At 57.9% G+C, this 69283-nt stretch overlaps 1 protein-coding gene across 7 annotated transcripts; it reads right to left on the minus strand.

Moving 5' to 3' along the window:
• Positions 1 to 1500: 1500 nt before the first annotated feature.
• Positions 1501 to 58400, minus strand: FOXP4 (forkhead box P4). 7 transcript variants are annotated; one of them, XM_075555132.1, is made up of 17 exons: positions 57917 to 58400; positions 38598 to 38838; positions 23103 to 23198; positions 16282 to 16407; positions 15721 to 15807; positions 14049 to 14196; positions 13695 to 13914; positions 13364 to 13468; positions 12487 to 12574; positions 11029 to 11112; positions 10735 to 10909; positions 10560 to 10636; positions 9638 to 9739; positions 6048 to 6169; positions 4449 to 4512; positions 3782 to 3951; positions 1501 to 3289 (listed from the first exon to the last, which is right to left on the minus strand). In XM_075555132.1, the coding sequence occupies exons 2-17, from the start codon at positions 38820 to 38822 to the stop codon at positions 3142 to 3144; spliced, it is 2037 nt and encodes a 678-aa protein (XP_075411247.1). In that variant the 5' UTR covers positions 38823 to 38838; positions 57917 to 58400; the 3' UTR covers positions 1501 to 3141. The 7 variants fall into 7 exon arrangements, with proteins under 7 accessions (XP_075411247.1, XP_075411249.1, XP_075411245.1 ...); XM_075555134.1 differs by having other exon boundaries at positions 4449 to 4515; positions 15721 to 15801; positions 16282 to 16404; positions 57917 to 58399; XM_075555130.1 differs by having other exon boundaries at positions 4449 to 4515; positions 16282 to 16404; positions 57917 to 58399.
• Positions 58401 to 69283: the final 10883 nt, after the last annotated feature.

The raw sequence follows: 69283 nt of genomic DNA on the forward strand, positions 1-69283 counted from the left end.
GATCTGTCAGATGGATGGGTTTACTAGTGGTCCACAGTGGCCCCGTTCCGTAAGCTGCCAGAATCTCTCCTCTGCCAATGCCCAAGGCAGATTCCCCACCTCCAAACAGACTGACCGGAGTTAAGTGTAGTTGAAGCAGGAGAAATGGAAGTTAGACTGCTCTGGAAGGTGGGGCTGGGCACGGTCTGGTCCTTTCAGTCTCTGGTGTAGGCACGATGCCCCTGGGCCCAGCCTGTAGGGAGAATGCTCTTCTTCCAGAGGTCAAAAAGGGCTTGGAGGACTCACTCTTCTGGATTGTGTGTGTGTGTGTGGGGGGTGGTTCTTGGGGACTGGTGGGTCCAGAGGGAAAGAAGGGGGAGGGGAGGTGGACACAGAATCGTGGTCACTATCTTATTGCACAGAGCGCGCTGTGGTGCCCAGGCTGCATGCAGCTCCGCCAAGGGCTGGGCCACGAGACCGCTCACTGCTGTCTCACAGTGCCCTGGTGGATGCAGCAGGCCTCTGGCTTGAGAATCCTCCTTGACCGGACTCCGCCCCGGGTGCCCTAAGTAGGGAGGGGGAGCGCATGCCAGCACCCCCTCCCTAGTGCGCCGAGGGCTAGGGCAGTGTGGACTGTGGCCAGAGAGAAGCAAGGTGACAGGCCTGGGAGCAGGTGCAGAGACTGAGCCAGAGATCTCATCCCCTTCTCCTGCCCCACCTTGCCCGGACATTGGCTTCTGGTGACTGAATCCCTTCTCACCACCCCCGCCCCTATCTGGGTCAGCCTGAGAACAGAGGCCTGGGAGTGTCCGCCTCAAGTGGGGTGCTGAAAGGTGCCTGGGTACTGGCAGAAAAGGCTGGGGTCAGTAGAGCCACTGGGAACGGGGTCCCCTGCTGTATGGAGCATGCTAGGGAGTCAGGACGAGACAGACATGAGAGGCTGGTGTGGTGGGGCGGAGGGGGCTCAAGCAGAGCCCTTGGCTCTCAGCTTGGGTGGTGGTCCTCTCTGCATGGGCTTCAATAAGCCTCTTCCCATGAGGAGCCCCCAGTCCTAGTTACTGCACACACAACCCATACACATGCACTGTTTCCCAATGTCGTGTGTGTGTGTGTGTGTGCATGCATGCGCGCACAGGCTCGAGGGAGAGTGCTGTCCCGGCAGCCCCAGGAAGTCATGGGTGACTGGCCCAGGCATTGTCCTTGACAGGCACCTCCAAAGGTCAGGTGGCAGGCGTCGCACTCCCATACTGAAGATGCCCCAAGGCCCCAGAAAACTGAGGAGGCGTGGTGCTTGGGAGAAAATACCAAAGAATGCAAGGTGAGGTGTGGGGCAGGGCTGGGGGAGCAGGAGGTGGGAGAAAGGGGAGCCACATGCCCCTATTCTGTCCACCCAGTATTCCCTGCGCCCTGCAGGTGCCCGCAGTCCAGCTGGTGCAGCCCAGGCTCCCGTCCCAAGCAGAGACCTTTTCCAACCACAATGCCCCAGCCCTTGCTCCACCCGGTGACACACGCAGGGCCCGGTGACTAGAGGACGTTTAATATTTCTGTGCTGGTCAAACGGAACACAGGTGGGGTTACACGGGATGGGGGTGCCACTCAGGAGGGGTGGCTTTAGTGAAGGGCTGTAGGGGGGGGTGTCTTGGGAGATATCCAAGGAGTCTTCTTGGCAGAGGGTCCTGGCCTGGGGTGCTGGGGACTTGAGCACACCCAGTCCCAGTCCTTGCCCTTAAGTTGGGGTCCCCCATAGGGGGTCTGTGGAGGGTCTCTGCTTCCAGCTCCGTTGCTGGAATCCACACTTCCAGCGTGATGGGGGACTTGGTCCTAGAGAGGGGTCTGGAAGGCACCCTAGGAGCAGCCTAGGGTAGGGACTAGGGTGCAGGTGCCCACTGCCCAAGGGGATGTGCATCCTGCGGGGACAGGGGAGCATGAGGGGGCTGCCCACAGCCTCCCCACTGGGCTGGGCAATAGCAGAGGGGAGGGGAGCAGGGCCCCCAGCTCTTGCTGAGTCCCAGAGTCCTCAAGGTGAAGGGAGGAGGCGATCAGGAGGGACGGAGGAGAGGGTCTTGGCCACCAACAGACACTGTAAACTTTGGTTTAAAACAATAACTTAAGTGGAGGGAGGACATCCAGCCTGGGGCCGGGGTGGGGGTGGGGGGTCGAGGGGAGCGGGGTGTACGGGAGGCGACAAAGGAAAAAGCCAACAAAAAGTTTTGGTTTTTGCTTCCGGCTTAAGAAAGGTCTTTGGTCATCCATTTAACGGGGTGAACGGGGCTGGGCAAGGGGGAGAGAGGGCTGCAGTGGGGGGACTGGAGGGCCCAGTGGGGCACAGCAGCCAGTCTTTGCCTCCCCTGCCCCTCCAGCCCGTCAGCACTGCGTCCCTTGTGCTGTGGGCTCTTGCCTGCCGTAGCCCTGCCACCATGGCGGGGCCTCCTGCCTGCTGCGGCCTCTGTGCCTCCAGCGGGCACAGACCTGCAGGGGGGTGGGCATTGGGCCTCTCCAAGCTCCCTGGTGTGGGGTGCGCAGCCAGAGCACCCAGAAAACAGGGATACAGGCTTGGTTCAGCCTGGTCACCCCCGTCAGGCCAGGTGGCCAACAGGGCTTTTGGGTGGGCACAGCCAGCGGGGGCTCAGGGTTGGGCCGGGGCTTCAGTTCCCTCACCCAGACTGGGGCAGGGGCAGGAAGGAAGGGAGAGCTATTACTTCACAGTACGGAAAAGGTGGGAGGGGGGCACAGATGGGGGTGGTGGTGCTGGGGGACCTCTGGTCAGAGCCAGGTGCAGGGTAGGGGCCCTGGGTCTGGGAGGGTGACTTAGCCCCGCCTGCGGGTCTCCATGGCGCTGAGGAGCCGTGTAGAGGGGAGCTGGTGTGGGAAGGAGGGTCCTGCTGCTGCTGGTGGTGGTTGGGGGCGGGGGAGGGGGTTATCAGATATGGGGGAGGGTCTGAGGAGGGGTCTGGGCCCTCCGTGTCCGCCACCGGTCCCAGACCAGGGGTCCTGTGTCTCCCTGCCCGGGAGCATCTGTTAGGCAGTTGGGAGCTGCTGGCCCACCCCTGCGGAGTCCTGGAAGTGCCTAGAGGTTGGGAGGGGCTGTGGAGTGGGGGTAAGTGGGGCCTGGGTGCAGGGGCAGGAGGCTCTCACCCTTGCCCTGCCCGCCCCAGGAGGTCCTTAGGCCAGTTCCTCTCCTGGCAGCTCCTCCTCCAGCTCCCTGTCTTCCGGAGGCCCCGTGAGGCTGGGGTTTGGGGGGCCCAAAGGGGGTCCGGGCCGTCCATCCTCCTCGGCCTCAGCTGGCTCCTCTTTCACCTGCACCTGGTGACTGTGGCAGAGAGGTAGGGTGGGGCCCAGGGTGCCTTCCTCTGCACCCTGCCCTCCCCAACCCTAGTTGGAAGACTGGCAAGCAGGGGCCCAGCGGGGTGTCACAGCCTCCCAGGAGCCCGCCCTCCAGACCTGGGCCTGATGGTTTAGATCTGATCTCCATGGGGAGGAGAGAGTGGTCTTCACTGGGGAGGAGGGAATGAAGAAGGCAGGGTGCAGGGGAAGCTGGGGGACAGAAGGAGGGAGAAGAGGTGTGAAGGAAGCAGGGGAGGGGTTGGGGAAAGAAAAGAATGGGAGAGGAGAATCAGCAAGCAGGGGGAGATCTGGTAGAAAGTGAGAGGAGAAAGGGCCCTGGGAGGAAGTGGAGGGGAAGGTGGAGACAGAGAAAGGAGAGGGGGCTCTCTGGCCCGGGCAGGGGAGACAAAATGAGGCCTACACCTGAGCCAGGAGAAGAGCTGCCTTCCTGTTGTCTGGGCCCGGGGAACCTGCTCACCTGTACTGTGGTGGGGAGAGGCGAGGGGGGCTGCTGCTGCCGTTACTGGGCAGCAGCTCCACCGGGGCGCCCACGTCCTCATGGCTGAGGGGCAGGAGGCTGCTGGTGGAGCCGGGATTCAGCATGCCAGGGCTGTTAAGGAGGGGGAAGCTGCTCTCGGCCAGGGCAGCCTGGAGGGGCATAAGGTTGGCCCAGTCAGCAGGTGCCAAGACGAGGGACACACCTGTCTAGTCCATATCCCCTCCCCACCCCCCTTGGGAACCTGTGTGTCTGTCTGCTAGTGTCACTGGCAGACCTATCTTGGAACCAACCCCTCCCTCACCCCCACTTCAGTTTCTCAAGCCTCAGTCTTTGAAACATAGCACAGAGCACAAATCCCACCCCACATAGCACCCCCAAGTCCACTAGTCTGACCCTGGCTTGCTGCCTCCCAGTGCCTGGGGCACCAGGGGCTTGCTTACCCCCTCTCCCAGGGGATGGAGGAGCCCCCAAATAAAAAGCATGGTAGCTTAAGCCAGGTTCCCTGCTCCCTGCCTCACCCAGACAGGGTGTGGGGCCTGGAGAGCTTGTGGGGGGGGGGGGGTGACAGGTGGTGGACATAGGGAGTCAGGGGCCTTGGGGCAGTGTGGAGGCAGGAGGCAGAGTGGTGGCGGGCACCGATTGTCACCTGGTAGCTGGCATTAAGTGCTCCGTAACTGAGTCCCGAGATCATGTTCTTCACCAGGGTGGGGCTGCTGGAGGAGAGAGGACAGGTGCTGGCTCCTGAGGCTTGTTGCCCCAAGAGCCCTCCCCAGGGGCTCTTGCTCAGCAGTGTCCTCATGTCTCCCTGGGGATCCCTGAGGTCCGAGGAGGCCCGGCCCCATCAGCAGGGTCCTGAGAGGCTGCAGCCATGCGTGCTTGTTCACCCAGGAGGCGTGCACAGATACAGCCTGTCCCCCCCCCTCAACCCCAGATGCGGAGGCTCCTGGAGGTCCCCAGCTAGAGTGGGCGCACAAGACCCCTCCCCAGGGCTGTCTTCCCATTGCATGGCCCTTGCCCGTGCTCTCTGTCCAGCAAGGCCCGGCTCCTCTCAGCTCAGGAGGCCCCTGACTTGTCACCCCTGGCTCTCTCCGGTTACCCCTGTGCACAGCCTGGGTGGGCTCTGCACACCGAGGGCTTGAGGAGGTGAGTCAGGAGAAGCACTGGTCCCAGGCATTTCCCCTTCCCCCACCCCCACCCCCGACAGAATCTGGGAGACTCCAGCAGTACAGTAGTTTAACTGTTGAGCTGCTGGCTGAGAGACTGGTGGTTCGAACCCACCAGCCGCTCCAAGGGAGCAAGAGGAGGCTGTCTACTTCACAGGCTCAGAAACCCCGAGGAGCAGTAGGGGGTTGGGGTTCAGGAGAGGCTGGGGACCTGGGTTGAGGTCACACGGCGGCTGAGAAGAAGAAGGTGCAACGCTGTTCTGATCCCAGGGAGGCAGTCCCTCCCTCGGTGATGCAAACTGTCAACGGACCCAGCTGCTAACCGAGGGGCTGGAGGCCTGAGTCTACTCAGAGGTGCCTCAGAAGAAAGACCTGGCAGTCTGCTTCTGAACAAGCAGCCCCTGAGAGCTGCAGGTCACACCGGTCTACTATGATACATCACCCGCGGGGTCTCTGTGCCTCAGCGATGAGGAGATGAAGTTAGGTGTGGTGAGCATGCCCGGGGCACTCGGTAGGCCTGGCTCTGCTCCCCTCCCCATTCCAGCTGCACCTGGCCCCAGCACCCACTAGACCAAGAGGACACACCTCCACCTCACAGGCTCCAGCCCTGTCCCCTCCCCGCTCCCCACCCAGAGCACAGGCAGGAGTGTGGCGGGGAGAGGGGAGGTCTGCAGGTTTGGACCCGGCTCTGTTGAAAACACCATGAAGTCGGCCAAAAAGCACAGGACTAGGAGGCCAGGGCCCAGAACTTGGGCCCAGTGCGGCTACCAGCCTGCTGTGTGGCCTCGCACCAGCCCTTGCCCTCTCTGGGCCTCCTTCCTGTCTGAGCTGAGGGCATGTGGGTTCTGGTGACGGCAGCATCCCCACCAGTGGCTGCACTGGCCACTCACCCACGCTCCAGCTCTGGCATGGCTCCTCTGTGCCCCTCCCCCTCTGGTTCCCAGACCCCTTGGCCTCCTCCCTCAGTCAGGAGTGAGGAGCAGGCAAAAAGACCATCACCCCCCCACCCCTTCTCCCAGCACCCCGCCTTCCCAAGCTGAAAAGATGCTGAACCCGAGAGACCTGGTGGGCAGCCCCCGTACCCAGTCATCTTTGGCGGTCTCCGCTTCTGGTACTCTCGCTCGTCCACGGTCCACACGGCACCCTTGACGTTCTCCACGCGGACGAAGCACTTGTGCAGGCTGAGGTTGTGACGCACAGCATTCTTGGATTCAAGGGTAGGGGAGCAAACAGGGAGACAGATGCTCAGATGGGGGCTTCTCTGCCCTAGTGGATATAATATGCAGGGAGCTGCGGGCTGAGCCCAGGCCAGAGCAGGTCGTGGAGGGGCCGGGCTGAAGGGAAGCCAGCCAGGGTGCAGGCTCCCAGCCCACGGTCAGCCCGCTGGTCTCCTTGCCACAGGGTGGAAAACCGTCTCCCTACCGTGACCTAGCTAGCTGGCAGTGATTTGTGTCCCAGTCCTGATGAATCCGCGTGGCCCACGGCTGCTAATCAGGTCTTCTGGCCAGCACGAGAGATGGCATCTGGGACACCTGACCACAGGCAGGCGCACACGGCTCCCAGGAAGCTCTTAAACATCCGGAAGGACCCACCAGTGAGTCCTCCATGGCCCTGGCAGGCTCCGAGAAGTGGGTTTGCTGGAGCGTTGGGTCGACAGCTCCTGGGCGCCCAGGCCGAGTACAGACCCGGTAGGTACCGTACATACGTGTGTACCATACGTAAGTATACACGTACATGTTAGGACATATATACGGTGGTGCTTGGAAAACACAGGGGAAAACCCCGTTCTCTTCACTCCATTTTCCGTGCACTTTTCAAAGCCCCCTCGAACTTATACACAGAAGGGAGCGGGGCCCCTGCGCTGGGAGGCAGGAAGGATGCTTTGGCATGCCCACCTCCACCTGGCAGGAGAAACTGAGGAACTGGGTCATCTGGTTTATAGGACACATGGGGGGTGGGGGTGGACCGCTTCCCACCATGGGAGCATGGGCTACAGCCTTCTCTGCCCACAGCCTGAGTCCCATCCCATACGGCCCCCTCCCCAACTTTTCTCTGCAGTCGGCACCATTCCTGTCCCTGTGACCTGTCCTTCCTCAGCCACCTCCCCCCATATCCCAGTCTCTTTACATTTCTAACCGGGGAAGAACACGGGCAGGGCTGGCAGGCCCGGGCCCCTGGAGAGCCCCGCTCCCGCTCCCCTTCCAACTCTTGCCACTTGCCACTGGCCCGATTTCATTACCAATTTTAATTTGCCTCTAATTAAATCCTGTGTATTTTTCTGACTCCCTCGCTAATCCACGAGGGAGGCGGGCGGCTGGAGTGGAATCTCTTGGAGCGATAATTACAAAGGGCCTAATCACGCCGGGGCTCCTGCCTCGGAATAAATTTGCCCGCATTACGGGGCTCCGATCCTCCCGCTCCGCAAATGAGAATGACCCCAATTTCCGAGGATGGCCTCACTGGGGCCTTTTCCCTCGTTTCGAAGCCTGATTCGTGATGAGAGACTAATTCGTTACGCTCGAACATTAACGGCAATTTAAGGGGTCTGGCGGGGGCTGCATAAACAAAAGGACTGGCCCACAACACGGGCCCGGGGAGGGGACAGACACCGGAGGGCCATCCGATCGGCAGATGCCAGTTCTGTCCCCGACGGACGGATGGACAGACCGCCAGCAGTTGGCCTGGCCCGCACCTATGCCCACCCCCCTCCCCTGGTCTGAGGTGGACAGCATGGCAGGGCACAGGAGAGGAAGAGGCGGGACCTCTCAAGGGGCAGGCGGAGGGTGGGGAGGGAAGGGGTGGGTGGGGGTGGGCAGGGTACCTTTGGACTTGGCTGACCTGAGGGTCAAAGGGGACCGGAACTGAGATGGGAGTCTGCTTCTGCACCGCAGGGCAAGCACAGGTGGAGGCCGTGGCCTCCTGAAGGCAAAGCAGCAGGTGGGGTAGCCCACTCGGCAGTCACTTCCCCACCCCTCTGCCTGTCCCCTGCTAGCCGGGCCTCTTGTCCAGGCCCAGACTGGGGAAGGAGATGGAGGTGATGAGGTGGGGGGTAGAGAACCTAGTAGTCACTGGGCAAGCAGCCGCCGCCACTGGGGTGAGGAAACTGAGCTCTGGAAGTCACTGCGGGGTTTTGGTTTGGGGAGGTCTCCTATGCTAGCCCCTGGGGAGTGGGGGGGGACTGGAGTTAGAGACGCAGGCCAGATGGCAGGGTAGGGGCCAGGTGAGTGGGGCTCTGCGCTCAGGGAAGAAGTTAGGGAAAGGGTTCGCCTGAATATGTCCTATTAACATGTAATCTTGGCACTCAGATGGGATGGGGAAGTCGATGTGTTTGAAGTGGTATGAAATCATCCTCTGCTACGATTCTTATCCCTGACCTAGGGCACAGTCCTTCCTACAGCCTGGTTTCCACACCGGCCTGCAGGCTGGGGCCTAGACCCGGTGACTTCCACTAGGCGGGTCGCAGAGAGAGAGAGGGCAGGACTCTGGTTGGCAGGAAATGACATCACTCGCAGCCAATCAGAGCCTCGGTCCCAGTCTTCCAGCCTGTCCCCCAGGAGATGCGGCATGAGGCACGAGGCAGTCCCTGGTGCTGGAACCCAGTACCCTGCCCTCTCGCAGAGAAGGCTGGGCCAGCGCACCTCGCACCCAGCCTTGGGCGCTGGCCAAGAGGGGGGGGGGGGGGGTCCGTAGTGACCACTTGTTGAAAGCAGGCAGGAGGCCGATTGCCTGTAGTTTCCACGGAGGCCAGCAGAGGGACCCAAGAGCCAAGCATCCAGAGAAGGTTGGTCCATGCCAGGGGTCCTCAAACTTTTTAAACAGGGGGTCAGTTTACTGTCCCTCAGACCCATTGGAGGGGCGGACTATAGTTAAAAAAAACAAACACAACAACCTATGAACAAATTCCTGTGCACACTGCACATATCTTATTTTTAAGTAAAAACCAAACCGGGGCAAAACCCCCGCGGCCTGGATAAATGTCCTTGGCGGTCAAGAGGACCGCGGATCCGTAATTTGAGGGCCCCTGGCCCAGGGGGTCTCCTGCCTCTATCCCCTGCCGCACAGATGCTAATGCGTTCACCAGCAGAGGCACACAAGCGATCACCTGAGTTACACAAAAGCAAATGTGCTCTGGCCCCATCTCTGTCCCATTTTTCTGAGCCTCCCCCCTTTCCTGTCTGGGGTCCCTCAGGAAAGCTCTTGTGGCTGAAGGTGTTGAAATGACTAATTGGATCCAGACAATTATCTTCTTGCCACTGTCAGCAGTGGGGAGAGTGTGTGAGTGTTTGTGCCCTAGTGTCCGAATGGTGGCCACACCACACGCCCTGGCTGGCACCTCCCTACCCCAATCCCCAGTGGCCCTGTTGATTCAGCTCAGGCCTGCCACTCAGGTAGTGATGGATGCCAATTCCTGGAGACTCTACCTTGTGGTAGGGCCGGGGGCACCCCAGCTAAGTGAAAGGTTTCTGCCTAGGGAAAAGACAGCACCCAGAAATAAAACGCTCACAGAAAGGCTGTTTCAGGAACATTCCATGACCAAGCTGAGGGGCTGGCCTAGGGGCACATGGGCTGTAGAACTACCTGTCCCAGCAGGGGGGAGCTGCTGGGCAGCCTTGGTGCCCAGAGCATGTGGATGCCCAAGGGCGGGGCAGGGGCAGGGGCAGGGGCGTCTCACCTTCCAGGTGGCTGTGTTTCTCCGGAAGTAGGCGAACATCCTGGTGAACCAGTTATAGATCTCGTTCAGGGTCAGCTGCCTGTCAGGGGTTTCCAGGATGGCCTGTGGGCAAGGAGGGGGCAAGGGGACCCTCAGTCCCAGCTTGAAGGGTCATGGTCCTGGGGCCCTCTCCCTCTGGGATCTCTCTCTTCTGCCCAGACCCTCCACTTAACCTTTGTCAGGAGCAAGGATCTGCTGCTAAAACGTGCAGGTGCGCACGGCTTGGCCAAGGGGCTGACAGGGCAGATGGCCCAGCCACTGGCTACAGGGGGCACAGGCCTCCGAGTGGGGAGCACACAGGCCTCTTTGATTGGAGGGAAAACAACTTCAGATCCCCTGGCTCCCCGGCCTGGAAAGGGGAGGAGAGCAGTAATTCTGGGTGAGCGAGATCCTTAGTATGGGAAGGGGGGTGCTATTGAAAGTGTATCTGGATTTTGGCAAAGGGCAACACTTTAGCATCAGACGGGGTGTGTGCATGTCAGATCGTGTGATGGGGTGTGCGTGGGGGGGGTATCAGAAAGGCGAGACCGTGCAACCGTGTGTGTGCTAATTACAAGAGCACTCTGGGTGTGGAGGCAGCAGAGGGGGCTGTGAGCGTGAGAGAGCAGTGACCAAGTCCATGAGAAGAAAGCGTCCCTCATGGGGGGCGTGCACGTGGGGAGAAGAAAGGGAACAGCACGGGGGTGGGGTGGGGGTGCTGTGGGTGGAAGAGTGCGGGTGTCTGCAGGAGCGGCCAGCAGGCTGACAAAGCCGAGGTCGCCAGCATGAGAGGCTGTCCAGCTGTCCAGGTAGAAGGGCTCCTTCTATCCTCCACCCTGGGTTCCTCAGGTGGGGGTGCAGGGGGAGGCGCATCTTCCCCTACCCTCTTCCCTGCAGTGCTCACCTGGCGGATGAGGGAGGCATAGGTGAAGGGGGGCCTGACGTCAGCGTTCTTGTAGAACTCATGATTCTGCGCCAGCTCTGGGGGCAACAGGCAGAGGTGGGGGTGGTCACGTGGAGGCCCAGCCCACTGTGGGGAGCACCCCCTCCCGAGGCCCCGGCACCCTACCTATCCTCACCTGAGGAGATGGGCGAGCAGAATTTGTCGCTGCTGGTCCTCCGTCGGGCGGGGCCTCCACCGTGCAGGGAGGCAGAACTCAGGCCAGGGGGCCTCAGGGGGGTGACGGGGGCAGCGGCTGAGGTCGGGGGGTGCACGAGGCCATCTGGGAAGGAGTCAGCTGCGGAGATGGTCACCTTGGGGAGGAAGGAGGACCCAGGACCTGGCTCAGCTGGGAGCAGCGAGGCCGGGTGCTGATGATGCCCTCGGGGAAGGAGGAGGGTCCCCAGGGCTATCAAGGGGGGCGGTCACTCACTGGCTGGCTGAAGGGCTTGGGCTCCGAGGGCCGCATGTGCAGATGGGCCATCATGGCCTGCAGCCGCTCGCTCTCCTTGGCGAGCTGTGGAGACATGGAGGTGAGCAGGGGGTCCCACTGCAGAGGGGGCTGTGCGGCCTACCCGTCCTCCTCCCTCCCTCCACACCCCACCTGTCCTAGCCCCCATGGGCCACGACCTCAGAAAGCCCAAGGCAGTGGCCCCTTGCTTCCACACCTCAGCCTGTTCCCTGCCCTTCTGGTTCCTTAAGGCCCAGGCCAAGGGCTAGCTAACTATCCACGAGGCTCCCCCTGGGCCAGAAGACCACTCCCTGGGTGTCCCTGGCTTTCGCTTGCCGCCAGCACCACCCACCGTGAGCCCTCTGCTCACAGCGCCTGCCTTGTCTCCCCATCCATAGCAGGGCCACGGCTGCCACGTCTCTGAGCAACACCCGTGTCGGGCTGGTGGCCCTCGGTGCCTCACTCGCTCCCTGCTGCTCCCAGAAGGACACTAGGACTTTCCTCCCCAGGGGGAAATACATGGCCAATGGAGGGAATCCATGTTATAGACCTGGGGCTCAGAGCCACGCAGCCTGTGTTTGAGGTCCACCCCTATCAGTTCACTCGTCAAGTGACTGCAGTTAAGCTACTGGGCCGTGCTGCTTTCTCCATCTGCCCCCAACCCTCCAGAACAGCATACCCAGTGGCCTGGAGTCAATCGGACTCATAGTGACCCTCCAGGACCGAGCACAAGGCCCCCTGTGGGTTTCTGGAGCCAATCTATCTTTACAGGAACACAGCCCTGGGGGGCTGGTGGATTTGAACGGCCAGTCTTGGGATTAGCGGCCAAACACTCAAATTGCCGGACCACAGAGAGCTCCTTCCACCTGACAAATGGGCATAACAGCGCCCACCGAGCTAATTAATACCGCTTGGAGCCTTCAACGTGGGTTTGTTTGGACTGTATAAGTAAGTGCAACTTTTAAACCATTAAATAAACCTCGATGATAGGTTATAAACCAAATACACATTCTGACTAGGCCCTGGCTCGACATCCTTATGGGACACCTGCCCCCAATTTTCTTCCCTTTGAAACAGAATGGTCTAAACTTCATAATCACAATGACGTCCACCACTGCTGGGGGGTTGAGTGACAGGTGTATTTAATGTGACACAGTCCAGGCGCCACAACTCAGTGGTTGGCACTGCTAGTCTTATCGTCTGTGAGTCTCTCCAAGACTTCTTGGGAGAGATGCCCCCAACCATTTGGGGAGGGCCTTTGTGCCCCACAGACTGGTGGCCCAGCTGCCCTCACCCTGTACCGATGGTCACTGGGCTCTAGGAAGCATAAGCTGATGGCGTTGGGCACATGCCCCTCCCACAAGGCCCCCTTCCCACTGATCCCGGACAGTCAGTGCTAAGGCTGGGACAGGGCTGGGGTCGGCACGGCCGGGGTCACACCTGAATCTCCAGCTGCTGCACCACCTGCATCTGCACCCGGCACTGGGCCGTGCTCCGGTCGTCCAGGGCGTGCTCTGTGTTGAGGTGTCTTCGTGGGACAGGAGGATGAACAGGAGACAGTTGGCCCAGGTTTCCCAGCGGCCCAGGCCCTTCAGTCCCCTCCTGACCCCACCCATGGGATAAGAGGCAGAGGGCCCTGGAGAATTTACAACGAGGGGGAGAAATGGCATCACAGGCGGCGGCAGGCGGCACGACAGGGCAGAGGAAGCTCAGGCCTGCCTCTCAGCCTCCTTTGATGTCTTTGCTAAAAATCCCAGCTACAGAGAGATCTAATTGCAAATGAACTAATTAAGTAAACCTCTGACGAAGCGTGAAAACAATTTGTTTGACCCTGATGGTGCAAGGGTTCGGGAGACAGCGGAGTTAATCAGTCAGGGACAGAGCCTGGCACGGCGATGGCAGCTGGCCGCCCGCGCCTGCCTGTCCGCCGGCCCAGGGCCCCATCCCCGGGCCATCACTCTTGGCTGAGTCTGGGGGAGGAGAGGGGGGATGATGGGAGGAGGTGGGGTGGGGGGAGAAAATTGCTTGCATCGTCCCCTCTGGGCTTTCTCCTTCCTCCCATCCCCAGGCCCTGCCCTGCCCTGGCAGCCTGGGACAGGTAGGGGAGCTGCCCCAGGACTGTAGGCTGGAGAGGGGGAGCGGGCCCCCTGTGGCGAGAACCCAGGGACAGATGGTGACTGAAGGTCCAGGAGGGGCAAGCTGGGTAGCAGGCTGGGAAGTTGCTGGAGCCCTCTGGAAAGGGGTCAGGCCCCAAGGGGGTTGGGGAGGGGCACCCCCTGGAGAAACTGGCAGGAGGGGTGGGGGTGGGGGTGCTCACTTGATAAACTGGCCCAGATCTTCACAGAGGGTCTCACATCCGGGCCACCTGCACTCTCCGTGTCCGTACAGGGGGTGGGAGCTGGGGGTCTCCTCATGGGAGGAACTGTCAGAGCCAAGGGTGGGGGAGGGAGTCAGAGACCCAGAAAACCCTAGACCCCTGAGGTCCTGTCCCTCCTCTGGCTTCCCAGAGGCCCTGCACTCCACCATGCACATTTCTGTTGTGACCTGGGCAGGGTCATTCCCGGGTTCCCGACGGCCACCCTCACCCCCTGCCTCCAGGGGCTGCCATCCCTCTGGGTCCAGTTCCGCCCGCCAAGGGGGCCCCTCACCTGTCTCTGCGAGGCGTGGTGAGCACAGTAGGCTGTCCATTGGGCAGGGCGAGGTGGGAGAGGGGTGGGGAGACCTTGGGGGGCGCAGCGAACGAGGTAGCGGTGGCCGCGGTGCCAGTGAGCTCCAGCCCCTCCTGCTTGACGCTGTCCTCGGCGGACTGCCCAGGGGGGGCACCCTCACCCTTCCACAGCTGGGGCAGGTCCGTAGGGCATACGGCTGCTGCAGGAGGAGGAGGCCCAAGGGCTCAGGAGGAGAGGTCTGCCAGCCCCTGGGGGAACTAGGGCAGCGTGCGTGTGTGTGTGTGTGTGTGTGTGTGGCTGGGGGGGTGGCGAGGGGGAGGCAGCAGTGCTCACCTTGCGGGAGGCTCTGGAGAGGCCCGGAGGCCTGGTTGGGCTGCAGGCTGACCAGCCCCTGCCGCTGCAGGTTGAGCAGGTGCTGCTGCTGCAGCTGTTGCATTTGCAGGAGCTGCTGCTGGAAGGCCAGCTGCTTGTTCCCCAGTGCCTGGTGGGGGGCCCGAGGGGGAGGGCAGAGAGGGGCGCCATCAGCCTCCGGCGTGCCATCTGGCCCCCACCCCGCAGCCACCCCCTCCCAGGGCCTGTCAGCCCCCGGAGCGGCCGTTGTGGCGTCGGCAGCTGCAGCTTCTCTGCTCCCGGCCCAGCTTCCATAAGGCTGCATGCCTCCTCGCAGTAAACACACGCATGCACGCACGCACGCACGCATGCACGCACGCACGCGCAAACACACAGCCAGACCCAGACACACACGCAGCCCAAGCCCGCCCTCTGCCCGCCTCCCACCGCCGCCGCCCGCCTGCGCGCCCGCCCGGCACCGCAGCTGTGTGAGTGCCTGGGAGGGGGGGCTCATCACAATGATGGATGAGACTGTCAGGCTCTGGGGGCCACTCCTGCCTGGCGGGCATGCTTCCCCACATGCCCGGGGGTCCCCTTCTGCTCCGGGGAGGGGCCTGCCCCTAACCAGGTCTTTGGCTCTCTGGCTTCTTAGATACCGAGAGGACTTAGATGCTCAGCGGGTCACTGGAGCCTGGGCTTGGGCTCCATCTGAAAGCCCTGCCCAGGAGGCCAGCCGCTCTGGCTTCCGTCCCTCCGGAGACTCTCCCCACCCCCATTCAGTTCCTCTTGCAGGCACTGACAAGCAGGGCTGTCAGCAAGTCTTTGCTACGCCCAGGAGCCAAGCTTGTCCAGGGTGCCTGGGAGTCAGGGCTGCCTCTGCCTGCCAGGCCTGGGGGTGGGGTGGAGTGTGTGTGGGGGGATCTGGCTATTCCCTGGGAAGACAAGATAGAGAAGGCCAGCCTGGAGATTCATGGGCAGATAATGCCACAATGACAAGGCGGGGAGGGGGGGCACTTCGGCAGGACCACCTTCCAGGAGGAGGCTAGGCAGAAGTCAGCTGTGGCCAGCAGCGTTTGGGATGTGGGGGGAAGAGGGGGAAGGGGTGGGGAAGGGCTGATGCCTGGAGTAGTCTATCTGGAGGCACTGGGGCCACAGAGTAGGGGTGTGGCTTGGAGTGTGGGAAGGGGTGGCTACAGGGGGTTGGTGGGGGGGAGGTGGAAGTACCCAAACCCTGGGGTGTGGCAACCATTGCAGCTGGGAAGGCAGGGCGGTGGTGCTGGGGGGGCAGGGGGAGCTTGGTCTGTAAGAGTCTCAGGCAGAGGATTGGAGGGCTAAGATGCTGACAAGTGGGCCTGGGGGGGTCCATGTGGGCCCCCAGACACTCGCACATGGTTAGGGACATGCCCATGCACGTGGACACACAGGTGCAGAAACCACATGGCACTCAGCCTTCTCTTCCCCCACCCCACCCCCGCCCCCAACAGCACAGGATCAGGGGAGATGGGGCCTTTCAGTAAGCTGCTCCCTCCAAGCCCTTGACCTCTCCTGAGACTGTCACTCTTTCTCATTTGGAGCAGTGGGTGGTTTTGAACTGCTGACCTTGCTGCAGTGGCCTGGGGCCTGGGACTAGGGGCACGTCGCTCCAGGGGCTGCAAGCCCTGGCAAGGCTTCCTACCTCTTTGGGCTGCTGCTTCCCAGCCTGCTGTTGGGTGAGAAGCTGTAAGTGCAGTTGCTCTTGCTGCTTCTTGTAGTACTCCTGCAGCTGGGAGGGGAGGGGAGGGGGGGGAGCAGGGCAGGGGTGGGAGCATTTACCATGAGCAGGGGCTGCCAACCCCAGTCTGCAGCCTGTACCCTCCCTCACTCTCGGTAAGTCATGACAAAGGTGGCTGGCGTTCCTTTACTTTGCTCTCTCCCCTGTGGTTCTCCAATGGAGGTAAAGCTGGTAGACAGCAGGTGAAGGAAGGGGGGGGGGCGCTGGGGAATGGAGAACCCTGACCTTTGATCTCCCCCAGCTGCCCCAAAGGAATGCAGACCAGTCCAGCCTGAGCTGTCTCTCTGGTTTCTGTGTCCAACTGGTTTCTGCAGCTGCTAAGGCCCCCCCGCAGGGATGTTGGCAGTAAACAGGCAGGGAGGTGAGAGACCTGGCAGGGCAGGGGAAGGAAGCGGGGCACAGAGCCCAGCCCACTCGCCACTCCTCTCGGAGACCCTCCCCAGGCTGCCCTGGGGCCAGACTCACCTGCTGGAGCATGAGAGCTTGCTGCTGCTGGAGCAGGGCCTGTAGCTGGGGGGGAGACAGGAGCTGCTGCATCTGCTGCGGGGTGAGCATCTGCGGGGACATCATGGCCACCGACACCGGCACCTGCTGGGTCGGGCCCCGTCAGGAGAGGTGCCCGCGTGCCCAGGGCCTCCCTCGCTCAGGAATGGCAAGGGGCTCCTGCCTGACTCTGCCTTTCGCCAGCTGTGTGTCTGCGGGGCGGTGACTTAAGCACCCTGTTCTGTTTCCTTGTCTCGAATGGAAAAGTAGCCGAGGTGCCTACCTTGTGGGGTTGATCAGCCAGGTCAGAACCTGGCCCACAGGAAGCAGCACTGATGGGCTTGGTGAGGCTGCGCTTGCAGTCCCAGGCACAGAGATGCAAGCCGAGTGAGAGTGGTCAGTACAACCCAGGCCCTCGAGGGCCTTTGCTCAGTAAGGGGGACCGGGGACAGCACTAAGCCATTGATAGTCCCATTCCCAAGTCAATCAATTTGGAACCCACTGCCTGCCAGGCGGGCCTGGCCAGGAGGCCCATCTGCAACCTAGGTGGGCAGGGAGTCTGCAATGTGGCCTGCAGGTTACGAGGACCCTGGTTGTGGACCCTCGAACACGCCATGCTCCCAAACACCTGTATACATAGATAGCACACACCGTGGCTTAGAGCGGAAGCACACACGCATGCACGCTCTTGTCTGTATCCACAGTGGGGCTGGCTCCAGGCAGGGAGTTAGAAATGCAGGCTTCTGTTCCTAGCTTTGCACCGAATGTGCTGTGTGACCTCAAGGAAGTTACTGGCCCTCTCTGATGTCTGTGTTAAACGCACAACACAGGGGGTGTGGACAAGAGGGGCTCCTTCCAGCCAGAACTCCGGCAGCTTTCTGTCCCCTGACCTAGGTTAGGCCACCCCAGCTGCAGGGCGAAACAGTGATGTGATTGATTCCCGGCCCCTGCTGTCATGCCACACAGCACACAGTAGACCCACACTCATAGTTTGCTGCCCTGGGACCTTTAAGGTAGCCCTGGGGCAGGAAGGGAGGGGTGAGGCCCAGCCAGGGTGGAGTGTCCTACAGGAACCTGTCCTGGGTGGCACCCTGCCAGGTTTGGGCTACAAGGGACTTGTGGCCCCCAATACCTCCCAGGGGCCCCAGTCCCATGTGTGGTAACTCCCCTCCCTGGTGGGGGCAGGACGGAGCTACAAGGCACCCATCTGGAAAGCCCCAGGCAACAGGAACAGCCAGAGAAAGGCAGGAGTCCAGGGACATTTAAGAAGTCCCCACCACCCCAATTCTCCTCTCCTGCCCCATAGCTCCTGGCTGAGCCCCTGCTGGGAGCACACCGTGAATGAAGGCTGAATGGCTGCTGAAACGCAGGCGGTGGAGGTGGTCAGGGAGTGGGGCACCCATCAGCCCTTCAGGGTGTCTTCACCAAATGAGGAAAGAGAGAGAGGTCAGGGAGTAGAAGCAACCTGCTAGTAGGGCAAGGCCCAGCTGTGTGCTCCATGTCCCATACCGCCTGCCCTGCCCCCTCCCTACCAGAGAGATCTTGAGAAGAGGTAAGAAATGCAAATTGTACCGCACAAGAGGGGCTGCCTATTCCCAAGGCATGCTACCCACCTTCCCCTCTTTACAGACATGTCCCCAGGGACTCCACTGGGAACAGGGCTGCAGGGGGGGTGGGGCTGTCGCTGAGAACCCCAGTATTGGGGGCAGTTGAGGACACAGAGCCGTGAGCGGCTCACGTCTGCTGTCAGGTGCCCAGGAGGTGGTGCTTCCCAGAACCGGAGTCTTTCTGACCCCAGACTTCAGCATGCCCAAGGCCAACCAACATCAGGACTCTCCTCCCTCAGCCCTCCTGCCGAACCGGGGGAGAGGGGCTCCCAACAAAGAGGCACGGGGTGACTGGTAATTACAGAATGTCCTGTCCAAAGCTTGGTGGTGCCTCCTTGTGGGCGTGGCCTGCTCTGGGAACCTCCCCTTCTCTCTCTGCTTCACCTTCCTGCTGGCAGGCCACTCTGGGACCTGTAGAGCCCTGTGATGCTCCCACCACCGCTGGATCCACAAGACTGCACCGGCCAGCCTGTGATCCTCTTGCATTCTGCATCACTGCACGTGGCCGCGTGAGTCTGAAGAGGGACTAATGGGCTAGTACTGGACATGTGGACTTGAGTTGGACTGGGCTGGGGTGTTTTCTCAATACACAATTACTTTTTGATATAAAGCTCTCTCTTACACATATGTGTTACTGACTTGTCTCTAGTCAACCCGGCCTAACACAGTGACTTAAGTTCTCCTGCCCTGAAAGCCCCGTGTCCCACTGTCCTCATCAGCTCACTGGGTCCGAAACACCTGCCTCGCCCACTTCACAGGACCACGCATGCGCCTGGCGTTGGGGCGCATTGGGGGCCTAGTGCTGTGCGGAGCTAATTCTAGGCGGTCTCTCCCCCGGTCTCCACGGCAGCCAGGGGTCTCATTCTCCTTTCCATTTTACAGGTAAGAAAACTAAGGTCTAGGGAGACTCAATAACTTGCCCCCCACCATGGGTGAGCCGGGGGTGAGGAAGGCGATTTGTATAGCATTAAATCCTAAGCCAGTGTGATATTTACATTCTACACCAGCTTCCCAACATGGGGGGCGGTGGTGCTGGTCCATCCAGGGGGCTGCAAAAGCAGGTACTTTATCCTGGATGATCCGATAGACAGTAACCAAAGTGTTAATTACCAGAGGCGCACTGAGTTGTTTTTTCCTCCTCTGGAAAAGGGGCGATAGGCCAAATACAGTTGGGGGACCTGTGCTGTACAGTCTAGATTCTCCATCCACCCCCTTGTCTAGTCCCTCCCCACCACCCCACCTAGCACCTTTGCCGCCCTGTCAGGGCCCACAGGGGCAGAGCCCCAGCGGGGAGCCGAGCTGAGTCACCTCCAGGCGCGTGAGTCACTGAAGGTGGTGTGCCACGCGGATGTGGCATTTCCTTCCTTGGGACTTTCCTGCTGGGTGGCAGGGGACAGTCAGAGGGGGCCTGGGAAGGCCTCCCTGGCCCTGCCATCCCGGCCAATGGCCGAGCAGCTGGCTGGAGGGGTGGCCACAGTGGGCTGAACAGATGACCTGCGTGTATTGGTTGGTTAGGTGCCCAAGCGTACCAACAAAGGCCAGTGTCTTGTGCTGACCACTGAGCTGCCAGTCCCTGGACTGCCCTGAGAATCAGGTGGGAGCTCCCCTGGTGTCCCCGCTGGCCCCTCACCAGGCTGGGATGTGCCAGCATGGGCCCCCATCAGCCAGTCAGCTCCGTAGGCCTGTGAGTCACCATCTGGCACTCGGCCAGGGCAGCCAGACACTCACATGAAGCCCTGGCAGTCTGAGCCCCGGGCTCAAGGCCTGAAGTTGCCTCCAGCCGCCTCCCTCGGGGCCCTGCTCAGGCCCCCGAGTCCTCTACCCACCTCTAACAGAGTTTGCTAAGCTGGGAGGAGCAGTCCGAACGGTGTCTGGTCCAGAGGAAGCTCTCTGGGGGCTGTGGGTTAGCGTGGATGCAATTAGGGACCGAAGCTAAGGACCTGGTGTCCCCGGATGGAACTGCTGAAGAACAGTGTGGGGCGCAGGCTGGAGCCTGGTTCACGTTCAACCTCTTGCAGAGGACCAGAAGGAAGCCCTCAGACTAGTTCTGGGCTTGAGCTGCCGCAAGAAAGATAGCAGGGGAACACCAGGGCAGACTTCCAGAAACACCAGCACAGGCAATTTCGGGGCGTGGGCGGCGCGGGGACACTGAGAACCTGAGCTAAGGGCCGGGGAGCAGAGAGCTACGGAGTCAGGCCTTCTAAGACTGGTCTCTCCCAGCCGGGGCCCACGCCTGGAATAAACCTGTGGTCCCTAGTGGCACTTGGCTGGAGCGGGAGACCTTGGGGAAGCGTAAGGAGTCGTGTGGGCACTGCGGTCTGCCTGTAGACGGGGCAGAGCAGTGGCTCGTAGGATAGGGTCCACTGGACAAAGATTCCAGCCTCCTGTCCCCTAACCTTGCAATCAGCCAAGAGCTCACACAGAGCCACTTCTAGGCCCTGGGCCCCACTCTGGGACGGATTTCCTCCTTGGAGACTGGAGTTTTAGGGTATGGACGAGGAAGGGAGGAAGTTGTCTGGGGTTGGAGGAGAAGGGATGGGCAGACGGGTCTCCAGGCTCATGGGGAAACCCAGACATGGCCCCAAGAACTCCCATTCTCCCCCACCCCACCCCCTCGAGACATAGGGCACAATCTGGCTGGGGCTCCTATACCCAGGGGATCCTGGGTGCTCACGGCTGTGCAGAGCACAGGGCAAGGATTAAAGGTGTGCGCTCTGGGGCTAGCTGGGCAGGTTCGAATCCTAGCTCTTCCCCCTGTGAGCTGTGTGTCCTTGGACAAGTGATGAGCCCTCTTTGGGCCTCCGTTTCCTCTTCAGCAAGATGGGCCCACAATAGCATTTGCCCATCCATCGGAGGCTGAGCGCGCGCGCCTGCGAGGCAAGGATCGCGAGACTGCACCGCACCTACTTTGGCTGTGCTATCAGGAGGGAGCAGCCCCTGGAAGAGGCTGTGTTAGGTAAGTAGGTCACAGGAAAAGAGGAAGCCCTTCCAGGAGGCGGACCGTCACACGGCAGCAACAGTGGGCTCAGACGGAACCACAGTGGTGAGGATGGCGCAGGGCCGGGCCGGGCTGGGTGGCACCACCATCTACTACCCCACCACCATCACCATAGGACGGCTTGTGAAGACAAAGAGGAGGCTGTATGAGTCAGGCGACAGTGCCTGCCCTGCGGGCAAGCACTCTGTAAAGGTTAGCTCCTAGCTTCGGACACACGCAGTAGGCTTCACTTGTGGCGAGGTCAATCAATTATTGGGAGGGGGGCTCAAAAACCAAGTGCTCACTGCCATCGAGTCCATTCCGAGTCACAGCAACCCGGAGGACAGGCTGGTAGAACTGTCCCCTGTGGGTTTCCCAGGCTGTCACTCTCGACAGGAGTGGAAAGCCTCATCTTTCTCCCGGGGAGAGGCTGGTGGTTTCAAACTGCTGACCCCGTGGGTAGCAGCCCAACGTTGTAAGCAGGGCTCCTATGGGAGGGTGAGGAGGCTATGACCCCCAAACCCCTTCCTCTCGTCTTAGGCTGTCCAGCAGCTCCTTCCTTAGGGAGCCTGCCTCCCTGTCTCACTTAGTGCCATCTCCTGCCCCTGAGGCACACCAACCGGCTCAGGCATCACCACGACAGACGTCAAACGCTCCTCTTGTGATCTGAGGGGTTGTTTCGCCTCTACAGTCTTCCCTCTGTTCATGGGCCAAGGCAGCGGGCTTCTGACCAGGAGTCCCAGGGAGATTTCTGATCCAGGAGGTGGGTGGGTGGGGAATCCCCAGTTTAAAGAGGACCCATCCTGACATCACTGGGAGTGAGAACCTTCTACCTCAGTAGGGTGGGAGAACATCCATCTCCTCCTGCTGTGGATTTTCCGGGTTGTGTCCTCCCCGAACCCCTCCAGGACCCTGGTGGTAGTACAGTCTGACGGGTTCCTCTGCAAACCTCAAGGTCAGCAGTTCAGAACCGTTCCTCCGGAGAAAGACAAGGCTTTCTGCTCCCCTAAGAGTCAGGGTCTCTGAAACTCACAGGGGCAGCTCTGCTTTGTCCTGTACCGCCGTGAGTGGACAGCCGTGGAATTGATGGTGGTGAGCAGGCCACTCCTGCTCGGTGCTGGTTCCGGACTGAGACTGCAAGGCTGTGCCAGCAGGGTCACGGTTTTTAAATGCGCGTGCTCCTGCACAGGCCCTGCATCTGTTCACACCTTGAGCTTTTTAAAAGCGGTAAAGCGCTTCTTTGACATCAACTCCCAGATCCGTTGTCAGAGTCTCAGCCTCCACCCACCCCCCCACACAGGACAAAGCCCAGTCCCTCTGGGTCTTCTCACCCTACACGCCCCCCTTCCTCCTCCGTTCCTCCCCACCCTCCCCTTAGCACCCCCTACCCCAAGGCCCCAGACGCCAGAGCACCTCCAGTTCAGGATCCTGCGAACCCTTCCTCCCTTAGATAAACTTCCTTTCAAAGCCCAGATTAATCCTCTCCCCAGTTCTGAGCCTCCCCTGCCGCTGGGGAAGGGGGCAGGGAGGGGATGGGGGCGGTGGGCGGCTGGGGCTGCTAGGCGCAAGGGGAGGGGAGTGGGTTGCCCTAGATGTGACCCAGCCCGGACTCAGACAGCAATTCCACCAAGTTCTTTGTGACACAGAAAGTAAACAGAGGGGGGGGGGGTAGGCGGCACCCCCAGCAAGTCTCCCCTCCCCCAACCAGCCAGATGGGCCAGCAGGCTGGGGAGAAGGAGGGAGGGGAGGGCAGATTGCAAAAGACAACAAAAGAGACTGAGAGACCGGGAGAGACAGGAAGCGCAGCGGCTGGCGGCGGGGAGGGAGAGAATGAGTGGGTGAGAGATAAGGGAGGCCCAGAGAGAAGAGAGGAAGGAGCCGGCACACAGAGTGCCCCGAGGGCAGAGGAGTGACCGAGGGCTATGGGGGTGGGGGTGGTTGGAAGTAGAGGCGATGGCAGCGCCAGGGGGGAGACCCCAGGGTGGGCAGGCTTCGAGGAGCCGAGCAGCAGCTGGGCTAGGGAGAACTGGGGCCTCAGGTAGAGGGGGAGAAAGTAGAAGCTGCCCCCCCACCCTGCCATGCGTGGATTTCCTTCTGGAAAGCTGCCCAGGACTGGGGCATTGGGGGCTGGCCAGAACAGTTCTGCAAAGGATCTCTCCCCTCCCTCAGTGCCAAGGCCACCCTCCAGACCGCCCCCGCCCAGGGGGTGCCCCCCTCACCTGCAGGGCAGGGGCCGGCTGTTTGCTGTCATTGTTCCCTGGGGAGCTCAGGCCTGAGGCCTGCTGCAGCAGGAACTGCCGGGCCACCTGGAGAGCCTGCAAGAGAGGGGCTGAGTCAGTCCCACCTGGCAGCCGCCTGGAGCTGGGGGGAGGGAGAAGGGGGGAGGGGAAGCACTGTCCTATGAGGGGGATGGACCCAGGATTCAGGAGGGAGAGTGAAGGGCGAGTGAGCAGGCCACAGGATCCAATGGGCTTGGGAGTGAGGCTGGTGTCACTGAGAGGAGCGCTGAGGTTCGGAGGTAGGAAGGATGCTGTGTACGCAACCACTAATGCAGAGGTTGGTGGTTCCAGCCTACCCAGTGTGGCCGCAGCAGCAAGGACTGGTGATCTGCTTCTGGGAAAAATCAGACAGCCCAAACCCTCGGGGCAGCTACACTCTGCACCCTGCACACACAGAGTCAGAACCCTCGATTTGGTGGCAACAGGGCTGGGGGATCTAGTAGGACTCACCCCCCTGACCTGCTGGGATTTCGATGGGGCGCCCAAAGCATGGCCCAAGGGCCACACATGCCCCAGGGGAAAGCACAGGGTGCTTGCTCCCAGCATCAACTCACAGGGCCTGCTCTCCGAGGAGCCCGCCCTAGGCAGGAGCTCATCTCAATCCTTCCACCAGGCTGAGGTGGGGAGTCCCAGCCACCTACTGTAGCTGGTGGAACTGTCTAGGGCCCAGGTCAATCAGTCTGGGAGGACTGAGGGAGTACCGGTCAGTGCACAGTGAGAGGCCACAGAGGGAGGAGTTTGGGGCAGAGACCAGGGCTCTAGAGGTCAGAGGTATGGCGTCCGTGGACTAAATGGCCTACTGAGTTTGGGGGATCTGGTGTGTCTCTGCAGGCCTTTGGGGCACTGGAGGTTTAAGGCCAAGACCCGGAGGGTGTGTCTCCTATCTGCAGAGTTACAGCAGGCAGTCAGCTGGGCAACGTGGCTTGGTTGGACCCTGGACCAGAGGGGGTGTAGTTTCAGGAGAGATGGTCCTCTTTGGCCAGAGGTTCGTGTGGCAATCAAGCAGTCAGTGGGCCTGGGAGCTAGGCAGGTGGGCAGAGAGAGGACTATGTGGTAGGGAATGAAGGGCCTGGGAAACCCAAAAGTGCTCTGTAAGGGCTGCTAAGCCCTCCCTGGCCTGACTCTGGGTCAGAGGCAAGAGCAAGGAGACCAGCTTTGAAACCACCTGTCTGCCCCCAGGTCCCTCTCTAAGACAGTGGTTCTCAACCTTCCTAGTACTGCGACCCTTTCATACAGTTCCTCATGTGGTGGTGACCCCCCCCAACCACAAAATTATTTTTGGTGCTACTTCATCACTGTCATTTTGCTACTGTTAGGAATTGGGCGACCCCTGGGAAAGGGTCACTTGACCCTCAAAGGGCGTGACCCACAGGCTGAGAATGGACCTTCACTGTGCCACCTACCAGCTGTGTGAGCTCAGGCAAGTAACTCCATCTACACACACACACACACCACACACACACCACACACCCCCTCCCTCTCTCTCATTTCATAGACTTCTACTCCTGCTCGCCCCATCGGACCCCTTCACAGCAAAACCTTTCTCCAGTGGAATATAGACATGGACCTGCACACACCCCACTCAGCAAACATGCGTGGGGCACCCACTGGGCACCACACATAAGTGCACACCCATCTTCGCAGCCCTGTCAATGCCCACTGCTTGCCTTGGCCTCCCCAGAGGGGAGATGGAGCTGAATTCAGGATGGTGTCTAACTACACAGCCTTCTATCTAATGGAACTTGACCCACAAGCCAAGGCCACAGTCCGGACTAGCATGCTGGGGCGTGCAACCCCCCCACTAGCCCCTAGGCTTCTCCCCACTCTGCCCCCTGACCCCCACCGTGAACCACATGGCCCCATCAGTGTTTTGTTCTTGGGGGGCGGGGGGCATGTCTTCTTCCCAAGATTCACTTCAGAAAGTAAAAGTCTGACCTTTCTGAGAATAAACCTCAAAGGGCTGTGGGAGAAGGGCCAGGGGGTGGCAGCCAGGTCGGCCTACTGCCTGTCTCAGTGGGACCCGCTTTCTGGTCTAATGACCATTGCACTTTGTTGTCCAGGTGAAGGGTAGGGGACAGAGGGGGGCCCAGAGGAACTGGTCAGTCCAGAGGGGACCCTGGTTGGGGTGTGAGATGTGGGGGGCAGAGGGAATTTCCAGGGGAAGTGGTTAGGGGGGAACCTCCTCCTGATGGAATGGGCCAGGAGTTGAATTTACTGGGACATGAAACGACAAGATTTACAGGGAAAAGCACTCCCTGGCCCTGCAGTCACACGTCTCACTTCCCACGTCCCACCCCAGCCCCCCCTCAGACACGCCTTCTACATGCCTACCTCTCACAGGGACAGGGCTCCCCCAGCATCAGCCCCCGGCTTCCTACCCCTTTAGGCCGCAGGCAGGAATCAGATGAGAGGCCAGGCAGGCTGGGGTCTGGGCAAGGCTGCTCTCTGGTACCCACCCCCTGCCCGCCCCACTCTTATGCTTTGGGGGCTGTACTAATAGACCGACAAGGAGGAGGTGGGTCTGAAAGAGAAGTGGGCAGCCCGGGAGCAGGCTCTGCCTGGGTTAGGGGTGTCTGAGGGCTGCCCAGGGGAGGTGGGCACTCAGGCTGGATCCTGAGGATCATGGATCAAGGAGGGGAAGGGTATCCAACTCGGGGCGTGTGACAGAGGAAAAAGTCGGGGGCTCATTTGGGGCAGGAAGTGGAGTTCAGTTGGGAAGCTGGAGGAACATGAAAACACAAACACACACACACACACACGAAACCTAAAAAACTGGAATTGCGCTCGACGGAGCACGGCTTTCTCAGGATGCATTTTTCCCCACTAGGTGAGCACCGAGCAATCACTCTTGAGTTAGTGCACCCAATGGCGTCACCTGGGAAGATTCTCTCTGGTCACAGTGAATTTTTCCGTAACAGCAGTTTCCCTCGAACCTCTTTTTTTTGTCACAGCCGATTTAAGAGAACAACATGCAACTGTGAAATTTTGGTTCCTCCTTAGAAAAAATGCCGTGGAAACTGCAGTGACGTTGAACACAGCGTACGAGGACAGCGCTATGGGGAAAGCTCAAGTGTACGAGTGGCTTTCTCATTTCAAGACAGGTGAAATGTTGGCTGATGACAAACTTCGTTCTGGGCTTCCGTCAACTTCCCGAAAGGACGACAATGTCCACTCCTAGTGCATTTGGAGCTCGTTCCGCCAGGTCCGACTGTTAACCAAGCTTTCTATTTAGAGGGTCTGAACAGATTGCGTAACAGTGTGCGACACACAAGAGGCCTGGTCTGGGGCAGACGCGGGACAGGTTTTGGCACCATGGCAACGCACCTGCCCACACAGCCATCTCAGTGTGCCAATTAGCAGCAAAAAGCAGCAGGCCTCTTTTGCCCCCCACACCTTACTAACCCGACCTCGCTCCATGTGACTTCTTTTTATTTCCATGAGTGCAGAGGGACGTGAAAGGGCAGCAGTTCAACAACACACAAGAGGTGAAGGGAAAAAGAAAACGGAGGTGCTGTCAGCCATCCAAACAGGAGTTTGAAAAATGTTTCCAAGAATGAATCACAGGTTTGATAAATGCATTAAGTGTAATGGAGAGTACTTTGAAGGCGATAAGGTTGTTTTGTTAAAAAAAATTTTAATATATACCTTTAAAAAATATTCAGGTTTTTTATGGGTACCCCCTTCTTGTGTATACACACACACACACACACACACACACACACACACACCATCAGGGGCTGCGGCCCTGCTGGCACTTCCCCCACTGCGTCTGTCCCTCACCTACTCTCATGCTCAGGGCCCCTTGCCAAGCACACACCCTGCATTTGGAGATGGGCACAAGGTCATTTCCTATAGTTTGCTTACAGCCTTAGTTGGTTCCTTGGAAAGATCCATGGGTGCCGAGAGGTGGGGGTGTTGGTCCCCCTCCTCCCCAGCTGGTGAGTGCCTGGGGTGCTGCCAGTACGGTTGCCTCCTGCCCTCGCCTTCTCGCCACCCACAGCTCCAGAGCCAAGAGGAGTCCCTCGAGGGGCCAGACTAGAGAGTGAGAGTCTCCAAAGCCCTACCCAAGTCATATCTGTCGCCCTGAGCACCCTCACTCCTAGCTGGCACTGGGGTCTCAGAACTCCCAGAGCTGCCCATCTGAAGAGATGGTGGGAGATGGCAGGCTGGCCCTGACCGAGGGCCCTCAAAACCTACGAAGCAAACTTGCTGCCATCTGGCAGGTTCCGACTCATAGCGACCCCTACGGGACAGGGCACTCCTGCCCCTGTGGGTTTCTGGGACCGTAACTCTACGGGAGAAGGCACTCACAAGTTTCACTTGTGGGGCTGAACCGCTGACCTGTGGTTAGCAGCTAATGCGTAGCCCAGGACGCCCCCAGAATTCCCGGACGGAGGTCCCCTAGGTGGCACAAATGGCTGCTCTCAGCAATTATCCCAAAGGCTGGCGGTACGGAGCTATCCAAAGGCCACTGAGAACTCCACGGGGTCGGCGCGTGTCCATATCAACTCCAGGGCTGTGCTTTGCTGTGTTTGGGGTTTGGGCCCTGGCAGGCCCCTCTCCTATGATGTCAACCAGCCAGTGGCCTCCTGGAAAACACTTCAATCGAGCCTCGCAGTTCTCAAAGGGCTCCCACATTTCAGCAGCGCTTCACAACCCCGGGAGCTCTGGGGGCGCTGTTGTGTATCCTTGGACATGCTAAGGGCAAGGTCTGCCATTCAAATCTACTAGCTGCTCCTTGGGACAAAGACAAGGCTGCTCCTCTAAGGATTGGGTCTCGGAGACCTGGTAAAGGGTGACTGTGAGCTCAAATCGACTCGATGGTGACACTGAGCTCGGCAGAGAGGGGTCCCCTTTTCCATTTCACAGCAAGGAAACGGAGGCCCAAGGTCCCACAGTGAGGATGAAATACCATTACCCCACTGAGGGGCCTTTGGTTGCATTCTGTCTCCCTTAATCCTTGTGCAACTCTATTTTCAGCTCTCGGGGACTGAGGGGAGGCAACACTGTGGGTGGAAGTGGGAGAAGACCCAGAAAGGAAGCCCCAGTCGCGCCTTCCCTGGTGGCGCCAGGAGCATTGGCTTTTTGACTCACTGCAGTGAGATTTTGAATCCCTGCAGTCAACTCCCAAACAATCTCACTCCACTGGGTGGACACGGGCTGGGAGCGACCCTATAGGACAGGGCAGAACTGCCCTGTGGGTCTCCGGGGCTAACTCTTTAAGGGAGTGGAAAGCCCCGTCTTTCTCCTGCAGAGTGGCTGATGGTTTCAAACTGCCGACCTTGCAGTTAGAAGCTAGATGTGCAAACCACCAGGGCACCTGGGCACTCAACTCCTCACCTAAAAATCTGGCTGTTGGAACCCACTTGGAGGAGGTGTTGTGGAAGAAAGGCCTGGCGGTCTTCCCTGAGGCATATGGCTCTACCCTGCAATCCATGGGGTTGCCAGGAGTCTGATTTGGCTTCCTCTCCTTGGATGGAGAATAAATGCCCTGGATGGAGGGGGTAAGGTCTAGATGCCCTCTAAGGGAAGCAGTACCGCTCTATTCTGCGCACGGCCCCTGGGCAGAAAGAGCTGTCCTCAAATTCTGGCTCCTCCTCCATATGCTGAGTGACCATGGGTAAGTCACTCCACCTCTCTGAGCCTCTGATGGGACGAGGAAGGAGTACTCAGCACAGTGCTGGGTACCCAGTGGGGCCTGGGTGCACATGACCCACTCTTATTGTCACAAACCCTTCACCCACTGGGTATTTGCCCAGCACCACCCAGGACCCCTTGCCAGTCAACCCCTCTTCTTGTGTATGCCACCCCTGCATTCTTTCTCCAGTCTGAGAACACTAATGAAACTGAACCCCCCTTCCCCCAGCGCCCATTCAGAAGTCGTTAGCAGGATCTCCACAATCAGGAACAAATGGCTTCTAAAGCTGGCAGCGGGAGGGAGGGAAGAGAAGCTGGACTTTGGGGGGAACAGAGCTGCAGAAATGACAAACTCGCTGGCCAGGACCACACCCCAGTTTCTGCCCCTGAGATGTGGCAGGCAGGGCATCCCCTAGAGAGGCCAGGTATAGGGTGCTTGCTTCATTCCTCCTTTCTCCTGTGCTCTGGTCTCAGCCTTTTGCTGGGTGTATCTGGGGTGGGGGGGCGGTATGGTGTTCTGGGAGCCAAGCTGAAGGGCTGACCTTTGAGGATGGAGCAGAGGAGCCCCTGACCCAGTGAGCTGGGAGCAGCAGAGTGTTCAAATAGTCCCCACCTAGCAGTGGGCCGGGACAGCAATTTCACTGCCTCTGAGTCAATGCCAACTCATAGCGACCCTTACAGGGAGGGCCAGAGAACCCATCTTTCTCCCTGGAGAGGCTGGTGGTTTAAAATGGCTGACCTTGAAACTGGCTTAACGGCCAGTGACACCGCCAAAGCCCCTGATAGCAATTTAGCAGCCAAAAAATAAAATAAAATAGGGGAAATGTGCCGATACTGTGTGTGTGTGTGTGTGTATGTCAATTTATATATTTATATGAACGACTAGACATCTAGTCCAGCCTGTCTCCTGGCCATCTCTCGTAGGGCAGCGTGGAGCTGTGCACCGTAGGGTCTTCAATAGCTGGTTTTTGGAAAGTAGTCACCAGGCCTTTCTTCCTAGGTGCCTCTGGGTGAACTTGAACTGTCAGCCTTTCTGTTAGCCACCAAGGGTGTTAGCCATTTGCCCTACCCAGGGACTGTGTGTGTGTGTGTGCGTGCAGTCACTCCCACATGATGGGTGGTGTGTGGGGATTCCAGGTAAATGTACTTCTCATGCAGGACTCTAGCCCCAAAGGGTGTGAAACCTTGACCTGGTTTGCGTTGTCATTGAGAAACTGGGGACCCAGAGAGGGTATTCGCCCAGTCACACCTGGGGAGCAACAGAACCTGAACTCAGGTGGCCCCAAACAGGGCTCTGCCCAGGGAGTGTCTGTCAACGGTGGGCAGTGGGAGGGAAGGCTCGGGGAGACAGTGAGGTCTCAGGAGACACGCTCTAAGGTCCTGCTGAGAATGGGAGAGAAGCACGCCCCAACTGAAACTGTATACAAAGACCAGGCTTCCTGCACTTCCAGAGACCCTCGGACCCTCGGCACGGGGTCCTAAGACCCCCTTTTAACCTAGAGGCCAGCTTTCAGCCAAGTGACAGACTGGCCCCCATGAGATAAACATGTAACTCAGCACCATAGACTCCCCCCAGGGGCAGTGTGTGGCCAAGATCAAAGAGGAGAAGACTAGGAGGGACAGGGAATGGGGGGAGGAGGGCATCTGTGCTATGATTACATTGTGCCTGGGGAATGGCGAGGCAGGCCAGATAGCAACCAATGTCACCAACCATTTGTGTGTGTGCGCTGTTGGCTGCACACTTTTACCCAAACTATCAGATGGCATTTTAAGACTTCTAGTCTGACTTGCGCTGTGTTCAGGGACAGCAAAACAAAACAAAACAAAAACTCAAGAAACAGAAACAATCCAAACTCATTTTGTCTATAAGTTCAGAGCTACTTTGGGCAAAATCAAGGTTCCATCTTCCCCAAATGGTCCTATAAATGCATTCTAACAGGGGGTTGGCTAGCTCTCAGGGAGGGGGTACTAGGAGGATCTTGGAGAGTGCTAACACACACTCCCCTCCCCAACCGGAAAAGCACCCCGCTCCCCTCATTCTCAGGCTTTCTTGACTTCCTATTTATTTGTCAATGATCCAACAAGGCATCTGAGAGGAGCCCTGCTGGCGTAGTGGTTACAAATGGGGCTGAGATCTGCGAGGTCAGCGGTTCAAAACCACCAGCAGAAAGACAGGCAATTCCATCCCAGTCTACAGGTAACTAGGACTTGGCCCACTTAGCATGTTGGTGGGGTGCTAATGGCAAGGTGGGCAGTTTGAAACCAGTTGAACCGTGGGAGTGCCTATCCTATAGAGAGCTCGTCTCAGAAAGCCACAGGGGGCAGCTCTACCCTGCCCTACAGGGTCGCTATGAGTCAGGATTGACTTGACCAGTTAGTTATAAGGAATCCGCATGCCTTAGGTCCTGGGCACCCGCCATGGCTGTTTTAATAGGGCTTCCATTCTAATGGGGTGAGACCCTAGACACACAGAGAGAGAAAAGCTGCGGGCTAGGCGATGCAGAAGATAGCTGGGTGGCTTGCCTAAGGAGATCTTTAACCCGGGCAGGAGCCATCTTCCCCGGGAGGTGGGGGGTGGGCAGGCAGGCAACACTGGCTCCAAAGGCTCGAGTGGGGAATAAGCCTGGTGCCTTATGAGCAGCCAGCCCTTCACTTGGGCCACTGTGACTGCACGGGCTGATGTCACAGGCAGGCAAGGGCCAGGCTCACAGGATATTTTTAACCTCATTCTAATTTGAGGGAAAATCATTGGGAGATGTTTAAGCAGGAAGCAATGTATCATCCCTGTGTCCTTGGCGCAGGTTAAAAAGGCGCTTTGGCTGCTCCCCTCCATGTCAGGGGTTTGAGGCCACCAGAAGTGCCCGAGAAGAAAGGCCTGGCTATCGTTGTATGAAAAGCCACTGGAAACGTGACTGGACACGGTTCCACTGGGGAACACGTGGGGTCACCAGAAACCGGAGTCAACAAGAGGGCAGAGGCCTCCCCGACGGCCAATCATAAGAAGCGTTTGTTGATTTAGATTTATCTGGACAAACTGCAAATCCACCCTTGCAATTCCTGGCACCAGAGGGGCAGGGGCAGGGGAGCCCGGAAAGGGGTGCGAGGTCCACAGCTCCCAACCACGGAGGGAAGTGCCCTGGGGAGGCCCAGGTTCTTCACCAGGTGGGCTTTGTCCTCAGGCATAGAGCCATAAAAATAAAATTACAGGAGGGTGGGGAAGAGGAGACCATAAAACTTCCCCAAGTGATTCTGCGCACCTTTTTCCCTTGGAGAGGGGAAAAAAAAAAAGCTTTTTGGAAAAGGCTGTAAATTTTTTTTACACCAACCTCGTAAAAATGACATCGCGTGTTCTCAAATTAGATCCATTAAAACAAAAACCAAGAGCGCACAGACAGGCCCGTGTGGGTAGAAGACACGCATCCCGCTGCACAGGGAGCCCGGGTTTCCAGGCTCCTTTCCCGGCCAAGAGATTGGAGCATGCCTGGAGGCGGGCCTCTCACCTCCAGGGAAAAGAATTGACAAATGAACCCCAACCACACAGAATAGAGAAAGGCCGGGTCTGGCTGCACCCCTCTGGCAGCTGCACTCAGACTCCCCCCACCTCCCGCCTCCGCTGCCTGGTAGCCCACCGTGGCGCCTAGCTCCTCAGTACTGCAAGGGCAGGGGGGGGGGGGTGTCTCGGGTGGCAGTCAGAGGGACGGAGGCTGGCAGGGCAGTCGTAGAGGAACGAGCCGAGGTCGTGGGGGAATTGAGTCCCCCTCCGCGCCTCCCAGATGAAATGGTCACGGGGGGGGGGGGTTCTTGCGATTCCTGGGGGTCTTCTCCCAAAGGGTGTCTGTTCTCAGGCCTCAGTTCGGAGCCTGGAGCCCTGGTGGCAATCACTGGACGGGAGAAAGCTGCACGGTCGCCTTGGAAACTCTATGGGGCCATTCTAGCCATCCTATTGGGCTCCCATGTGTCGGGATCAACTGGACACCAAAGATGGGTTTGGCATTTTGTTGGTTTGTTTTGAGGGCGGGTGGTGTCAGATGGTTAGTTCAGAGGCCTGTTGAGTTTCCTACTCTCACATGTTACTCTGGTCGAGCACAGTATGGGGCTTGTAACAGGGGGGCTGCAATACCTTTCTGAAAGCCTTCAGGATAAAGGAACAAGCCCCCCTGGGGGGGGGGGAGGAACTAGCTGACCCATAGGGAAGCCCCCCAGCGCATCCTGCACATTTCTTCACACCAAAAGTTGAGTGGGCACTTGGTAGGGAGTCCTCCCCACCTTCAGACAGGGACGCAATGACCACTCCCCAAATTCTCCCCTCTTTCTATAAAGTCCTAACAGTGAGGGCAATGCCTGCCATGAAACGGGTATATGTGGGGAAGAATCAGTGTGTGCGTCTGATTCTGAATTCCCTACCAGGAGGGAATTGGGGCAGTGGTTTGACTCTTTCCTGGACCCAGGAAAACGGGGCTGGGGATCCCTCTCTCAGGCCTGGGTCCCTCCCACCCCTCCTGGCACAGCTCCCTCTTGGGGAAATGTTCCTTACTGGGGCTGGGCAGATACACTAAACCACATGGCCTCTGGCTAAGGAACCCCGGAAGGGTGACTAGGAATAAAGGCTCCCAATCCCACCTCCTCACACATTATCCCGTCAACCCGGCCCCAGTTCATCTCCTTCCTCACTCCCATGCTCACCGGGAAGGGGGGACACTTTCCCAGCTTCCCCTGTGGCTGTAGGGGGAGGGGGCTTCTCACCACAGTCTGAAGTCCTGGCTCCCTCCCCAGGAGTTCTGATCCCAGTTCTCCCTCCCTCCATACCCTCAGACGCCAACCCATGGGGAGGGCCGAATTCTCCAGAAGGCAAAAGAAATGTCCAGGAGATGTGAGGACCAGCGAGAAGAGCAGAGTCAGGGGCAGGCGGGTGGGAGTCCTAAAGAGAAATGGGGCCAGGTCTGAAAAGATGTGTGTGTGCACGCGCATGTAGAGGGGGTGGGGTGCTATCCATAAGTAGCTTGGTCAGGGAGGGCCAGATGGGGAGCAAAAGGAAAGAAAAGTCTCTTCCATTCTCCTTCCTCCCCTCCCCCAACGCCCTGACCACCCTCTCCCCATTTCTTTGGAGGGAGGGGGGCAAGTAAAAAGCCCATTAATGTGCAGAGACCCCCAACCCTTTTGAATCTCCTCACAGGATGTGAACTGGGGTGGGATTTGGCCCCAGTTGCCAAGGCAACTGTGGTGGGAGTTCCCAGACGCTAGGCAACCCTCCTGTGACCCTTGCTGACCTGTCACCCCCACAGCCCGGGGACAATGGGAGTGCGTAGTCCAGAGGCCCAGGATGCCTTTCAGTGAGACCGCCAGCAGCTTGGCCGCCCCCATCGGCCTGGCTCAGCCCTCCTGGCCCCAAGTCCGGCTCTCCTGAGCCACAAGGCCCCCAGTCCAGCATCCCAGTCCTCCCTGGGCCTCCACCTCCTAGAAGCTGCCACCCGCCACTCCCAGCCTTCATTGCCAGAAACAATAGGGTGTCTGGGGGTCCCTAGAGAAGCCCCCTGCCGCAATATCGACCAAGAACCTTTTCGTAAATGTTTGCGATCACAGTTTAGGTGGTGTTCAGATTAGCATCCAACAGAAGGCTGCCTTCAGAGACACCCAGCCAAGCGGGGACAACTCTGTGGAAGGGGCCAGCAGGGCAGGGAGCTCTTCCTTGATGAAGGAAGGGGGACGGGTGGGCGTTCTTTCCAGCAGCTGGGGGCCACCCCTGCCAGCCAGCCGGCCCAGGGCAAAGCAGGCCTCGATGCCTGTTTACAGGGGGTTAGGGGCGATCTGTGGCCTGAGGCCTGCTCTGCTCCCCTAGCTCCTTCGTCCAGGAGAGGTGAGGCTGTGTGGCCTTGGCGAAAGCCCCAAGGGCAGAGTGGAGTGGTGTGGCCCTGTCCCTCACCAACAAGAGCCCAACGCTGGGCCTTGAACACTGGGATGGAGCAGCCGGCCTGGGACCCTCTCTAGTCTGCCGGGCCTGCCAAGGCAGCCAAGTCAAACCACCCCCACCCCCACTCCAGCCGCTGTTTAAACAAGCTTTGTTGCATGGAAACAAGAGCCGGCTCTTGTTCCAAAGCGACGTGGCCGCCCTCCCCAGCACTGACTTCTGATTCGTCCTGTTTATTTCTCCCTCCTCTGTCAACTCATCACACTTCCAGGGCTTATTTCCCTAGAGCCGAGGACGGGCACCAGTAGGCACACATGGAGAGAAACGACCGCGACCCTAAGTGGACACGAGGTGGTGTGTGCCTCACCCGTGCCCACACCCCCTGCCCCAGCTGGCGCTCGAGTGGCCACCCAGAGCCCGTGGTTTCCCTTTGTATAAGGAACCCCTTCAGGCTGAGGAGTGCCCTCATCCACCCACCCGTGGGCATTTCGTGAGCAACACAGCATGTGCGCTATGGAGGCGTGGCGGGTGACAGGTTGGGCAGCTAACCACAAGGTCAGCAGTTCGAGAGCATTAGCTGCTTTCTGCTCCCATCAACAGCGACAGTCTCAGCCTCCAGGGTCCAGAGTTTTTCTGCCTCTGAGCCGAGGGGGGATTCCCCACTACATCACCTGGGCTTCTCTGCTACTTGAGGGGCCTCTGAGTCGCCGTGACTCAGTAATTGACTTGATGGCAGTGACCTTACCCCACCCCACCCCCACCCTTCTTCCACAGGGGACTGAAGGGGTGTGACAGGAGCAAAATGAGGGGGCTCAGCACCCTGAACCAGGGCTTCAGAGACCCGAGCTCCAGTCGCAACCCTCCCTGTGCCATGTGGCCAAGCCCATGCCTACCTCTGGGCTTCTTTCCTGGCTGTGACCCAGGAACAGGATCAAGTCTCCCCGAGGTGGCAGGCACCCCCGTGGCACAGCAGATACGCACCCGGCTGCTAGCCGGCAGGTTGGTGGTTCGAAGGGACCCAGCCGCTCCACGAGAGCAAGCTCAGGAGCCCCGCTCCTACAAAGACTCCTGCCAGAAAAGCCCTGCCTGGTCACATGGGCTGCCATGAGTCAGACTCAGGCTCCATGGTACCCAACCACAACAGCAGCAGCAGCAGCGACAACCCAGGAGCGAGGGGTGATTAAGTAACACAGGGCATGTGGGAAAGGAGACCTGGCCCTGCACACCAAGCAGATGCTAGGCCCTTGTTTATCCTCCGTGATATTTGTTTATGCTTCCTGGTTGTGGCTAGAGCAGAGAGGGAGGAGACGCTGGAGGGGCAGGCTGTCCTTCTACAGGCCTGTTACCCTGTGCATGGTCAGAAACCTTTGCCGTCCTCGGGGCACCACCCACACCCCCACCCCCACCGCTTCAGTCGGATGTTGGGCAGTGCAGGGTCAGATGGCTTCATTCTCATTCATTGATTTATTATTTATTATTATTATTTTGGGCCAGTGTAGTTTTGCAGGGCCTCTTTTCCTAGTCTGGAGCCAACGCAACCTTTTTTAAAGTCTCAGCTATTTTCCTTGGCCCTGGGCACGAGGCCCACAGTGAGCCCAAATGGATAAAACAGCCCTCTCTCTGCTTCCCAAATCCCCACCCCGGTTTCTTTGTGAAACAGATATAGGATTTTCCAGGACTTCGGGAGAGTCCCCAAAACAAACAGAAATAGCTGGGCCTTAGAATAGTAGCTGACGGGACATGGCTGGCGTGTAACGGAGAAGGAAGAAACCTGATCGGCACAGACAGTTCTCCCCCACCCTACAGAGCTCCCCAGTTTTCCAGATGTATCTGCATCCACTCTTTAAAATCATTTAAAAAGAGAAAGCCCAGGGGTTGGTTTGCTCCCCGGCTGTTGTGGGGTGACCTCGAGTCCGTTCCGACTCATAGCTGCCGTACGTGGGGGAGCTGCCGCAGAGGGCTTCCCACGGAAGAAAGCCAGCCACCGGTCGTTCCTCCGTCTGAGTCACTGGGTGGGTGAGAGTCACCAGCCTTGCACCGTTACACGACCAGGGTTTCTCAGTTACTTGGGGGGGGTCTTGGCTTTAGGGGTTACATATAGGGCTCCCAACCACAAGGACAGCAGTTCGAAACCACCAGCCTCTTCCGAGAGGGGAAGATGAGGCTTTCTACAGAGTCTTGGAAACCCACACGGTTCTTTTCTGTCCTACAGTCATAATCGACTCAATGGCAGCAAGTTTGGGGTTTTATTTTCTCCTCCCCTTTGCTACTAACTGGAGTTTTTCCATCGCTCTATCTGCCTAGGGGAAGAAGGCCTGCCCTTACACAATAAGCGGCCTCGGGGACATTCGGTGGGCTGTGCTTTGTTATTTGTTCTCATCGAGAGTAGGATTTTGCCCTTGGTACTCTGTTCCTAGCAGACAGCACAGATTTGTGAGGGACCTGCTCAGGGAACCTGCTGGATACCACCTCCCTGGAGGAAGTAGCCAGGAACTTCCTGCTTATCTCTACTGCTTCACAGAGGAAGTGATTCGATTCATGGTCACGTGGCGCTGGGCCCACGTGGAGAGAGATGTCCTATTTCAAATGTCATCGGATCCTAACAACCCTGCTACTTGGGGCCTCAGAGGGCTTGGACTGCCTAGGATTCTGCCCGAGCGCTTTCAGTTCCTGCTTGCCTGCTGGCCGAGCAGCTCAGAGAAGGGGTGCAGGCCTTCTCAGGGCGCTATCTCTCATTGGACCTGGGGCTTTCTTGGAAAGGGCCCCCTTTGACATCAGGGAGTGAGGCCAGAGGCCAGTGTGACCACATACATCCCTGCACCCAAGACACAGGAGTGGGGGCACTGGGTAGAGAGGTGCAACCAAGACCTAGCTTTTCCGCATTCCCAGCAGAGCCTCCAGGGGCCAGTGCCACCAGCATTGATTGGAGGAGAAGAATCACGCAAGAGCTGGAGAATCCCAAGGCCAGGGCTGGCTGGGCCGGTTCTGGGGAACTTGCCGAGCATGATTCCCCCTCCCCATACCTGCCCAGTGGGGCAGGGACCTGGGGCCCCTGCTCTGCCACCACCCAGCCAGGCTCCCCACCCTAGTGCCTCTCGCTGCCCCCACCCCTACCCCCACCCCCAGAGGCCGATCCTGAACTTCTGAACCAACCCTGCAGTTCAGGGAGTGGAGGAGGATGGTGGAAGAAGGCTAGAGTCTCCCCCACCCCGTCTTTGACCTTTTCCCAGCAGTCCTGGTCCCTGGTGGGGCCCAGTGACTGCAGTGTGCACGCACCAGCTGCGCTGGGGGAGAAAGGGGAGGCAGTCCGCTTGGGCAAAGACCTACCAAGGGGCAGTCCTGCCCTGTCTCCTGGGGTTGCTATGAGTCAGAACTGGCTATGGAGTGGGCCTGAACGTGTAGTGTCTTCACAGCTTGGATCCCAAGCTGGGCAGAGATGGAGACGGAATATTTCATAATACAAATTAATACACCGGGACCCTCTTCCCCTCCCCTCCCCAACACATATGCACCCATCTAAAGTGGGTAACCCCACCCCCCCCACCCCAGTAACCTACTAGTCCTTGTCCAGGTGCTTGTCAGAAGCAGGCCCCCACCCCAAGATGAACACTTGTAAGTGGGTAGTGGGGGGCTGCCCCCTAGGCGTCTTGCCTGATGGGCATTTCGGGGGTGGGACTGCCAGCTCCCGCCTCTAAAAGTCCCCTCTTGGGAGCCCTGCCCTGCCCTGCTGCCGAGCCAAGGGAATGCATAGGGCGCAGAGGGGGGCCGGGAGGACCTGGCGGCGCCAAGATGTTAAAGTGAGGCTGCGCAGGGGCGCCCTGGGGGCTGGGCTAGGGTGGGCCATGCGTGGTGCGTCTGCTCCCCGGTGGCCTCCCGGGAGGCGCGGCTCCTACCTGTTGCTGCTGGAAGTGCAGCAGCTCCGCGGGGCTCAGCTCGCCGTTGCCGTTGCCGTCCGCCCCGGCGGCGCCCGCGTCCCTGCCCGCTGCGCTACCGCCGGCCGCATTCGCAGCCCCGGCCGCCCCGCCGCCGCCGCCATCGGCCTGCCCAGAGAGGCTGCCCACACCGTTCTGACTGGCCGGGGCCGACCTGATTGTCTCGGAGGCGGATTCCACCATCATGTCGTTCTAGCAGGACCTGGAGGGGGAGGAGAGACACGGGGGAGGGGCTGAGGCTCCAGGCTGGACGGACCCGGGCCAGGTCCACTCAGGAAAAGCCCTCGCCCCCCCCACCACCCCATCCTCATCGCCCCCCCTCTTTCACACACTGTACAGCTACCATCACCACCTGATCCCCCACTCCTGGGCCTTCTGCTCAACTTCCTGGGATTCTTGGTGGCCCTGGATCCCAAGGTGGCCTGTCCTCTAGGCCTAGGTGTTGGGGCAGCCCCCAACTGAAGCAAGGCCCCCACAAGGCCCCTCCCCGACCTCCCACCTAGGAACTCCTCAGTCCCAAGACTAGAGGTAGCCCCTCAAGCACCCAGAGGTGTGGCCTGAACCTATTCTAGCCTGGGGGAGGGGGGTGGGCTTGAGTTGATAGGTGAGGGGAGTGTCTTCCAAAGATAAGTGATTCCAGGAAGACCTGACCACATTGTCCTGTTCCCACCCTACCTGCAATTGGGGCCTCTGGGGTTCTTTCTCTTCTAGTTAGCAGGTTCCCGCAGGGCTGGGCAGCAAGGGGCTTTAATGAACACAGCGAAAATGGCGGCCATCACCAAGCACCTAATAGGAGCCAGACACTGGGGGAGCGGGCAGGGAAGGAGGGGGGCAGGCCTGTTCTGCCCTTCCCCATCTCCCACTTGGAGGCCCTGGAGGCTCAGTCCAACGGCTCACCTTGGACTCTCAGTGATGTCCAGTCCTCACTGTCTTTACGAGACCATTGTACAGATTGGAAAACCGAGGGTCCAGAGGTAGGTGATTTTACCCGAGGCCTGAATTCTGCCCCTAAACACCCGACTTGTTGGAAGTCTTCCCAGACCCCACTGCCTCTCAAGGAATGGCTGGAATATCTCTTGAGAGGTCAAGGGCAGAGAGGAGGAGGTAGACAGCTCCCCCCACACCTCCTGGAAACCCCAGTATCTCTGGGGGGGGGAGGGTTGCACACAGACTGTGATGATGATAGGAGACTGGGAGGGAGGGAGGAGCAGGCTCTCACCTAGCAGGCAGAGTTCTGAAATTCTGGGGTAAACCCAACTTCCCCTGAGCCCCAGCCCCTTGAGACAAGTTGGCGGTGGCTGGTGTCCACTGACCTTGGGCAGGTTTCTTAAATCCTCAGCTTCGGCCCCCTTATCTACAGAACAGAGGTCGTTTGTTCCTGCCTCAGAGGGTGCCGCGCGGAGCACACAGCTGCATGTGCACAGCACCAGTTGTTCTTGAATGCTGTCCACTTGGTTCCAACTCAGAGTCACCTTATACGGCGGGCAGAACGCTCTGTAGGGCCTCCCAGACTGTCATCCCGAGCAAGGCTAGCTGCCGACTCTTTTCCCCTCAAAGGGATGGGGGGATTCTAACCACTGGCCTTTCACTAGTAGCCACTGGTGGCGCAGCTGTTAAGCACCAGAGTCAGCCCCAAGAAGGATCAGCCCTGCCCCACCTGTCCTAATGATGGAACGATGGCTGTGGGACCCAGAGATGTCAAAGACTTGACCCAGATCACACAGAGGCCATCAAAAGGGCAAAGTGGCACTCACAGCAGCCAATAAGGTCATGGAAGCCAGCCCAGTGTCCTCTCCTCCCCTGGCCTGGCAGACCAACACTCCCCCCCTCTCCTCATAACCCATGGCCCAGTCTCCTGGCCCCACACGTAGGTGTGGGTGGGTGAACACTGCAGTAGGAAACAGGAGGGAGGAAAGAGAATGGATAAACTTCCCTGGGGTTCTCGTCCAGATGCCAGCTCCCAGAGGCATCTTCTCCTCCCACCCGACTGACCACTCCCTTCTGTCCTTCCAGGGAGCTCTCTTCCCTCACTGAATGGGGCCCCAGGGGAGAGAGTGTATGAGGGGTAGAGGGGGGTTGCAGAAGGCTGTGGATGGTGGGGGGAGGGGTCCAATGGGAGCCCCTGGGTTCACTGCGCCTGTGGCTCCCTTCCATTTGTGACCCTGGTGTCTCTGTCGCCCTGGAGCTGTGAGTACCCCTGGGCATCTCTGTGCTCAGGAAGCTCCATGCTAAGTGTTCCCCAAGTGCCTACTCCCCTCACCCACCTCCACTGGTACCCCCACTCCGGGTTCTGAGGGGAGCTGGGCTAGGGTGCGGGCCAGGCTGGGGGCGATGGTTCGGAAGAGATTGAGCACTTGGTCTCAGGTCTTAATGGCCATGTCAGCCTGAGGGCCAGTGGCCACAGCATGATGGATGGGGCAGGCATCGTCCTCCATCCACCAGAGAACAGGGCTCCAGATTCCCCCCCACCCCACAACTCAGCCAGCCCCTGGAGCCCCTGTTTCCTACAAGGCCGAATACCTGCCCCCCACTCAGGTCTGGGCCTGGGTGACAGGAGGGGGCTGGGAAGACAGTGCAAGGAGTGACTCTGGGCCCCTCTCCCCCAACCTTGGTCCTGTTTGGGGGGTCGAGAGAGGAGCTGTCTGCCCTGAATCCAAGTCAAGATTCTCTGAGATTGGAGAACTCTTGGACCCCAGGGAACAAAAACCAGAGATTCAGAGTTAGAGATAGGCAGAGAGAGAGATAGGCAGAGAGAGAGATAGGGAGAGAGAGAGAGAGAGAGAGAGAGAGAGAGAGAGAGAGAGAAAGCAGAATCCAACAGTCCCTTCTCTGGAGTAAGAGTGCCCCCGCCATTCAACACTCACCCATTCACCATAAAGTTACAGATCATAGGGCAAGTTTGGGATGGGAAAAAAAAGAGGAGGCGGATGCAAACAGCAGTCCCTTTCTCTTTTTTTTGGGGGGGGGGAGAGTAACAGAGTGACACCCAGGGAACAACATAATTGCGGCAATGTGGTGTGTAATAATAGCTACTCAAGGGCCGATCATTCATATTAAACAGGGTGAAGCAAGCCTCTCATTTGCATACTTGAGATTATATGCATTTGAAAAGTCATTTCCGCAGGGTGTATGAATGGCATTAATTCCCATGTGGCAAGCTCTGCCCCCTCCCAGGGCCTTCGCTCTAGATGACACATACTCCACACACCCCCATACCTCCTTCCACAAGGATGATCCCATCCACCCACCTAATCCCCTCCCCCCAACCTTCCCGACAGGTGCTCCCAGGTGATCTCCCCACTGGGACACTGGCCCGGCAAGAATAGCAACAGTCTCCCACTGGTGTGCAACCAGTACTGGGAGCCTGGGACCCAGCCAGCTCTGGGCAGGATGGGGTACTGGGCAGGCCTTGCTATCATATCAGTGCCCTGAATGCCAAGCCCGTGGGGCATGAGGCAGAAAGTCAGGTCTCAGGCGGGGTTCAGACACTAGTCATCTGTGAGTCCTTCCCTCCCTTCTCTGTCCCTTGGTTGTCTCCCCTCTGCATGGAAAGATGTTCTTGGAGGGTGCCTTTGACACCCACAGCTCAAGGAGATGAAACCTCTAGTCTAGCATGTGGGCAGGAAGCCAGTGTTCTGGTGGCTGATGGGAACCACTGAGCGTCCATTTGCTCCACAGTTGTGACCTCCATTCTCAATCCAGACCTGAGCCACCTGCTCTGGTATCAGAGTGCTCCCTCTAAGAGTTCTGGGTGGTCCTGCATCTCTCCACATCCCCACCCTCCTACACCATCACACCTGTCCTCTGTCACAAGCAGCAGAAGGGATGGGGAGACATCTGAGAATTCCATCACCTGGTTTCAAGGTCCAGCTAGGTGACCTTGAGCAAGTCCCTACCCTCTGCTGCAGTCACTGGGGGACCTGAAAGCCTGTCTAGGACTTGCTAACACTAGGGTTCTCATCCCACTCCAGCCTTCTTAGAAGGCCCACCCCCCACCATCATGCATTTGTGGGGCTCCCCACTATCTTTGGCCTGCACTTTGGTGGGTTCTGGGTTCCTATTCCTCTGGGTTCCCCTTGGGGGAGCCAGGGCACCTCCTTCTACTAGGCCTCAGGGATCCCATTGACACTGTGGAAAGGAAGGAAGCCAGGTTCCTTCCACAGCCGCCTCTTCCGCTCTGTGGGGGCCTGTGGGCTACTGGGGACCCCCACTTCCCCTCTAGGATCCTGGCCGGCCCATGGGGTGCACAATAAACAAGGCCCTTCCAACTTACTTGGACCTGCTCCATCTCCTCCCCAGTGAGAAGAGAGGAGATTCACCCACCCTGGGGCCAAGGGGGCAACCTGGGGGGCTAGGGGTGGGCCTTGTGGGGGAGGGGCAACAAGACCGGGGAGCCCTGCACGTGGAAAAACCTTTTGTGCCTTTCCGTGAGCCCATATGGTGTAAGGAGGATTAATTACCGTAGCTTTTTAATTAACAATCGCTTAATCTGAGCGGTAACATTTGCCACGACACCCTGCGCCTCGCCGCGAACCCGCGCTGCCGGCCCTGCCAACTCATCAATTAATTTTTATTGACGTTTTCTTCCCCAAACAGGCACAATACCAGGGTTTTCCAATTAACACCTCCGCGAACTCTAATTAGTGCAATTAACAGACTGATGGATGCCTGGAGTTTACCCTCCAGGGAGGGAGGGGGCGGGGCAGCCCCCAGCGCGCTCCCGGGGCGCGTGCCCCGCCAGGCGCGCACGTGCACGGCGCCACTGAAGAAGAGGGCGCCCCGCCTCTACGCGGCCCCCGCCCCCACCCCACCCCCCACCCCGGCTCACGAGGGAGCACGCGGTGGGGGCGTGACCACAGGCAACCTGAGCCCGGAGCGGCGGCGGCGGTCGGAGTGGCAACAAGAAACTGTGTCTCCAGCCGCCTGGAATCCAGTCGGAGGGTCGCACGGAATGCGGCCTTGCTTAGAGGGGGGACCTGGTGTCCGTCCCTGGCTTCATCGCAGGACGCAGGCAGTAACGACTTTGGGCAAGTTAATTCCCCGACTTCTTAGCGAGGCTGCAGGCTGCTATCTATTTACAAGCACAGATTGCAGTAACAGGCAAACAGAAGCTTAAGACATCACGGGGGAAACAAGAGTCGAAGGAGGGGAGGAGCAACACACGGGGGGGGGGGGACCCGTGAGCAGGGGTGTGGGGGTGTCTCACACTTAAACGTGTAACACACCTGGAGGGAGTGTAGCACACGTGTTGCTGGGCCCCACCCCCGAGTTTCTGATTCAGCAGGTCTGCGGTGCTGTCCTGTGAGCCTGGACAAGTTCCTGGGGGGCTGACGCTGCTGATCCGAGGCCCAATCTTCCCCAGGGGCTGCGAGGGAGCGTGTGCTCCCTTGGTTATCAGCTCCCTGGCCATCAGATCCAGGTGCTCGCTCAGCAGCTCAGCAGGTATTGCGTGCCTCTGTCACTGAGAGGTGAGGATCCCCAGGAGACTGCAGTGGTCCCGGCTTCTGCAGACTTACAGGCTGCCAACGGGCCAGCTCGCCTGCTGATGCCCGGGAGCTGCTTGTAACAAGCCTGTCCCACCTCCTCCTGCGTCAGTCCGGCGCTTGCCATTTGGAAAATGCAGACACTTACAGAGGTACTCCTTTCTCCTCCCGGAGGGCGGCTGACTGGGGGCATATGCCTCCAGCAGCGACCCTCCTCCACTCATTGGCCCAGCCAGAGTGGCACAGGACAGGGCACCGAGCCTGCTTGCATGGGGCAGATGTTCTGAGTGGGAGGCCGATGGGAAACAAACGAAGACACAAACATAACAACAAACTCACTGCCACCCAGGTGATTCTGACTCACAGTGACCAGGTATGGCAGAGGAGAATGGGCCCTGTGGGTTTCTACGGCTGTCTCTGTTTGCTGGAGCAAAGCCTCATCTTTCTCCCCTCAGAGCTGGTGGGTCAAACTGCCCACCCTGCAGGTGGGAGCCCAACCAGGACTGCTGACACAGGTAAATGGAGCTTTAGCAGGGTCACTCCTAGGAAAGATGAAGACAGGGAATGATGAGGAGGTTCTAGTTTCAATGGAGGAGGAGTTGGCGTGGACCAGGCCAAGTGTACAGTTGAAGGCAGCCTTTGCAGAGTGCCTGGTTCTGTTTCAGGTTTTTCCAGAGCAAAACTGGACACATGTGCCGATTATATAAAAAGACACGGGCGCCCTTATACATCCTTTGCTTTCTGGTCCTGTTGTTCTCGTTACCCTATCAGATCTTACAGCCGGCGAGGCATAGACCACTGCGCACTGACGGATGCTTCTCCATTACCCCAAGGCAGAGACCACCCTCCCCCATTTGGGCTCCGAGCCCCATAGATCCATCAGCCTTGGGACTCCAGGTGAGGGAGGGTTCTAAGGAGGCCGCACTCCTTGGGGGCTGTTCCTTCCCTGGGCCTTGTCTTGGTGACATTGAGCAGTTCAGTCACCAGTCTGAGCCTCCCTCTCCTTATCTGTGATATGGAGCTAATACCAAGGACCCTTCTCCTGCGGACTGCAGCAGAATGAGGGCGTTCAGAGAAAGGTAGGTGCTAGGCATTAGCGAGCTCAAGAGCAGTCTTGCTAGCAGTCAATTCTGCATGGTCTGTGAGTTACAAAGCGAGCTACCATCTCTGCCAGCACATGGTTCAACACTTGCAGAAATAGATGCCAGGCCCATTAATTTGAAGAGTTTAGGAGAAAGACAAGGCTTTCTACTCCCGTGAAGTGTTCGTCTTGGAAACCCACAGAGGCAGTTCTACCTAGTCCTGTAGGGTTGCCATGGTTGGCATGGATTCGATGGCAAATGCGTTTGGTTTCTGGTTTTTAAAGCACGGAGTGGCAGGGTGCAGGGCTGCCTAGAGGAAGGGTTGCGGCAGGTCTCTGGTTTGAGACTGAGCTGCCTGTTTCTGCTGCTCTCCCAAGCGTCAAATGTCTGAGGATGGCACAGGAGTGGGCAGTGTCTCTGCCCAACGTGACGGCACCTAACACCAGCAAAGCTAACAGACGTCCTAGTAGAAAAATGGGGGGAGAAAGATACAAAGAAGTAAACAGTGCCCCTAAATCTACTGTGCAGAGTAACTCCCTGATTGGCTTTGGGGATAGCCAGGGGAGCCCTGGTTGCCTAGTGGTCATGCACTGGGCTGCTAACTGAAGGTCAGCAGTTCAAGACCGCCAGCAGGAGCCCTGGTGGCAGAGTGGTTTCATGGTGGGCTGCAATCCACAGGGCCAGCGGGTCAAAACCACCAGCAGCTCTGAGGAGAATGTTGGGGCTTTCTCCTTCCTTAAAGAGTGAGTCTCAGAAACCCACAGGGGCAGTTCTGCCCTGTCCTCTAGAATGCATCTCTAAGTCGGATTATAGGTGAATCAGAAGAGGTGCAGACAGTTCTTGTTTAGCTTTACTTGTGACGCTGAAGGAGATCTGGTACTGTAGTGGGTCACTAGCTGGACTGCGAACCGAAAGGTCAGCAGTTTGGACCCAGCAGTGGTTCCAGGGAAGAAAGGTAGGGCTTTCTGCTCCCGTCAAGATTTACAGGTGCAGAAGTCCAAAGGGGCAGATCTACTCTGTCCTATAGGGTCACTATGAGTCAGAATCAACTCATGAGTAGTAGGTTCGGGTTTGGCTCAATGCAAGAAAAGGGCTTGAGTCTTGGCCAGGATTTAAAAGCTACACATGGTTCAATCATGTTCAAGTGAAAGCAAATTCATATAACATAAAAGGACAAGTCGGAGTTGTCCAGTTAAGTCATATGTAATTATACATCCTTCTAGTTAGTTCCATTTTCACTCTTTAGTATATAAAATTTTTAATGAAACTAGGGTCATTATATATGAATTTTCTAATTCTACTCATGCCGTACAGCCATAAGCACTTCCATGTGACATCAAATATTTGGAAAGCGACAGTTTTCGATGGCCACGTAATTCCCAAATGAGACCCACATTCCAGAATTCTACCAGGTTATTCAACTGCAGGGGGACTGGCTAAATAAATAATCCAATCTGTCAATCTATCTATACTTTTTCTTTTTTACCTTTTTTTTTGGTTTTTAATTACCTTTTATTTTGTTAGGAGCCCTGGTTGCATAGTGGTCATGCACGGGGCTGCTAACTGAAGGTCAGCAGGCCAACACCCCCAGCAGCTCTGAGGAGAACCACGGGGCTTTCTCCTCCAGAAAGAGGGACAGTCTCAGAAACCCTCAGGGGCAGTTCTATCCTGTCCTCCAGGTTGGCTGTGAGTCGGCATGGACTTGATGGCAATGAGTTTGATTTTCTTTTTAAGTCACCTTTTCTCGTTGTCAGACGGGCACGCTGCATTATTCACTGTTTGCTTCGCGTGCATGTCCAGAAGGGAATTGCCTGCTCAGATAGTAATGCAGATGTTTAAGACGTTTGCTGTATTTTATTTCCTGTCCACGTGTATTCAACATTCACGGGATTTGTTCAAATTGTGCCCTCCCGTCAGTAGTGCGCTTGTGTGCCAGAAGACACACAGCCTCTGGCCTTCTCAGTGGGTTCTCCCTGCTGGCTGAGTGCGTGATGGGGAGTTGGGTTGGTAACTACAGTACAGGGTCAGCAGTTCAACCACACCCCTCCCCTGGTGCCCCTCGGCGAAAGGCGGCTTTCTGCTCTACAAAGGTGGACAGTCTTTGAAACCCACAGGGGAAGTTCTGCTCAGTCCACTGGGTCACTATGAGTCGGAATCAACTCGATGGCAGTGGATATGGTTTTGTTTTCTCTTCGGCACCTTCTCCAGAACATTCTCAAACTGCCAAGCTCTCAACCCTGTGGAGTAGGGAAGAGTTGACCTAGCTGAGTAGTGGGGCTCCACCTGCAACTGACACAAGCAGAGTGGAATTAGGGCCTAAGGAGAGGCAGAGGAATAAAACCCAGCCCGTATTTTTGCCAGGAGTGCAAGAGGGGTGGGTTAGCAGCAGGGGCATGAATGGTTCCGTGGCAGAATCCTTGCCTTTCTTGCCGGAGCCCCACCTGCCATTCCCAGCCAATACACTTCGTACTGCATGTTGCCGTGAAGCTTAAACAAGTTTCAACAGAGCTTCCAGACTAAGGAAGAGCAGGAAGAAAGGCCTGGCAACTGAGTTCTGAAAAGTAGCCAAGGAAAACCCTGTGAATCACAACAGACCATAGGGACGGCGCAGTACTGGGGAGGGTTTCGTGCCCTTGCGTCTGGGGTTGCTGTGGGTCTAGGGAAAGAGTCAACATCAGCTAAGGATGGGGAAGGGAGAGACAGGCAAACACACCTATATATCAACATCACCTGGAGAGCATGAAGGAAAGGATCAATGCCGCCTCCCCCACCCCCACACCCCACCCCAGTGCATCAGAGCAAATTCTGAGTGAGACCAAGTGCAGTCCAAGTTCACAATCTCTGTCTTATAAAACACACTCCACACAACTTTGCACATGGGATATTAGATATACAATTGGGAGTTTTGGAATCCCAGAGGGGAAGGGCCAGGCTGGGAGGGAGGGAGGCTCACACTGGAATGGTTTCCTATAGAAGACTAGGCCCCTGGGCGGCTTGCCCATGAACTTGAAAGGTTAGCAGTGAGTGACTTGGAGGAAAGACCTGGGGGTCGTTGCTTCTGTAAGGATGACAGGAAACTCCTGGGGGGCAGTTCTACTTTGTAACAGGGGTGGGGGTGTCACTGTGAGTCAGTCTACTCCACAGCAACAGGCAACAGGTTAGGAGAGGACTTCGAACCAACCGTCTTAAGGCAGGCAGTCCCCAGCACAACACACTCTGCAAATAGATTTGAGTCTTAACCACCACCCCCACCTTAAAGAGTCCTTGAAGGCGCTCTCCTGCACACAGCATTGCACGCATTTCTCCAGCCGAAAGAAATGCACAGCAAAGACTCCTGGGGACGTGACAGGGTCACCTGGCTGCTCAGTGGCCAAACTGAATCCACGGTGGCTTTTCTGACTCCCAAACCAGTGCCCTCCCTTACGTGTCACCTCAGAGGTGCCAAAGCCCAGAGGGTTCACTCTGGATACCCTGGAATCACAACCTCCCCTTCACCCCCTCTCCCAGCTCCCCTCTCTGTTGGCTTCAGACCCCAGGTGCCCACCAGGACCTGGCAAGGTGGCCTTCCCCTGGACTCTTCTCCTGGTACCATGACCAAGAGGAAGAATTAACAATAAAGAAAAAAAGAGAGAACCAAAGATCCCACTCCATCTCATTAAGAAAGTAAACATAAGAGCCATCTAAGTGTCTAATTAAGCTCCTAATTAGTCCCTGCTTGTTACTAATGCAAATTAGATTACTCCGCTTAACTACAGCATGTCCACAACACCCTTGTTAATTGCGGCCTTTTGAAATTAAATTACTCCCTAATTAGCATATCAAAGCCATTGATTCGGAGCTGGGAAAGATGAGGGCAAGAGGAGCCGAATGCCAAGTTTGGTTAATCAGAGATGGGTAATTAAATAGTGACGTCTTATGTGGGGGGCCTGCTGGCAAAGGGTTGGGGGGGGATGCTTACCCAGAGCATGAGTGGCCATCTGGAGAGTGGTTGTGGTCATGCCCTTGGCATCAATGGCCTCCCGTGGGCCCAGGGAGGGTGGGTGTGGGTGGGTGGGTGGGAGGGTGGGTGGGTGGGTGTGTGTGTGTGTGTGTGTGTGTGTGTGTGTCCTGCCAGCCTGGGTCAGACCACTGGGCCTTTCCTTGGGCCCTGGCTGCTTAGCCCAGTCTGCCCCTGGGACATGCCCTGCTCCTCCCCCACCTGCCACGCCCATCTTGCAGTTTCTACGTGTGTCTTTACTGGGATATGAGGGGCCAATTCAAGGGCATCCAAAATGCATCCAGACTTGAATACACAGACCCTTTCCACACCTTCCCATTTCACGATTCATTCAAGCAGGGTGATTTCTGCCTCCCATGCCATGCTCTGCTCTTGTCCCACTCATGGGAGGGGGGGGGAGACAGCCAACTGTCAGCTCCAGCTCCGACGCCTCATCCACTCGCTCTGCGCCTCTCATGAGGTCCCCCAGGTGGACCCCGAAGTTTAGCTCAATCTCCTTCTAGACTAGAGAAAGGAGAGCTGTGCTCTCCTGAGTGGTGCGTCCCCCTCCCATCCCCATGCCCTGCACAGGGTGCTGGCTCAGGGAGGGAGGATTCTGAGGGGTTGGTTCAGCACCTGCTCATAGGTGGTTTCTGGCCAGCAGAGAAGAGTTGGAAGGCTGGGCATTCACCAAACCCCAGCTGTGTGCTTCCACTGTGCCAGAAGCTTGTACTTGTTATGCCACTGAACTTTCCCGACAGCCTCGTGAGGTAGGAACAAGCATGTTCGTTTTGCAGATGAAACGGAGGCTTTCGGGAGTTCAATTGGTCAGTTTGGCTTCTGCCTTTTGGCCCAAGGCTAGTGCAGTCAGAGGGTGTCCCCAGAGGTGGTTGCCGGGGGAGGATGAGCGAAAGCTGGAGGCTGAGACTTAAGGCAGCATTTCCTTGAGCTCGGTCGGTCAAGTCTGTCACTTGCCAAACATCTTCCTACCCCCCACCCCCAAACATTTTCCCTCTGGGCGTTCTTCCTCTTCACCAACCCCCAATATGAAACACACACAGTTGTTTATAGCAAGAGGCAGGGGCCAACCTGGGCATGGGTAGGCTTGTATTCATCTTAGACAGTTGGATGTGAATCAGATTTGGGTCAAGGTGCCCTTAAAGGTCTTCCCTGAGCCCTCTCCTACAGCAACCCCCCCAGTGGCTCAGACAACACACCTCCTCCCCAGCCAAGCTTCCCTACATTCACAGAGCGACATCAAGGCAGCTCCATGACCATGAGGACGACCCAAAGGCCCTTGGACACCAGGCGAGGCAAGGATGAGGCAGCTCAACAAAAACTTGACCCCCAGGGCCTATGGGTTTTGTTCTGTTCTGTTTTTCCAAAGAGGAGAAAGAGTGATGAAGATGTGAAACTTACCATTATAATGAACTTTATGTGGGTCAAGTGAGTCACATTGTGGCCTCTGACCCTCCCTGCTAGCTCTGTTCCCCTTGGCTGTGTGACCCTGGGAAGTCACACCACCTTTCCGGGTGGAGGTCAAATGGGAATGGCAATTAACACCACCTGGAGAACCTCTCAGGCCTGCTGTGAGACTCAGCTCCCTAGCCTGGGTCAAGGGACCACCTTGCCGCACCCTGCCCCTCCCAGACCCCTGATACTGGGATACTTTCTAGAACCTTCCTCTTCCGTCTTTCATGCCAGGCAGAGTGGGGGCTTCTAAGGCAGTGCTTCTCAACCTTCCTAATGCCGTGCCCCTTTAATACAGGTCCTCATGTGGTGGGGACCCCCAAGCATAACATTATTTTCCCTGCTACTTCATCACTGTCATTTTGCTACTGTGATGAATCATCGGGCAACCCCTCTAACAGGGTCGCAACCCACAGGTTGAGAACCGTTGGGGGTTCTTGAAAGTGTCCAGGGCTTGCTCCTGCAGCTTCCAGGAGGGGCTGCTGGGAGGCTGGGCAGTTTGTCCCACACTGGTAGCTCTGCCCCCACCCCGAGGCTTGAAGGGATCAGTCCTGGTGGGGGCAGTATCTAATAGCTGCCAGGTCCCTAAGTGGGACCCTCAGTGCCCCCTTCACCAACCAGAGTGTGGGTTGGAGTCTGTCCCCAGCTTGCCCCCAGGGTCCTCCCTAGAGCACAGAGGGTCAGGGTCAGGGTCAGGGCCAAATTCCCAACCCGTAGAGGTTTTGTTTATTTAAAGAGAGATCAAACAGAACCCAGGAGAGAGGTCGGGGCACTCCCACCAGCTCAGGAGAGGGGGATCCCAGCCAGTGCGCAGCCCACTAGGATCTGTGATTTTTATTTTAGAAAAATGAAAGAAATTAAAAAGCATGGCGGTGGAGGGGGGGAGAGTGGGGGTGGTGGAATGAAATGGGGGAGGTGAAGCTATTCTAGTGGGGGGGTAGCCTACAAGGGCCAAGTCGCTGCCTGCCACACTGAGCTCTCTCTCTCCCAACGAGATTCAATTAATTGATAACAAGAGGCATCAAATTAATTTCTGGAGGATGTGAGATTCTGATGAAGGAAATTCTCGTTGATGGGGATCGGCGGGAGGGGCAGGCAGCGCCCCTTATAATCAGGCTCCTCGCCAACTGCGTAATTGGGAGGGAGGAGACCCTGCTCGCCCCCAGGGGAAAGGAGAGTCCCCTGCCCTGCGCTCCACAGCGCCCCTTTTCCAGGAGGCGTCCAGGAATAAGCAGGCGCCGCTGGATGCGGAGGAACCTCCTGGCCTCCTTAGGAATGCCAAGAGAGGCGACAGATCATTCCTAAATTCGTGGTACCGATTAGGAAGTGCGCAGCTGTGCCCCTCGGGAGAAGTGGGTGGTGAGGTGTCACTATACCTGTGCGAGGCTAGACCCTGTTCCCGGGAACCCAGAACCTGCGAGGTTATCCTCGGTGCGCGGGCGGTCACGTGCAGCCTCCCGGGGTCGCTAAAAGGGGGTCGGGCCTCGGCCAATGCCTTTCCACCCTGCGCGCCGTTCCCTACGCACGGCCGACCGTGCTGGTCACAGCACCAGCAGTCCGTCAGTCTGCCCTGGCATTTCTCCCACGCCGGACGCTGCCTCCCTCCAGGAGCGCAGGCCCCAAACAGTAAGCTGCTTTCGGGAACTCCCGCGAGCAACGCACGGATGCGCTCGCGGGGCTCCCGGGCAGGCGGGCCAGCAAGCCAGAGTGCCTTCATCTGCAGAAGGGAAAGGGGCCTGCGGGCTTCTCCTAAAGGCTAACTCAACCCGCCGCAGCGCACAGCCCTCCAGCCACGCCACGAGATGCGGGGCAGCTGGGCAACTCCTCCTCCCTGCCCGCCGGGGCTTGACTTCGCGCCCCACGCGCGCGCGCACAGCTCCCGCAAATCCGGACAAGCCTGCTCGCTCCCAAACTCTCCCAGGCCGTGTGCCCTCGACCCCGCCGCCGCGCAGAAACGCACATCTGGGCGGGGAACCCCGCGGGAAAGAAGGAAGGATGTCTTACCAGTGATAGAGTCGGAGCTTCTATCACTGGGGGCTCCGCAGCCAGAAGTAGTGGTGGTGGTGGTGGTGGTGGTGGTGGTGGTGGTGGTGGTGGTGGTGGTGGCCCCGTTTGCGGAAAGAACCCAAACCCCTTCCCCCAGCCTGCCCCTACCTTACAGCGCATGGCGAGGGCACCCCACCACCACCCTCCTGCCCCTGGCTGGGATCCGATCTGCAGGAGATTCCGACCCAGGCTGTGTTGTCAGGTCCGCAGGACCCAGGGCCTTCCCCAAAGGCCTGCACTTGGTACATTTTGATGCTTCAAGTCGCTGGTGCCAGGTAGTATTGCCACCTTCCCGTCCCCGCCCCTCAGCAGCCCTGGCCCCCGCCCCACGTGTGTGGCAGGGCCAGCCCTGCCCTAAGGAGTACTAGCGGTGACCTTAGGCATCAGTCACTTCCGGTCCCAGCCGACCCTGCCCACCTCAAACAAATGCAAACGGATTGCTTTTGTACACATTCCACGCCCCATGTCCAACGTCCCAGTAGCACCGGGCAGAAACACCATCAACTCCTATCTGGCGCCACCCATCACAGGACTCCAGAGGGACCTCAGCCCCAGCTCTGGAGGCTACCGCGAGGGCCCGGGGAGGTGGGCAGGGCAGCTGGCGCAGAGGCAGAGCAGGTCCTAGAAGGCTGCTGGAGCTCGCGGAAAGTCCCTGGGCCTGGGAAGAGGGGTCCTGGGACCAGAGTGAGGAGAGGAGATGCAGTGGCCCGCAGTCAGGCCTCCGATGATAACCCGGACACTGCATCACCCCCCAAGCGCAGCAGTGCATCCCCTAAGGCGGCGGCGACATCTCTCTGCTTGCAGCTCAGGCAGGCAGTGACCAGAGAGCAGGCTCGGTGCGGCCGGCCCTGAGCCATCACCTAGAGCCAGCTGCACAGTACAGAGCACCAGGCAGAGGCTCCCTGGCTGGGAAGACGGCGAATGCGCCAAGAGTCAGCTCACTGTCAGGCTCCGGCAAGTTTCTTTTCACTTCTTTCGAGATGATCCATCCAGGGGTCGCTTCCAAATTGGCCTGAGCAGCACGCACGGACACACTTGTCTCCCAAGTGTCTTGGGGTTTCCAAATCCTGGAAATCTTCTCTTTCCCCTCCTTGTCATTCTTGGGAAATGAGCCCTCACATATGTAGGTCCCCAGAAGCACCTTGGGAGAGTACCCGTGGGACACTCCAAGGTCATGTGTGGGCAAAATGCCCAGGTTCCAAACTCAGAACCCTTCCTTTAGAGCAGTGGTTCCCAACCTTCCTCATGCCGTCACCCTTTCATACAGTCCCTCATGTGGTGGTGACCCCCCCAACCATAAAATTATTTTGTTGCTACTTCATCACCGTCATTTTGCTAGTTATGAATTGGGCGACCCTGTGAAAGGGTCCATTGATCCCCAAGGGGTCGCGACCCACAGGTTGAGAACCGCTGCTCTAAAGGGCAACCGACGAGAGAGCACAAAGCTTCACAATGGAGGGAAGAGAGGAAGCCCAGGTTTGAGAGGTAGGAAGGGGGGGGGGCATCAGGTAGCTTTGCCCACCCTATTTCTGCTCTTTCCCATAGCAGAGGCCCAAACCCTGCTGCAGACACTGGGAGGCAGGCACCCACACTAGTCCCTGCTTAACCACCAACTAGTTGTGTACCTCAGACATGTCCTTCATCTTCCTGGGACTCATGCTGCCGACCAGTACAGCAGAAGTCAAATGCTCAAGTATTTCCAATGTTTCCAACATTCAACCCAACACGTGGCCTAGCAGTAATGGGAATCTAATAAGAGCTACCTTTTGACGGCACGATGCTGGCTCGACCTTGATGTTGGCTCTCGCGTTCAACACCCGAGGGAAAAGGCACTACGATGGTTACTATAGACCTATACTTCCTTTATGAGAAAATAGAGGTTCTGAGAGTTGAATTAGGTTCTCCAAAAAAGTCTCATCCCTACAGCCAAATCCCCAAATCCCTTTCATCATGACAAATCTGCCCCCAGGGGAGACCCCGACCCTGGGTTCAGGACTAAATTCTGGAGCCAAGTCTGAGGAAGCCAGCCAGCCCATGGCGCTTGGGTCCAAAACAATACATGCCCTGCCTTGGCCTGGGGGAGTGGGAGAGTCCTGAGATGGTGGGGTGAGGTGGGAGGAGCTCTGTGAACCGGAGAGAGTGAGTTGGCAGCGTGAGCTGCTACAAAGGTAAAGAAAGATATTTTACCTGGCCGGGGTGGGAGGCTTGCCTTCTTCCTGGAGCTGCGAAGGGTTAAGATGCAGAGCAGGAGGGTGGGCACTGGGCCAGGGAGGCTTCTTAGGAGGATGACCCTTCCTTCTCTACCCCCAGCCTCTCTGTGCCCTGCCCCCACCCCCATCTCTCTGAAACAAGGGGAAACCCTTTCTCTTCCTCAGCCCAACAATATGCCTGCAGGCCTCTACCTTTATTCACTGCTTGGGTACCAGTGCCCAGCTCGGAACCTACACAGACAAGAGGGGAGGCTCAGCAAACATCTGGGGCATTAATGGATCAAAAGAAAGTCCCCAGCCCCCTAGTTTCACTGCCCCCTGCCCCCACACACTCAGGAAGAAGTGTTTAGAATAAGGGTCTAACACAGTGGTTCTCCACCTCCCTCATGCCGTGACCCTTTCATACAGTTCCTCATGTTGTGGCGATGCCACCCCAACCGTAAAATTATTTTTGTTGTGACTTCATCACTGTAAATTTTGCTACTGTTATGAATTGGGTGACCCCTGTGAAAGGGTTGTTCACCCACAAAGGGGTCACGACCCACAGGTTGAGAACCCCTGCAGGAGGTACACATTTTAGAAAATAGGAACCTACCAATCTGTTTGCAGGTGGCTAAGGGGATGTGGGGTTAGTCCAGGTATGGCTCCCAAGGAGGAGGGCACTTACACAGAAAGACAGAATACCCACCCAAGGGCCCTACGTTCAGTGCCAGGATGGCAGGTTAGCAATGGTCTCTGTGACTTCTGTATCAGAATCAGAGAGGGACACACGAGTTTGGGCCCAGGAAAGGTCAGATCCCACTGGGGTCCTGAACATACGTGGAGGGGTGGAGGTGGGGATGGTGGCAGTATGGGTCACCTTACCAAGCAGACAAGTGGAAGGCCAAGCCCACAGGAGGAGCCCAGTAAAACCAGACCCAGCGTGAGTAAGTCAGTCACCCAGGGTCCTCACAGGGCAGTCCCAGTCAGTGCCCTGCTTTCCAACCACCAGGTGACAAAGAGCTCCCGGGGCAAGACAAAGTTTCTCAAGAAAACAAAAAGGAGAAAAAAACAAGTCTGCAGACTTCCCCAAGCAGTTTTCCGCGGGGGCGGGCAAGGGTTGTCTGAGGTGGGCGCCTCTTCTTGGGGCAGCTCAGTCCCAGATGGGGCCCTGACCCAATCCTGGGGACTGAAAATGCACCATGCTGGCAGGGCCTGTTGCCCAAGAACGCATTCTGCCTGATTCTCCGTGGAAAGCAAACTTTGGGGTCTAAATTCCCCACTGGTAGTTTCCGTGGGGCTGGCCAGGCGCCAGCGAGGCTACAGGCCTGCCCAGCTGGTCCCTGGGCGACTTTCTCGCTGCTGCTTACACGAAGGGGGCAGGCCACAGCTCCACCCCCTTACACTGCGGGGGGGCCTGGCAGCAGCCCTCCAACACCATTCCAACACAGGACACCTTGAGCGGAATCCAGGTGCAGCGCTTTAAAATCTGGGTGAAGATGCTACAAACGCGCAGGAAAAACCCGCATGGGCCAAAATGCGTTCTCCACCGGAGACTCACTTTGGCAGCGATGGGTTGGTTGGAAAGGCAGCTTCAGACATGGGCATCCTCTGCCATTGAGGGGAAACGGTGTCCGCTCTCCCTACCTTGGGCCTACCATGCTAGGGCGAGGGTGAAGTGCAACTTGACCACCACGCCCGCGCGTGCAGCGAGGAAACTGACCAGGTGCGGCTTCCGAGCAAGCGGGGGACCGACAGACACGTCCATCTCCTCGTCCCCATACTCCCTTCTCCCCAACCGACGGGTCCGGGTGGGGCTTGGGTGTGCTTGAGGTTGCCCCAGCTGGGGGAGCGGGGGAATCCGCTGTCTTTAGGGCATGTGGCTCAGAATCCGCGTCCCGCGAAATCGCACGGTCCTTGGCAGGCGAGGGAACGGGGAGATCCCGGGGGTTCAGGGAGTCCCGCAGCCTAGCGAGCCCCGTGGTGTAGCGTCCCGTCCGGCATTCAATCGTCCCGGGCTCTGCCAGAGGACGGCCCGGCCCAAAGAAGTTTGTAGGGCGTTGGTGGGGGAGCTGGAGGTTGGGGCGCAGCTGGGGTGGCAGCCGCGGGTGGGGGTGGGGTGGTGTCCGAGGGAGACACTAGAATTTCAAGTCGGGGAGGGGGATCCCGCTTGGCCACTCGACACGCTTCGCTAACGCCCTCAAGCCGGGGTTGCCCCCCGCCCCCCATACTCGGAACGGGGGGGCTTCTCTCAAATGGGGTGAGTAGAGGTAACTACCGCATGGGTCCCCCCCACTCTCAGCTCAGGCGCACAAAGTCACGCCGCCGCTCGCACACGCTCCCAAGCCCTTGAGAAGTTTTCCGCTCTACCTCCGCGCGGATCAGGGAATGGGGGAAGGGGACGGCTGCCCCAGCACCTCGGAGGGGCGTCCCCAGCGGGGCTACTCCCTTTCTCCGCAGAGGCGGGGCGGCCCGTAGGACCAAGGTCCCCTCTCCCCGCATCTGCCTCCGGCGCGCCGAGGGGAGTCCCGTAGGACCCGGGGTGGGGGAGCCAACTTCATCACTTCCCTCCCCAATTCAGGAAAGTCCGGCCCGGGAAGTATTCTTTGTCTGACTCGGGGGCTTGGGCGGGGGGGGGTTCGTGCCCCCTTACACCCCACCCCTGGTGGTGGTGAGGCCGGGAGGAGGCGGGGCCCAGATTCTTGGGGGAGGGTGGGCCTCAGTGGCTTCCCCGGGCCCCCCTCCCGCCGCCGCGCACGGCCCCCACCTGTTCCCCGGACAGCGCGGGGCCCCCGCGGCCGGGCCCGGGGCGCGGGGGCGCAGGGCGCCGGGTCGGTGCCGCGCCGCGACTGGCCCGGGCTGGAACAAAGTGCGCCGGTCGGGCCCGGCTCCTCCCGGCGCCCTGCGCGGCTCCGGCGGGCAGTTTGCAAACACAAAGTGTGCCAGGGAGCGGGCGCGAGAGCGCGAGCGAGGGAGTTGGTCTGGCCGCCCGCCCAGCCCCCACCCGCGGCCACGGGCCCGGCCCGCCACCTACCTGTCCCGCCCGGCCGCTCCGTGCGGGCTCCGGCCCGTCAGCCCGCGCGGGGCATGGGGCTCGCTCCGGCCGCAGCCGGGGCCCGCCGCCGCCTGCCCGCCGGGGCTGCCCCTCCGCGCCGCGCAGCTCGGGGGCGTCCTCCCTCCGCGCCGCGCCGCGCCGCGCGCCCTAGCCCCGCCGGGGCATCGCACTTTGTGGGCGGCTCGCTCGCTCCGGCTCCGCTCCTCCTTCCCGGCTCTCCAGCGACGCTCGCTCGTCCGCTCCGGCTCCGGGCTCCGGGCTCCGGGACCCCGGCGTCCCCGCCCCCGGCCCAGCCCTGGTTCCGGCCCGGGCTCCTCCCCGCCGCGCCGCCGCCGCCGCCCGCGCCGCGCCCTCCTCGCGGGCTGGGGGCTCCGTCCCGGGCACCGGCCGCGCCGTCAGGACCGCAGGGGCGGCGGGCTCCGCACTCGGAGGGGCTGCGACTGAGCCGGGCTGCGAGCGGGCGCCGCGCGGGCGGGGCGGGGCGGGCGGGGGAGGAGGCGCGGCGGGGGAAGGAGGGAGCGCGCGGAGCTCCGGGAGGAGGAGGAGGAGGAGGAGGAGGGAGGGAGGGAGCGGGCGAGCGGCGCAGGGAGGGGAGACCAACTTCTGGCGCTACCATAATTCGCCTAAAGCAGGTGCAGCAACTTTCCCCCGGCGACGTTGGCGGCCCCGAGCGAGGACCGACCACGTGGACCCAACTTTCGGGGAGGATGACGTGGGGGCCCGGGTCGGATCTGAAACGGGGAGGTGGGGAGGCCTCCGTGATTCACCCCGCTCTCGGGCGGCTCCGCGTGTTGCCTGGCAAACCCCGGCCTCTCCCCGAGTCTGGAGGTACGGCGGGGCCCTGCTTTCCACGGGTCACTGGCTCCCGGCGGGCTGGGCCGGGCGCGGGGAGTGGCTAGGGGCCCAGAGCCTGGAGCCAGCGCTTGGCCCCAGCCCTTCCGGGCTCCCCGGTCGTTTTCCACGGCGTAGGGTCTCGGGTGGGCTTTTGAGCTGGGGTCCGTGAAGCTCCTGGGTTGGGCGAATGTTCCCCGCCCCACGGGCGGGCGCACGGCACGCCGCCTCCCTCTCTGGTCGGGGAATTTCCCGGCAAAGTGCGCCGCGAGCCAGTACTGACGGGGCCCAGGGGAGGCGAGGTGGGACAGCAGTGGTGGTAGTGTTGGTAGGTGTGTGTTGGGGTTTGGTAGAGGCGGGAGGTCCGCAGGAAGAGAGACCCACGATCTGATGGGAGCCTTAGACGCCCAGGAACATTTGAACACCCCACCCCACCCCCATCCTCTACCCCCCCACACCCAACTCATCTCTGTCCCTTCCTCTGCTTTGTGGATGGGGATAAGTGGCGGACATTTAAGGGTTCCCCGCCCCCACCCCCTGCCAGGGGTGCCCCCTGAGAGCCCAGCATTGGGAGAGAGGACCCTGCAGGTGGTGAGGGCAGGAAGGGAGTGGCCCCTGAAGGAGCCGGTTTAAATCACCTGAGGCAGGTGACTATGGGCAGACCCAAACCAAGCCTGTGCAAAGTGAGCTGGCTGCTGGGGGACTGTGCTCTGGGTGAGTCAGGCCTGTGCCCGAGGAGATGATTTCTTGGAAGAAGAGCCTTTCCAGAGGGGCGGGAAAGGAAGGGCTCTGAGAAAGGAGGGCTCTTCCGTGGCTCCCCAGCATCCATTGATTGCCTCTGCTGTGGGCCCACAGCCAGCAGCCTTCCTAGTGTTAGTGATGCCTGCCCAGGTGAGGATCCCATGCATCTGCCCCAAGGAGCAGGTGTGACAGGCATACTTAGGTCCTCCCTAGAGCCGCCTGGAGCCCCAGGTGTGCCATTATTGGGGGTGACACTAAGGGTCATTTCTTTGGATGTCACGATGTCCTTCCCAACGGAGAAATATCCAAAGGGAGAGAGCAACCACAGCTCACGTGCCACAGGCCAAGCATAACCCGAAAACCAACCTCGCTGCTCTTGAGGGCATGCCGACTACAGGACAGAGGTAAACCTCCCCGTGAGTTTCCGACACTGACGCTTGATGGGAGTGGAAATCCCTGTCTTTCTCCTGCGGAGCGGGCTGGCAGGTTCAAACTGCTGGCCTTCTGGATCACAACCCAAAGAGGACCCTTAAGGATGTAGGTAATTTCCGGAGCAGACCTGTGAGGTAGAACAGGGGTCCTCAAGCTTTTTAAACAAGGGGCCAGTTCACTGTCCCTCAGACCCGTTGGAGGGCTGGACTATAAAAAAAAACTGAACAAATTCCTATGCACACTGCACATACCTTATTTTGAAGTAAAAAACAAATGGGGCAAAAACACCCGGCGGGCCTGATAAATGTCCTCGGCGGGCTGCATGTAGCCCGTGGGCCGCAGTGTGAGGACCCCTGAGGTAGATAGTCGTCCTGTGTCTCCATTTTACAGAGGCCGAGACAAGGTACAAGCTGATTAGATTGTTTGCCTGCCGGTGGGGGAGTGGCGGGGTTGCACAGCTCAGAGTGATGGAGCAGGATGGGAAGACACTCAAGGAAGTCTTTGAAACTATGTTACCCAGGAAGGAAGCTATGTGGGGAGGAAGGAAGCCCTTGGTAGTGTGAAGTGCCAGCCTCAGTGAAGGAATCGGGGAGCAGACTCCCACCCCACCCACTCCCAGGCCAATACTAGAGTGGAAGGTCCTGGTGCAAGGCCAGCCCTCTCCCCCATCCTCCCTGCACCAGAGGTAGAGGTTAGGCCGAGGACTGACCAGGGGAGGTGGAATAAGGTGAGCTCCAGTTGGCTTTTCCAGTACCTTCCAGGCTGGCTCTCATGCCCACTGACCCCGTTCCCCATGCCCTTCCCCAAAGTATCTCTCACGGGAGCTCTTGGGCCCCAAACCTTTTCCCTGGGCACTGCTTCTGCTTTCAGTTCAGCCCACCTGCCCCACCAGTCCACTTCTGCTGTCTGCTGATTGTGAGTCACAGGGGGGTGGGGGCAAGGGCGGCCCAATGGTCTGGTCCTTACCTAAAGGGTAGTTTAGAGAGGAAAGCAAGGTCTCCCCATAGAAAAATCCACCACAAACACTCCCAGGTCACGGCAGCTAGCCCAAAGCCCTTCTTCCAGACACATGGCTCCTGAGGGGGAGCGATTGGGAACGGGGGTGGGGGGGGGACTTTCTGCCCCAGTTCCCTTGAAGGGTCCTGAGAGTCTTGGGCTCTGGCTGTAGCAGGAACCACAGGGCTCATGGCCGGGCCCTCCAAGGAAGGCCATGGATATAGAGTAAACGGGGCTGCAATTTGGGGTGGGGGTGGGGGGAGCCTGGATCCACTTGTGTGACCCTGGCAAGCCGTGTCTCTGAGCCTCATCAACCCAATAGGAGGCCGGCAGGAACACAGCACACCTGCTTCCCATAAAGGCTCACTTCCCACTTTGTGAGCCCCTGTCCCCTCACCTTCAGAGCAATGACTATTGACCTCGTAGAAGGGCCAACCAAAAAAGCGGACACATATCCCGGGCCTGCGGGGTGGCAGGCCCTCGGCCAATGAGCTCTTCAACTGCAGTACTCTAGTCCTGGTGACTCTTCTCCCCCATTGTCTCAGTGCAGTCAGACACAGACAGGGAAGGTCCTTTACCTAAGACCACAGTGCTGGGCGGCAGTACAGCAAGGACTTCCCGGGTTTTCCCACTCCTCGGAAGCAGCTGCCACCTGGTTGTGGGGATGAAATGGGCTAGAGGGCAAACTGGGTCCTGGAGCCAAGTCTGGCACTCAGAGCTTGTTAGCAGGTGTTATCACCTAGGGATGTTCCCAACATACCTGGGCTCGGGAATTTTAGGTTCCTAGTCATCCGGCCACTTGATTACCCCACCCCCACCTTTAAGCTTATTAAGGAATAAACTTAACCGGTGTCATGTGCATGTGTGCGTGTTTGTCCAAAGAATGAATAGCAGAGACTTGGTAGCAAAGGTGTGCACTATAGCCATCAACAGTGGACCAGGTATTCTGGTCCGTGGTAAATCATGGGATGTGTCTGGTACCTGGACTCTAACAGCCATGACAACAAACAAGCATCTTCCAGCTAGTGTTCGCCACAGCAGAGGAGCATCTCACAAGCATGGTGAGCCTCGGAGCTAAATGCCAAAGAGAGCCCACAGTGCAGGTCCTTAATCTGAATGCAACACCAGAACATTCTCATCAACAGTGGTAGAAGTCAGCAGAGGGACTACATACAGCAGGTCTGGAGGTTCTGGGAGGGCCGTGGAGTGGGGGCTTCGAAGGGGCTGGGAATGTTCTGTCTTTTTAAATGTGGGAGAAGCTTAGTAGTTTGCGCCCATTTTTGTGTGCTTAAAAGGGGAAAGTGTAAATAAAAACTGTTTGAAATAAGATCTTTTAAAAAATCATTTTATTGAGGGCTCGTACAATTCCTATCAAAATCCACACATACATCCATTGTGTCAAGAACCTATGTACATTTGTTGCCATCATCATTCTCAAAACATTTGCCTTCTACTTGAGCCCTGAATATCTGCTGCTCATTTTCCCCCTCCCTCCCCACTCCCCCCTACCTCGTGAACCCTTCTTCATTCGTAAATTATTATTGAACTAAGAACCCAAATCAAATCCTGTGTCCAGGAGCTGATGCCAGGTGCTGACATGGAGAGCAAATGTTTTGAGAATGATGAGGGTAATGAATGTACAAATGTGCTTTATATAATTGATGTATGTATAGATTATGATAAGAGTTGCATGAGCCCCCTAATAAAATGATAAAACAAAAATCCTGTGTCATTGTGTCGATTCCAATTCATAGGGACCCCTATAGGGCAGGGTAGGAGCCCCTCCCTTCCTCTCCCCCCAGGAGGTTCCTATACTTATCTTTATGGGCAGAGAATGCCACATCTTCTCTGCAACCCCCCCCCACCCCGGGCAGCTGGTGGGTTCAAACCATCAACCTTGTGGTTCACAGCCAAGCACTTCACGAGTGTGCCACAAGGGCTCCTTCTTTCATCAGGACGGAAAGACAGCTCAAAAGCACACTGAGACCCTACTTCACAGCCATTAGGATGGCTGTTCTCAAGAACTTTCTGGGGATGTGATTGGTATCGCTTCAGGGGAAACACTTTTTTCGTCATTCCTCAAAACGTGAAACATAGACTCACCCTGGGCCAGTTCCACCCTGAGGTCTAGATTGCACCAGAGTGGAAACTATGGCCTCACACAGCCGCTTGCCCACCAGTATTCACAATAGTCAAAAGGTGGACATAACCCAAGCGTCTGTCAACAGACAGAGAAGTAAACAGAAGGTGCGAGAATCATACAATGGATCATTATCCCTCTGTGTTTAGGAAGGAAGTTCTAATACATGCTACCACAGGGCTGGGCCTGGGAAACATTGCCCTAAGTGAAATAAACCAGACCCCAAAAGGCCACATATTGTATGACTCCATTTATCTGAAATATCTACAGTCACCAGAACAGAGGCAGGGAGTTGACTGGAGGATACCCTGGGCTGTGGGGGAGGGGAATGGGCACAGAGCATTTGAAAAAAAGTAGCTGATGAAAAACTTTGGAAACAAAGACTCTGGTGATGGTTGTCTAACATTATGACCATAAGGAACCGTACACTTTATAATATGTTATCTTAAATATGGAATACATTGAATGATGGATTTTAAGATGATCGAAGTGGCAAATCCTATTAGATATATATAAAACCGCAATTTTTTTAAATTAAAAGATTTCACTGGGGGCTCTTACAACTCTTACAACAATCCATACATCAACGGTATCAAGCATATTTGTACATATGTTGCCATCATCATTTCCTAGACATTTACTTTCTATTGAGCCCTTGATAGCAGCTCCTCCTTTTCCACTCCCCCCTCATGACCCCTTGAAAAATTATAAATTATGATTTTCATATCTTATACTGACCGCTATCTCCCTTCCCCCCATGGTTTCTGTTGTTCGTCCCCTGGAGGGGGGCTGCATAGTTATGTGTTGATCATTACAATCGGTTCCCCCTTCCTCCCCTCCGCTCCCCAGCTTCCCCCTACCTTCCTGATATTGCTACTCCCATTCCTGTTCCTGGATTCCATGTGTCGTGAGCCCTTATCTCTCTCTCTACCTGTGCACATGGTCCGGTCTAGCCCGCAGTGAAAGGCAGGACTGGGGTCATGATACTAGGGGGTGAGGAAGCCTCAAGGAACCAGAGGAATATTTTAAGATTTATTGATCTACCTGGGGCTTTTCACATATTCCCTCTCCTCTTCTCAGAAGGAGCCACGCTCCTGAAACAGGTGAGAAGCCTTCCCATACACATTTCCCGGTTCAGGCTCCCTGGTTGCTAGCTGTCCTGAGTGGATTCATGGCACTAACACTCATCACTTCCTAAAAGCCAAACTCGCTGCCACCGAGTCAAGTCTGACTCCTAGCGACCCTATGGGACAGGGTAGAATTTGCCCCTGTGGGGTTTGGAGACTGCAACTCTTGACAGGAGTAGAAAGCCTCATCGTTCTCCCGAGGGGCAGGTGGTGGTTTTGAACTGCTGACCTATCGGTTCAGAGGCCAAGATACAACTCACTATGCCACCAGGGGTCCTAAAGTATTGTCTGGGTGCTTACAAAATGAAGTCAAAGGTGCCCTTGCACATCTTGCTTTCACTGTGGTGGCTGTGTGGCCTGAGCTGTTGAGATGAATGCAGGTTGGAATCAGGGCCCCTTCCCTCCGCCAGCCCACTGAGGAGCTTGCTGAAACACCTGCAGCTATATCTGCAGGTTCTAATTTCTTTGCCAGGCAGTTGGTGCCCAGTGATAGGCAGTTGGTTGCTTGTAGTGTGTGGCCATTGCGGTCGCACTGCAGTGGGCTAACTTCTGGGAGCCCAGAGTCCTGCCAGCCTCCTTTCCCTCTCCCTCTTTGCCCGCCCCTTTGCCAAGCCATCCCCTTCCCTCTGTGGTGCCCCCAATCCTGAATCCCTCTCCCCTCTCCCCACTCCCAGCTGTTCCTCCCCGCCCCACTCCCAATCTTCCTGACTCAAAAGAGCCCTGGTCTGTGCTGAGGAGGGGTGGGGGAGGGATGGAAGGAGGGGCAGCCTCTTCCACAAAGGCCCCTGTTCACCAAGATAAATGACGATTTTAACAAAGAAATATTTCATTAAGGCTTGATATCTTAATGAACTGTGCCAGGGGCCTTCCAGGCACACTCTAGACTGCCCCCCTCCTTTTTAAGGGGGGCTCCTACCCCTGGGGAGGCTTATCAGTTTACCATATTGCCCTGAGGAGAGGACCTGGGGATCTGTCCCGGGTGAGGGTGGGGGGCCATGGAAAAGCAGGCACCCAGGGCTGGAGGCGGAGCCAGGCTGTCCTTCTTGGCGCTTGGCTGGCCCTGTTCCCGGACCCTAGAAGATTTGGGTGTCCTCCTTCCCTCCCCCTGCCAAGTCCCTGCTCCCCTACACTACACCACAGTCACTTTTAGGGACTCTGAGACTCAGGCCTTGTGCAAGGGTCGTGGGCATGCAACTTCAGGCTGATTGGTAGAAAATCAGTCATTAAGAGTCAGGAAATGAACAATCACCGACAAGCAGCGGATAATGTTCTATCAATTAGAGCACGGTGTTTGTGGAAAATGAGATCCCTTGGCGGCGGAGGGATTCGTGCTTCAGGATGGCCCACGCAGAACTGGGCCACTCAGGGCTGGGCCACGCAGGGCTGGGCCAGCACCTTGCCTCCTCCTCTCTACACATTGTCCCCAGCAGCTCCCCACGGACGGAGCCCCGATGGGAGTGTGGGTTAGCGTCCGGCCGCTAACCACGGTGCTAGCAGTTCGGGAGATGGATGAGCCTTTCTGCTCCTGTGAAGATTTATAGCCTCAGAAACCCACAGGGCAGTTCCGCTCGGTCCCCAAGGGCCACCAAGAATTGGGATCGACTTGATGGCGGTGAGTTTCGGATTTTTGGTTACAGAGTCCCTAAGAGTCAGAAGTGCCGCTGACGGCAGCGAGTTTGGGTTTTGCGTTGGGTTCACCAAGGGGAAGAACAGGCATGCAGCAGAGCCTAGTAGGGCGATGACCAGCCAAACGGGGCCCAGAGTGGGCACACAAAAGAACCCCTTCTCCATTCACTTAGGGTTCCCTCTCCTTCCTTCAAAGGAGCTCTGCTGGGGCCTATCCCTTTGGTGGTGGGCTGAGCACGGGGCTCCTAACCCAAAGGTTGGCAGTTCCAGTCTGGTTGTTGCTCTGAAGGAGAAAGATGAGGGAGGCTGTGTGCCCTAGTCAACAATGGACGGCCTCAGAAAACCTGTGCAGTGGGTCTACTCTGCCCTGGAGGGCAGCTAGGGGTCGGAATCGACTCGATGGCCTGGCTTTGGGTTTTTCTGCCTCTCTGAGGGTAAGTCACGATTCTGCCACATTCTAGCCTGAAGTCAGGGACTTAACCTCAGTTTCTTGATCTGCAGAACAGGGGGAAAGATGAGGTTCTGAGAGGGAGGGGTGGTGACTCTCTGCTGTACATTTAATCAGCTCTCCCCACCTCCCCTCTCAAAAATATGGACCTAACTCCTCTTGGCTTGTGGTGATAGTCCCTTTGGGAAGTGGATTGTCTTTATCATGTTAATGAGACAGGATCAGTGGAGGTTGGGCTTTAAGGCCATCTCTTTTGAGATATGCGTGTAACAGAGAGGACACAAGCCAGGGAAAGAGACAAAGACGGGGCCAGAGGGATGCCAAGCCCCCTGAAGGCCACCTCCCCCCCTCCCCCAGCTGAAGTTCAGAAGATACAAGCAAGGGCCTTCCCCACCAGAGCAGACACAGAGAGAAAGCCATCCTCCAGAGCTGGGCCCCTGAATCCAAACTGCTTACCACCTAAACCGTGCAGAAAAACACCTTCTTGTTATGGCAGCACCGGGTCACTGAGACAGCACTGGCTAGACAGCAGCTAGAGAAAAACCTGGGCTTTCTACTCCCGCAGAGAGTTGCAGGTTGGGAAGCCCACCGGGTGGTTCTACCCTGTCCTATAGGGTCACTATGAGTCGGCATTGACTCCACGGCAGTAAGTAGGGTTTTTTCATTACCATTCTGATTTCTTGCTTGCTCCCACCCACTCCCACCTCACCCCCCTCCTCTTTAGCTCTCCTGGGTGGCTGATTGATGTAGCCATGTGCTGTCTGTCGGTTGATTTTTATTCAGCAAGCACCTAGGGATTTTTCGCACATTGCATGGTTCATGGACCTTTGGGGCACTCATGTCTCATCTTTCCACCGAAATAGAGTAAAACTTGCAAAGCTGGGGCCCAGTAATGGGGAACCCGCCAGAGCAGGAGATGGCAAACCAGCAACAAAGAGATTCTTGTTCGTAGTTCTTCCTCTAAAAAAAAATTGTAAACTAGGTTATGGGGAGGGGGGTGGTTCACTGTTCAGATCATCGGCTTTGTATTCAGTGGTTGAAGCTGCTAACCCTCCTGAGAGCCCCCCCTTGACGTCTCCTTCTTGTGAACCTCCATCTTCCAGTTCACCCACTAGCACCCTAGCACCCATCCCTCGCCTCTTCCATTGCTTTATCTTCTCTCCCTTGCCCTCTCCCCTCGGACAAACTCCAAAGTCGGTCCCTTTGGGATGAGCGTCTCTCTCTGGATTGTACACCCCTCCCCCCCACCCATTGCCGCTGCTCCCTTTCGACAGTGGTGTCAAACAGTATTTGTCCTTTTGTGATTGGCTAACTTCCCTCAGCACCAGACTCCCCAAGATGTAGGATTCTTAACAGAGAGCGATAGGAAGGGCCGTGGGAAGAACTGGAGAACTTGTGCGGTCTGGATGAGCCAGGCAGTCTGCCAAGGTCTGGCTCTCACACGTTTCCCCCAAACCAAATCCACTGCCATCGAGTTGATGCCCACTCACGGCGATCCTGTGGGACAGGGCAGATCCGCACCTATACGTTTCTGAGATAGTAACTCTTTATGGGAGTAGAAAGCCCCATCTTCCTCCCAAGGGGCCACTGGTCATTTGAACTGCAGCCCCGATGTGACCACTATGCCCTGAGGGCTCCTTCCTGGGGTCCGGGGGCCTGCTATTTTAGGCCTCTTGGGATTTCCCATGGCATAAAAAGTACCTCACATCACGCAGTAGGTTCTAGAACATTTGCAGCAACTCTGTCTTCTTTGGAGGGAAAGAGCCGAGGAATTCAGATAAAAGAATGGGATGAGGTAGCCCCTCACTCTCTGGGGCCACTCTCTCTTCTCAGAGGGTCATGCACCCCATTCTTCCCATTGTTTCTGCCCGTCCACTATGGAGGCCCTCAGAACTTCATGCTTAGCAAGGGAAAGACCTTTTCTCTGGGGCACCCTGAAGAGTTTGGTGTTTCGCCACTGGGCCAGAATGAGTTAGAATCCTAATGTCGGAGGGGGAGGTGGCCTGTACAGGAAGGAGGAGAGTGAGGCAGAGGAACCCTTACACCAAACATTGATACCACCCCAGGAGCATCTCGGAGCCCTGGTGTCGCAGTGGGTTCCATGTTGTCTGTTAGCCACAAGGTCAGCAGTTTGAAACCACCAGCTGCTCTGAGGGAGAAAGATAGGGATTTCTGCTCCTGGAAAGAGTCACACGCTCAGAAACCCAGTGGGCAGTTCTGCCTTGTCCTATGGGGTCACTGTGAGTCAGAATGGACTCCCTGTCAGTGGCATTGAGCATCTAAGGAGCCCTGGTGGTGCTGCTCTTCTGGAGAAAGAGAGGCTGCTCCCAAACATTTTTCTGCCATGTCAGAAATCCTGCAGGGCAATTCAGCACTGCCCTCCAGCATGGCTGTGAGTCAGCGTCAATGTCACAGCAATGAGTTGGGTTTCAACTGAGTACCTACTGTATACCAGGCAGGAGCCCTGGTGACAGAGTGACTACGCATTAGGCTGCTAACTGCAAGGTCAGCGGTTCGAAACCACCGACAGCTCCTTGAGAGAAAGATGAGGCTTTCTACTCCCGTAAATGCGGAAACTCACCTAGGTGGTTCTACCTGGTTCTATAAGGTGGCTATGAGCCAGAATGAACTCGGTGGCAGTGAGTTTTGTTCTTGCTTCTTTGTGGGGGCTTTTGGGAGGGGGAGGCAGGTATACTAGTACTTTTGATATGCCTCCAGGTCTCCACAGTTATGCTGATTTTATTTTACCAGCTGGGAGAGGATGGTGGGGGGGAGGGAAGGGGAGTCTTTATAAATCCCCGTTGTGTGTGACATCTGACTGGTCCCATGAAACGGAGCTCCCACGTTCTCCTGGGGCTTCCATGCGACAGCCCCGCATGGGAGGAGCGTGGTGAGGGGTCGGGCAGTGATGTCACAGCCCATTTGCTTTGGGGAGCACCTCGGGGGACAGCCCACTTTCTTCCAGTGCCCTTCCTCCCTCTGGTCTTCCCATATTCCCCTCCAGT

This window comes from Tenrec ecaudatus, chromosome 7 (genome assembly GCF_050624435.1).
Source record: "Tenrec ecaudatus isolate mTenEca1 chromosome 7, mTenEca1.hap1, whole genome shotgun sequence".
Classification (NCBI taxonomy): domain Eukaryota; kingdom Metazoa; phylum Chordata; class Mammalia; order Afrosoricida; family Tenrecidae; genus Tenrec; species Tenrec ecaudatus.

Bases quoted from the DNA above. Each gene is read 5' to 3' on its own strand.
- FOXP4 (XM_075555128.1), bottom strand. From the start codon at position 38,822: ATGATGGTGGAATCCGCCTCCGAGACAATCAGGTCGGCCCCGGCCAGT. The intron at 13,915-14,048 runs GTGAGCACTGCT...CTCCTCCTGCAG, and splicing joins TCTCCAGAGCCTCCCGCAAG to CAGCCGTATGCCCTACGGAC. The intron at 13,469-13,694 runs GTGAGGGGCCCC...TGGCTCTGACAG, and splicing joins ACCACGCCTCGCAGAGACAG to TTCCTCCCATGAGGAGACCC.